The following is a 63,891-nucleotide window of genomic DNA, read 5'->3' as shown; positions in this document are numbered from 1 at the left end:
CCTCAATTTCTTCACAAATCTCATCATAGTAATTTTGCAGTACTTCAAATTTTTTCAAAATTTTCTTCCTATTTCTATTAGTTTCAAGTATTTTTTACTCATTCCATTCCTTTCCATTTCATTCTCTCCAACCAAACACAACATTAGATTTATGATAGAGTAGTAGTTTTAGCTCGGGATGAGTGGTGGATGGAGAAGGAATAAAGGGGGCATTGGGTTGTGAATTAGGGTTAGGCTTCGTAGAGAACAGAGGAAATGTGCCTACTAGTCTTTGAGCTCCTCTCCATCGAAACCAAGTTTAGACTTATGATAGAGTAATTGTTTAAGTTGGGGATGAGTGGTGGATGGAGAAGGAATAAAGGGGGGTTTGGGTTGTGAATTAGGGTTAGGCTTCGTAGAGAAAAGAAGAAAATGAGAATGGAGTAAAAGAGAAAGGGTGTTCACAATTTGAGGCATTAAGGTGAATGAAGTGAGAGCATGAAATGGAGTTAGTGTTTGAGCTCCTCTTCTCAACAAAATGGCAGACATGGCTACAAATTCAATGCGCAGAAATCAGATATCAAAACTGAAATTGAACTCTGTTACCACCAAGACTTGAGATCCCCGTGTATTGAGTTCGCTGCTAATCTGCTATAGTTGTCATTTTCCAAAAGAATCAAACAATTCAGTGACCTATAAAATAAAATTCGTATACACATGTCACCAATTCGTATAAACTTAAAATTGAGTGATTTGGATATTGAATTTTTTTATTTCAGTGACTTAAACAATAAAACATCAATAGTTTGGAGATTTTTAAATTCATTTTCCTAAATTATTATTTATTGTAATATATTTTCTATTACACCAATAAAACACCAATAGTTCGAAGACACTCTCTCTTTTATTTCTCATGTGATTTTATTTATTATTTAAATTATTATCCATTTGAACACGTTCTCAATACTAGTACCATCCCCTTCTGGTGATTTACTCTTATATTCTTCTTACCTATGATTCTTTGATCTATTCAAAACAACTCTGTTATTTTACTCCCCGTACCAAAATACTTGTCACATTTGGATTTGTGGTCAAATTGACTAAAATTTGACTGAACTTTATTAATATTTTATCAATTGACAAAATAAAAAAAATATATCATCGGAAATAATTTTTAATCTACTTTAAGAGTTTTTTAAAATAATGAGTGATTGACTTATAATCTTTGGTCAAAACTTAGTCAATTTGACCAACAAAAATATAAATGTGACAAGTATTTTGGGACGGAGGGAGTATAATTTGAACTATTATATTTTTAGAAATGAATATTTTCTAATAATTAGGTTTCCAAATTTTCCCCCAAATTCAAGTGGCAATGTTTGATTGGTTACTCTGACACTAATAATAATGGGACCCCTGCATGCACATCAATCACCAAAGTAGTCATACGTCTATCACGTCATTTGGTAAAACATTTTGGAAACAAGCTTTGGGGTATGTAGTATTACCCATCTTCTTTTCTTATCTTCGATCATAAATTAATGTCCACATATGATAAATCTATCCACAAATTTCAAATATTTATTGTTTGGGAAGCAAAATTTTATACTAGTAAGTGGATTTTTTTCAAATAGATAAGATACTCGGGCTGAAATTCGATAAATTTATAATTTGGGTTAAATCAAAGTGGTCACTGAGGTGGAGGTCATATATCACTTCACTCACTGATGTTAAAGGGGTATCATTTCAATCATTAAAATCACAATATATATCAATCAAGTACCTTCAAATTTTAGTTCAAGGAGTAAAAATATTATTTATAGAGTTTGACACACTATTTTTGAACTCTACCACAACCAAGTAAAAGATTATGACTTCTAATATTTATAATAATATATTTAGTTTTTATAAAGTTTATTTACTATTTATTTTTTATTATATAATTAATTTTTTTGTTTTAATTAAAAATAAATAGTAAACACAACACAATTGATAAAATCTAAATATATTGTCATAAATACTAGAAGTCATAAATTTTTACTTCGTTGTGATAACATTCAAGAACACTGTGTAAAACTTTATAAATAATATTTTTACTCCATGAACTAATTTCGAGGTATTTGATTGATATTTATTGTGATTTTAATGATTGAAATGATACCCCGTTCATATCAGTGAGCGAAGTGATATATGACCTCCACTTCGGTGACCACCTTAATAAACTATAAATATTAGTTTCTTGTGATAATCGAGATTGAATTTATTAATATGTTGAGATCGAGTTTATTTCATCAACTTATTAATTTTATCAATGTTCTACTGTATTCCCGGGCTAAAATTATCAATTGCTCAATGGAAGGTATTCATGTATTATTAGCACTTTTTGGAAACTGAGAATGGTAGCTTTTGTCTGAAAGTTTCAGGCACTTTCAGCTTCTTTTACAAACACTTTATTAACTTATTTACTTCTCACTTCTAATCTATTAAAATCACCTTTTTTAAACTTGTCCAAACGGCCCCATGGTATATATGTTCATGCTAATGCATATTTTGATATGCAGAGTGTTAAAGAATTCTTGATTTCCGACCATCATGTTGCTCGAAGGTAAAATGCATCGGTCGGATTTGGTCTTTCGGAAATAACTTCTTTTCTTGTAGTGAAGTTGGTCACTGATTTATATATAGAATTGTAGAGATGATGGTATGTGAGAAATGGAGGTTGTGCATGGAAATGGAGAAGTTTGCAATGGAGTTTTTGATGATATGTATGGAAGCTGTTGTAATAGTGATGGAGCAGGACTCTTCGTACCCTTCTTCCTCACCAGCACTATCCATGTATTCACCCAGCTTATATATTGGTATTCCGCCGTGGATTGTTTATGTAACTATAAACAGTGTGCATTGACGGAATCAGGAGGGCTAATCTAAACTACAACCCGTCTCACTTTCAAAAATTTGTGATAATAATCAGTTTTGATCCTTATTTCTTCGAAATTCCGGCCTGCACATGTGACAATTTTACAAGACACAAAGTTGATTGAGTTGCATTCTTTTTTTTTTTTTTGTTTTTTTGCTGATATATTAATGAAATTTGTCATTTTTTTGTCACGTGATATGACTGTTACCGTTACTGTTATACAATAACAAATAAAAGAACTGAGTTTATATTACAATCAGGCCCACAAGATCACAGCAAGCAGAGGCCACTCACAGCAATTGAATTTTTTTTTTAATATCCAAAACATGTGCAGATTACATTTCACAAGACAATAGTTTCTTTAAAAAGGTAGGGTTACGTGTCTTACAAAATTGTATATAAAATCGAATCCAAATAATATATGTTATGGTTAATCTCAACACTAATTATGCCATTCGGTGTCATGATAAACTTGCGATTCTCTGCAATATCTGCTGTAGTAATTTCCAAAGCTTGAATATAAATTATACATTATAATCTTTTATCTGTAATGTAATTCATTAGTTTTATTGTGGCTATACTCTGTGTTTACACAATTTTGCCAGAGGACTTCAGAGCAAAAGCATATAAGATCGAGACACTAGGTAGCAACCATTACCATGTCAATGCCTTAAAATGATGGATCTGGACGTTCTCGACATCTAGTTTTTGAAATTACTAAATGTTTGCGATGTTAAGAACTTACCCTCGTTGCATGCCTTGTACACTTGGCAGGGTTTTCATCATCTGTTAGTTCTTCGACAGGCTCTACCATGGTTGAGTAGAATGTAAGAAATATGGGATACAAAATATTTCCTTTTCCGAGTTCACTGTTGCCCTGTGCTCCACACCTGCATCGTATACTAACTGCCTTATCATAGAAATTTCTCAGATATTTTACTGTCCGCCTACTAACATATGCAAGTAACTCAACAATGTATGCTAAATCCTCAAGAATGTTGGGGAAATGAAAATTTATAACAGTGAACCATCAATTTTTCTACCTATTGCAACAACCATTCAAGGAAAGCAAAAATAGATGAATCTTCTTATTCTGTTAAAAAAAGGTATAGTACCATGGACGTTGTGGATGCATTCGCTGAGAAATGGTGAGTTCACATGTTTTCTATAAGTGTTTCTTTATGCAAATTAGGTAAAAGAGTAAATATTTTAAACATGCAAACATAATATATATGTTACATGAGCTCATGTATCTCTATACAAATTAAGTATGGCATCGCATATTGGATTCAGTTAAAGCTCATGTTTTTTACTATATGTTCTTCATGTGGGATTCAAGGGGCCACTTGATGAGATCTGTGAGTACATAGAGTTAGGTCTATGACCTATAACTTATAAAGATTACTGGCAAAGGAGTAAAGACAATGAATTCATACTTTTTTTTATCACTTTTCTACACTTCTAATAAGAAGTCCTCAATATCAAACAGGAAGCATAAATAAATGAGGGCCTAGGGGATGCACTTTAGTTACCCAGCATCTGATGTAGAGACCTTCAGATCTATTTGACTGATCTTCTCAAATCCAGAATGTGCTCGAGCTGTCAACGTGATCATTTTTCTGCACAATATCAAACGGGAAGCATAAACATATAAGGGACTATACAGATTAGAAAGAATATATTGCGCAACCAATAAAAGTTTCACCTAACCAACTGAAACTTATTTTCCACATTAATTATTAGAACCAGAGAAATACAAGATTATTTAAAAAAACCAGCTTTCTTTCCAAGCCGAATAGCCTAATATCATTGTTTTGTCTCTGCCAAACCCACATGGATGAAACAAGGAGAACATGAGAAAAGCATAAACCACAGAAAACTAATATTCTTGCGAACACTCCGTAACTCAAATCTCTGGAGAATCGACACAGACTCTCGGTTCCTAGTGTTCTATAACATATACAGTACAATTCAACGCATGAAAATTTCAGCAACATGTCATAACTCATAATCTGTAAGCTCCTTGTGATTCCACAAACAACATTCATACTTCATTTTCTGTTCCAACTTGTTATTTTGTGTAATCCACTAGACCACAAAAGGTAAATTTTTACCAATCTCTGCTTTGTTCTCTATATTAGTGCATCTCCAAGAGCCAACTTAGCATAATGGAGTTAAATAGCAGGGAAAAGCTAGCAAGCGGAAGGGGGGAGACAAAAAGGAAGTGTAAGGAAAAAAGTAGGGATTATACATTCATTTTAAGAGTTTTTGTTATTTTAATTAGTAGAGAAAGAGAAATGAGCTTGTTTGTGAAAGCCTGAATATGCGTGGTGAAGGGTATATCTGGAATAAAGTTATCTGATATATGCATTATAGAGGTAGTACAGAGGCTTCTTTTATTATTTTTAAATGCTGATTTATTTTTCCGTATTATGGGAAGCGTCGCTATGCTAGCTTTCAGTTCGGAATGACAACTTGAACATAGACTGTCCTTATATAGAAGAGATAGCATTACAGTCTCTAATCCACTGTCTATTACCTCTAAACAAACTGATGGTATCTCTTAAGTTGCTAATAGATATAATTCTTTACTCAGCAAAACATATTACTATAGCAGATAACTTAAATAAGTTAGGAGATGACAATAAATAACAATGAACCATAAATTAAAGTACCTGTTGCAAAAACCATTTGCAGAAAGCAAGAACGGCGGGGTCCTGTTCTTCCTGTTCTTTAGGAAATAGCTCTACTACCATGGATGTGGTAGATGCATCCGCTTCGTAATTGTGAGCTCGCATGTTCTCAATCAGCACAACTGCTTCTTCATATCTTTTATTCAAAAGGCTTCCACGGATGATCGTGTTGTAAGTCACATCATTAGGCAAACAACCGCTAGTTTCCATTTCAGAAAGTAATATCTTTGCTTCCTCAAACAACCCTTCTTGACAAAATCCTTGAATCATTGTAGTGTATGTCTTCACATTGGGTTGCAAGCCTCTTGAAGCAAGCTTATCAAAAATATTTCTGGCCTCATCAAGTTTTCTGTTCTTGCAGAGACCATCGATGAGGATAGTATGTATTTGAATATCATGAGCTATACCTTTACATTCCATCATTCGAAAGAAGGAAATTGCTTCATCCATGTATCGGTTCTTGCAAAGGCCATCCAACAGAATTCGACATGTTACGATATCTGGTTTATTACCTTTTTTTAGCATTTCATGGAGAAGGTTGTGCACATCATTATGTCTACCCATCTGAAAGAGACCATGTACGATGGTGCTGTAGGTTTGAACATCGGCTTTTATACCTTCAACAGGCATTTGTCTGAGGAGATTGATGGCTTTGTCTAGTTCCTGCCTCTTACAATAACCATTTATCAGAATGGTATAGCTCCTACAATTTGGAGCTATACCATCACTCCTCATGGTATTCAGAACCTCTAATGCCCTGTCCATTTTGCCTGTTAAACAAAACCCATCCATTAGTGTGTTGTAGGTGATTACATCAGGAGGTACACTTTTCTTGATCATAATTTCAATAACATCTTGAGCATCTATTGTCCTCCCTTCTTTGCAGTGTGCATCGACCAATATATTATAGGTATGCAAATCAGGAGGGATCTTCTGAGCACCCATCTCACTTAACAAAGGCTCAACGTCCTCCCATCGGCTGGAGCTGCAAAGACCTTGAAGTAATGTGTTATAGGTTATAACATTTGGTGGAATGCCTTTAACGCTCATTACAGACACAAGATCCAATGCATGATCAACTCGTCTTTCTTTGCACAGAGAATCAATAATCGAGGTATAAGTTATCGCATTGGGTTTACAACCTAACTTCTCCATCTTTCTTAACAACTTGAGAGCCATGGAGGTATTTGAAGTTTTGCAGAGACCATCAATGATGGTGCTATACATAACTACATCGGGCTGAATTTCTCGAAATCTGATAAGCTTCCTAAACAGATGCTCAGCCTCTAAAGGCCTGTCTTGAGACAGAAGGCCCTTGATGAGAGTGTTGTAGGTAACAACACTAGGGACATGACCACTCTTGATGATTCCAGCAAGCAAGGAAAAGGCATAATCAAGAGTACTCAAGTGACAAGTGGAATGAATGGCAGTATTAAAGGTAACAATATCAACAGGAATGCTTAACATACGCATTTCTCTAAACATGGAAATGGCAACAGAGTAGTCTTTCATTCGAACAATGGCAGTTAAGAGTTGGTTGAAATCCACAACAGAAAGCCTAGATTTCAGAAGGATCATTTTGTCGAACACGAGGAGCGCATCGTCCAGTTTATCGAAACCAAGCTTAGATTTATGATAGAGCAATTGTTTAAGTTCGGGATGAGTGGTAGATGGAGAAGGAATAAAGGGGGCTTTGGGTTGTGAATTAGGGTTAGGCTTCGTAGAGAAAAGAAGAAAATGAGAATGGAGTAAAAGAGAACAAGGGCTTACACTTTGAGGCATTAGCGTGAATGAAGTGAGAGCATGAAATGGAGTTAGTGTTTGAGCTCCTTTCTTGAACAAAATGGCAGACATGGCTACAAATTCAATGCGCAGAAATCAGATATCAAAAAACTGAAATTCTGTTACAGCCTGGACTTGAGAGCAGGTAAATCACGGGGTCTCTGTGCTCGCTGCTCTATGTTACTTTACCAGATTTTTACTTGCTGCTGTCATTTTTTTCCCAAAATAATCATATCTAAGGCTCAGTTTTGGGTAATTTCAAAAATGTTTATTGAATAAAAAATGGTACGGATGAAATTTTCCGGATTTATAAATTTGGAAACCGAACTTATAAACTCAGTCAAACGGTCCTTAATATATATATCTAACCATAAATATTTTATAATTAAGTATAACTTGTTTCATTCCATTTTAGTTGTTATCTATGACATTCATCAGACTCTATAAAAAAACAAGCATTTCAAACAAGTATAAGCATAGTAGTTTAATGAAACAAGCATATCAAACAAACATAACTATATCAAATTAAAAGAGACAGACCTTCTATTGATCCGTCATTAAGGTGTACCCTGCACCACTGTCAAATTCAAGATCATCCCTTAATAGTTTAATGAACCATTCCCATGATTCAGTGCATTCAACATCCACAACTGCCCAAGCAATTGGAAACATCCCATTGTCTCCATCCATACTAACTTCTGCTAGTATTTTTCCTTTGACAAAACATTTTAAAAAATAGCCATCAAGGCCTATGATTAGGGATGGGCATTCATCCCGCCTCGCTCGATCCCGATCCGATCCCCGCCCCGTTCGTGTCGGAGATTCGGGGAATTTTTCGGGGTCGGGGCGAGGATCGGAAAAAGTTTTATAAAAAATTCGGGGATCGGGGCGGGGTCGGGGATTTGTGTCTCCCCGCCTCGATCCCCGACCCCAATTATATATATATATATATGGGAAATGTTCCACAGCCACGGTTGGATAAGTAGATTATCCATCCAACTCATCTCCCACCGTCCAAAAAAAAGCAATCAACGCACAGAAATCAATAAAAACACTGTGCTTACGCAAGCGTTTACGCAATATAATACAGCGTAAGACCGGGTTACGCTATATTGCGCTTGATGGCGAAGTACCGAATCATCAACCGGTCCACAAAAATCATTCGCCATTTCTACAATCATATTATCAAAACCAACAAACAACATCAAGGTCAAAATCAAACCATCAATTCCCACCAACAACAATCTTAACAACCAACAAATCAATAATCTTAACACATTCAACATCAACTATCAAAATTCAAACTTCGCCAACAATCTAAACTATCCAACTCAAAAATCTAAATATAATTCAATATCAAACAAAAAGATAGACAAATTCAAACAAAAAGCTAAATTTTACCAAAATCTACACTATCAAACCCCAATTCATAATTAAACTACAAAATTCGAACTAAACAAATCAATAAAATCCATAAAAAATTAAAACTTTACCAACAATCTAAGTACAAATTCGAAATCAAACCAAAAAGAATCAACAATTCCAAAGAAAAATTTAACTTTACCAAAATATAAACTATAAAACCATAACTCCAAATTAAACTAAAATTCGAACTAAAAAAAATCAATAAAATCCAAACAATTTCAAACTATACCAACAATCTAACTATCAAACTCAAAATCAAATTACAAATTCGAATTATGACTAAAGAGATCCACAAATCCCCAAATCAAAAATTAACTAAAAATCGAACTAAATATGATAACTTTACCAAATTCTACGCACATATATACATCTATGAATCTATACACACATTCATAAAGAAAAATCAAAATTCACATACAAAAAACCATATACACACACGTATATACGCACACACAGATATACACACACATATACAAGAGCATACGCACCAGAAATCGTTTGATTTGGGTTGAAATCAGTTGAAATCACTTCAATCGGCTTCAAATCGCTGCTGTGGATATGTTTTTTGGTATGGATCTTTTGTTTATCCACAATACGCTATACAAACTAACGAAGCCGGTTCTGCAAAAAAAAAACCGCTCCGCTATATTGTACAGCGTAAGACCAGAGAAAATGCTCTGTTTCGGATTCTGCTCTGGTCTTACGCTATATAATGTAGCGTATACGCTTTGTTATATGACGTAGTTCTTTTTAATCTTGTCCGTACACTGACAAATCAACGATTGTCAGTGTACTTGGATATATTTAAATAATTATCCAACTGTGGTTGTATAACGGCCCCCTATATATATATATATATATATATATATATATATATATATATATATATAATATATTTATATATATATTATACTAAATATATTTAATAATATACTAAAGTTTTATTGATTGATTATCAATTTATTGTGATATAATATATTTTATAATTTTAAATTGACGTTTATTTATATTATAAATCAATTTTAATATGATTTGATGTTGAAAATATAAGATAATATTATTTTATTAGTATATTAGGAGTTAGTAGTTTGTTTTTTTAATTAAAAAGTATAATATATATTATAAAGTTATTATGTTTTTATCAAAAAATAAAATTCCCCGAATCCCCGCGGGGATCCCCCTTCCCCGTTGGGGGCGGGGATCGGGGAGAAAACCCCGTTCGTGGTTCGGGGCGGGGTTGAGGAGGAGTATTAAATTCGGGGATCGGGGTCGGGGATAGCACACCCCGCCCCCGAAGTACCCCCGCACCCATCCCTACCTATGATCTTCCTATAACCCTGTTTAAAACCAATTTCCAAAGCACCAAAGCAGATGTATATTCTCTTGAATGTAGAAACATCATTAACCTTGTCTACTCCAATTTTAACTGTGCTATCTGGATTTGAACTAATAATATCAGCACCATAATCATATAGCCTTTTGCATTGTTTAGCTATCTCACCTTCTATCTCTGATAGAGCTTTTTTCTTAGCTAACCAGCACTGGTTCTTTGATGTCACCAGGCCATGCACCTCATACACATGCTGTTGTATTTCCCTCAGTCTCCATTTTGGATTGACCCTCGCCTTATTACCTACCTTTATTACCAACCAATCTGATCTCACCGAATTGTGCTTGTGCACAAGTATGCAGTTATGGTCTTTGACATAACTCTTTACTTGAAAGTTATGGTCTTTGACATAACTCTTTACTTGAAAAGCACCTGCTTCATCCACTTTCCTTCATAAATTAAATGTACAGACCCACACTACTAAACTGAATACTCTGATCTGCAAAACTACTAATAAAAAACTGTAGAATTAAGTATTAAATTAATAAACTATTGAGATATTCCAACTACAACAATCATCAAAATCAAAACAAATCCCACCCAAGATCGCCAAGTATGAATCTACATCTACAAAATCAAATGAGCCAACAATACAACTTCCAAACTCCAAAAGATCCATCTAACTCCTACAGATCAAAACCCACAACTCAATGCATCCTACTCTATGCTCTCAATCTACATGCATAAAGCCATACCTATAGTCATGTCCTGAGCCTCACTGATAGTCTTAAGGGTTGTTTGGAATAGTTACACCATTTTAGAAGTCTAAATTTTTGGTGAAATAATATTTGTAATATGTTTAATTGTACGCGGAAAAAATATATACATGTTGATAAAATATTTTACCCATAATGTCAGATTCTTTTTAGGTGGATAATCGAGAATAATGGATTTTTAACTATGTTACCTCTTGACAACTAATATGATTGTGATGCCAATTTAAAAGTCACTTTTTTATAATTATATAATTTTTGATGAGATTTATAATATAATTTGATTATCTATTTAGTAATATTAGAAAAAAATTCAATTATATTTTTGAATTATATTATAACATAACTAAATTCTTTGATTGTATGTTTGTCATTCTAATTTTAACAACAATTCATATGATATTTATATTTTAAGTTTTATTTAAGATCTTGAATTATGTGTAATATGTATAAAGGTTGGATGGTGTATTTTTCTCATGCATGTTTTTAAATGGCTGGATTCTTAAAAATAATGAGTTTTTTTTTTTTTTAACTTTTTTTACCTCAGATTCCTCGATCTCTTCAAAACATTTTATTAATTTATAATTTTAAATTTCGCATTTTTATAAATGAATACATTTTCCAATTATTAGAAATTGAATTTGTTTTGAATATATTCCAAAATATGGTAAGATGATGGAAGAAGCAGAGAATATACATTCATTTAAAGAGTTTTTTTTTTGAAGTAAACAATTGCATTAAAATTAAATATTAGACAATAAAACCTCCAACACATAATGTGGAGGAGATATAAACAGGTTGTAGCAACCTATTAAATCGGGGATTCTAGCCAAAAGATGTGCTATCCTATTCCCGTACTTTTTAGCATGACGGTTGACCAAATCATTCTGTTGTTGCATGATCTCCTGACAAATGACCATGGATCCTTAAAAATGCAATAAAATATCTAGTATTTTCAAGGAGATCATATAACAACGGAATGATTTTCACACAACAAGTTTACCGCTTTACATTTGATAATATCTTTCCACAACACAGCTAAATTACCACCAGTCCGGCCTACCTTCTCCACCACAAAATGATTTTCCCAAGCCTCGACAGTTCCAGCTTAAGATCTTTATGATGAATGGCTAGCTTGCTCCGCAAGTTTAGCCAATAAAGATTGTAAAGTTGAGAAGAAGAATCTATTTCAGAAAAAACAGCCCTTTGTTGTGAACTAGGTAGTAATAACACTGACCTTTTTTCTGATTTCACAGGCTACCGAACATCAATCTTAATCCTTATACACATACATTCACCCCAAATACTTGTGTTAATTTTTTCATCATACCGAAGAAATTCTCCAAAGAAATTTCCAAGTTGTTTGCCTACATTCCAGCCTTCCACCAGCAAGGAGATCATATATCTGTATCCATATTTTTAAGAACCAAAGTTCCACCTTCAATGGATCTACACCCGATGGAATAACATCCACCAACAGCATCGCCTTGTCAAAAACCCAAGATCCTCCATTTAAAACCCATAACATGTCCTTTTTATGATCAAACTGAAACAAGAATATGCCTGTCTCAAGTCCCTTGATGTTTATTCCCATTGCAGGCTTCCATACATCAGCCATTTTAATCTTCATTGCCCTCGTGTTGATATTCTTTTCTGTAAGAAAACGACCAACCACACACAACTCTTATATGTATCCCTCCTCTTCACCATCTACCCCAAAAACAACTTCTTCATTTTCTTCGTCCTCTACACTTAAAGTCTCCATTTGATTATCTAAACTTTGGTACCGTGCCATTTGATACTCTCACAATACTGTGTTTACATATGGAGAGAAAATATTTCGTAACCCAAGATATTTAAAGAGTTTTTATTAGTTTTTGTTTTTGGAAAAAGAAACATATTACTTCAAAATAAAAAGCCACACGACATTTACGATCACTCGAACAAATGTAAAAAAGATCGATTCCTTGGTGAGTTCTTATTGGTTAAATTAGGAGTATTAGTTAAATGTCTAAACTTCTACTCCCTCCTTCCCATTTTAATAGTCCACTTTGCACAAATCACATATTAAGAAATATTAATGTGATATGTTGTTATCACACTCATGCATGGTTACCAAAAAATACTACTACTAAATATTCATTCATTTGGTTAAAAGTCACCATAGTTTGCATGTAAAACATGAAATTGTGAGGGCTAATAAATGATATTTGTATAAAATTTATATCAGAGAAAGACAAAGGACAAATAATATGAGAAATTTTATTTCAGCAAATAAGACTATTAAAATAGGAAGGAGTGAATAGTTAATTTAAAGAGTTCTTATTAGTTTTTGTTTTCTTGTCAACAAATTGGTGAAAACCTTTAAATTGTTGCAACAAAATTTTACTCAATGAGATATACGAGTATAAGTGAATAAAATATAATTTAGAAAATGACAGTGTATATCTTTAAATCTTTAGATAACATGTGTCCATCTAAATACTTATATGATATGTTAACGATAAATTCAAATTAAAGAAAAATGAGTAAAAGGGAGAGATTTTATAATTATCATATCACCAAAAAAATGAAAACCAATAAAGAAATGAAAGCAAAAAGTAAACTAGGATAAATTATTGGAGTTATTATATTATTTTAACACCCACAATCAATTTTTTGTTACTATATCACAAAAATAGTTTCACTTATCTGAAGTCTGAAGTCACCGCTTACTCCTTGTAATTCAAACAAAATGCTATAAATTTATCAAATTATTAACAAGTTCCGGTGTATTCTTTACATGTTTACATGCACATAGTCTAAGTACAGGCAAGTGATTCTAGTATTATTGAATCCTTAGATAAAAGGACATGTTTGTACAAAAATCAAAAGCCCGGATGCATAGTTTTAGACTTGTGACACCATGTTTCTTCAAGGTAAAACTGGTTGGTCAAATTACTTATGTAAGAAATAGCCTGTTTTCTAATTGCGATAAACTCCGGGCAATGATATACGTTAGAATCGAAGAGATGATGGTATGTGAATGATGAAAGTTGTGCATGAAATGGTGAAGTTTGCAGTAGAGTAGTTTCAGATGATATGCAGGTTTGCTGTGGATGGTGTTGTAATAGTTGTTTCTAATTATTATCTATCTTGTGGTGAGCGAAAATCAAACTCATAAACTAGAAAAATGACGAGAAAATGGATAAAGAAACTCTAGTTTGAAGGGCAGCACTGGAAGTACTGAACGAAAGAAGGAAATCGTTCAGTACCATCTAAAAAAATTCGCTTCATCGATGATTGGTTCTTGCAAATACCATCTAAATAAATTTGCCTCATTTGATATATTGTTATTCAGCACCTGTAATGCCTTGTCAATTTTGCCTCTAAAACAAAATCAATCCATAAGTATATTGTAGGTGACTATACTTATATATATCTTTAAGATATTATGAATGTTAAAGTATAATATGGATCTTGGGGGTTCTGTTGCTGCTCATACAGAGCGCAGAAGAGGGGACTAAATATTCGAGTTTGCTCTTGTCAATCTGGGGAACCAATATCATTGTCAAGATCTGTGCTGATGGAATCTCAACAGTTTGTAAAATTGACCAGTACAGCGACGATATATCTGTGAAGTTTGATGACACTTTTAAATTCGACGCTGAATTAATTGGCACATAAGAGATAATATCGGAAGAAACAAACTGTAAGATTTGTGCAAAAGTCATTCGAAATGCTTATTACCATTCAAGCGGCCACTTGATGAGATCTGTGAGTACATAGAGTTAGGTCTATGACCTATAACTTATAAAGATTACTGGCAAAGGAGTAAAGACAATGAATTCATACTATTTTGATCACTTTTCTGCACTTCTATTCAACAGTCCTCAATATCAAACAGGAAGCATAAATAAATGAGGGCCTAGGGGATGCACTTTAGTTACCCAGCATCTGATGTAGAGACCTTCAGATCTATTTGACTGATCTTCTTAAATCAAAAAATGTGCTCGAGCTGTCAGTGTGATCATTTTTCTGCACAATATCAAAGAGGAAGCATAAACATATAAGGGACTATACAGCTTACAAAGAAAATATTGTGCAACCAATAAAAGTTTCACCTAACAAGCCGAAACTTAATTTCCCACATTAAATTATTAGAACAAGAGAAATACAAGATTATTCAAAAAGCCAGCTTTCTTTCCAAGCCGAATAGCCTAATATCACTGTTTTGTCTCTGCCAAAGCCACATGGATGAAACAAGGAGAACATGAGAAAAGCATAAACCAAAGAAAACTATATTCTTGCGAACACTCTATAACACAAATCTCTGGAGAATCGATGCAGATTCTTGCTTCCTAGTGGTCTATAACATATACACCACAATTTAGTTTTACGGCATTTTTAGTACGAGCAGAATCAAAAGTATCAACATATAGAATTCCCAATATTAATGAAATTATATAAAACTAAAACCTGCCATATGATAGCTGTTCAATTAACCTTATTCCATTTCCTAGTAGTTTAATGCTTTAGCGCATGAAAATTTCAGCAACATGTCATAACTCATAAGCTGTAAGCTCCTTGTGATTCAACAAGCAACATTCATACTTCATTTTCTGTTCTAACTTGTTATTTTGTGTAATCCCCTAGACCACAAAAGGTAGATTTTTACAAATCTCTATTTTGTTCTCTATATTAGTGCATCTCCAGGAGCCAACATAGCATAATGGAGTTAAAGCTAGCAAGCGGAAGAGGGGAGACATAAAGGAAGTATTAGGAAAAAGTAGGGATTATATATTCATTTTAAGAGTTTTTGTTATTTTAAATAGTGGAGCCTGACCCTCTCGAACGCTCAAATCTCTATATATATTCTCTTTTGAACTCCAAATAAAATACACTTCATTTAGCTTGTTATTCATACGGAGGCTGAACCACTCCTCGATCGGAGGTCATTTTTATATCAAGGTAGATCGGAATTATCAATATTGGTATGAGTTATATTTTCATTCCTGTTCAATAGTGCTGAATCCTCCTATTATCACTGGTTTGTAGCAGTAATATTACTTGATTCTCAGCACCGTCTCCATAGATAATACTACTTGGCATTGCCTTTACTTAGTCACAATCCTGCTAATAATAGAATATGTAATAGAATAAATAGAAGTAAGAATGGTATAACAGATAATATCCGGAGAAAGAGAAATGAGCTTGTTTGTGAAAGCCTGAATATGCGTGCTGAAGGGTATATCTGGAATAAACTTATCTGATATATGCATTATAGAGGTAGTGCAGAGGCTTTTTTTATTATTTTTAAATGCTGATTTTTTTCTCCGTATTATGGGAAGAGTCGAAATGCTAGCTTTCAATTCGGAATGACAACTTGAACATAGAATGTCCTTCATACATATAGAAGAGATAGTATTAGAGTCTCTAATCCATTGTCTATTACTTTTAAACAAACTGATGGTACCCCTTAAGTTGCTAAACGATATAATTCTTTACTCAACAAAACATATTAGTATAGCAGATAACTTAAAGAAGTTAGGAGATGATATACCTGTTGAAAAAACCATTTGCAGAAAGCAAGAACGGCGGGGTCCTGTTCTTCCTGTTCTTCTTTAGGTAATAGGTCTACTACCATGGATGTGGAAGATGCATCCGCTTTGAAATTGTGAGCTCGCATGTTCTCAATCAGTACAACTGCTTCTTCGTATCTTTTATTCAAAAGGCTTCCACGGATGATCGTGTTGTAAGTCACATCATCAGGCAAACAACCGCTAGTTTCCATTTCAGAAAGTAATATCTTTGCTTCCTCAAACAACCCTTCTTGACAAAGTCCTCTGATCATTGTAGTGTATGTCTTCACATCGGGTTGCAAACCTCTCGAAGCAAGCTTATCAAATATATTTCTGGCCTCATCAAGTTTTCTGTTCTTGCAGAGACCATCTATGAGGATATTATGTATTTGAACATCATGAACTATACCTTTACATTCCATTATTCGAAAGAAGGAAATTGCTTCATCCATGTATCGGTTCTTGCAAAGGCCATCCAACAGAATTCGACATGTTACGATATCTGGTTTATTACCTTGTTTTAGCATTTCATGGAAAAGGTTCCGCGCCTCATTATGTCTACCCATCTGAAACAAACCATGTATGATGGTGCTGTAGGTTTGAACATCAGCTTTTATACCTTCAACAGGCATTTGTCTGAGGAGATTGATGGCGTTGTCTACTTCCTGCCTCTTACAATAGCCATTTATCAGAATGTTATAGCTATAACAATTTGGCCATATCTCATTACTCCTTATGGTATTCAGCACCTCTAGTGCCCTGTCCATTTTGCCTGTTAAACAATATCCATCCATTAGTGTGTTGTAGGTGATGACATCAGGAGGTACACTTTTCTCGATCATAATTTCAATAACATCTTGAGCATCTTTTGTCCTCCCTTCTTTGCAGTGTGCATCAACTAATATATTATAGGTGTGCAAATCTGAAGAGATCTTCCTAACACCCATCTCAGTTAACAAACGCTCAGTGTCCTCCCATCGGCCTGAGCTGCAAAGACCTTGAAGTAAGCTGTTATAGGTTATAACATTAGGTGATATGCCTTTGTTGGTCATTTCAGACACAAGATCCAATGCATTATCGACTCGTCTCTCTTTGCACAAAGAATCAATAATCGAGGTATAAGTTATTGCATCGGGTCTACAACCTAACTTCTCCATCTTTCTTAACAACTTGAGAGCCGTGGAAGTATTTGAAGTTTTGCAGAGACCATCAATGATGGTGTTATACATAACTACATTGGGCAGAATTTCTCGAAATCTGATAAGCTTCTTAAATAAATGCTCAGCCTCCAAAGGCCTGTCTTGAGACAGAAGGCCCTTGATGAGAGTGGTGTAGGTCACAACATTGGGGACATGACCACTCTTGATGATTCCAGCAAGCAACGAAAAGGCATAATCAAGCGTATTCAAGTGACAACAGGAATGGATGGCAGTAGTAAAGGTAACAATATTAACAGGAATGCTTAAAACACGGAATTCTCTAAACATGGAGACGGCAACAGAGTACTCTTCCATTCGGACGAGGGCGGTTAAGAGTTGTGTGAAATGCACAACAGAAAGCTTAGATTTCAGAAGGAGCATTTGATCGAACACAAGCAGAGCATCGTCGAGTTTATCGAAACCAACCTTAGACTTCTGATAGAGCAATTGTTTTAGCTCGGGATGAGTGGTGGATGGAGAAGGTACAAAGGGGGCTTTGGGTTTAGTAGAGAACAGAGGGAATGTGCATGCCAGTCTTTGAGCTCCTCTTCTCAGGAAAATGGCAGACATTGCTTAAATATTTTGTGAATCAAGAACTGATAAATGTCACATCAGAATACAAGTGATGGACTAAATATCAGCCACACACAATAACAGACAAATTTAAGAAGAGACAAACATAAATAACAACCAAGCTTATCTGTTACTCCTACTGTCATAAACATAAATTGCACCTTGGAGTGGGTAAATCATTGCGTTTGTACCGTGCTTGTTATCTTTACCAACTTTTATCATCCAATGTTGCTTATCTTTGATATCTAGAAGTATAAAAAAAAACATTTCGAGTTGAGTTTTTATAATTTTTTTGCCCTTCGAGCTCGAGTTTTAAATGAATCAAGTCGATCAAGTTTCGGATTTTTACTTTTCTTCAATCTACAAGTTGATTTACGAATAACTCCACAAGGTTATTAACTTAACTGTGAGTTATTGATTGTGCAAGTTTATAATATATGTAAAATGAATTATATCTAATTTATAGTATTAAAGTCCAGATTTCTTTGGATTACTTTCACACAAAAATCTTGATTCAAGGATTTTTTTTAATCTAATTTACGGGTCTGCATGGAAAATGATATCGCTCCATCTTATATCCTAGCAAACATCTTCATAATCTTTATAAATGATGTTCATAGGAACTAAATTTTCTGCTTCTCAAATTTTCTTAAAAACATCCGCATCATGAAATTTTTAGCAAGCTTGCAACTGATGTTAATTACTATGATTATTTTCTGCAACGGAATATGATCAACCATTTTTAGTCCAGGTCTGAAATTTATACAACTTGCATGATTAGAAAATTTTAATATAAATTTTCTTCAAAAAGAATTTAGATTAATTTAGATTAATCTAAATCTTCAATCTTCTTCATAAGACATGTATAAATTTAGATTAATTCAATCTTCTTCATCACATTAAGAATTTCTACGCAACATTGAGTATCCAGACAAGTGAATATTACAAGAAAGATTCTTGAAAAAGATCTAACAATCAGAATAAGTACCTATGAAGAATATACGACATAAATTATGGTCTCAAATCTCAATAACCTTTTAGCCCTCGAAGTTTGGACGGAAGTTTCGATGCGGCCTCGATGTTTAGAGTCGTTCGATTCGACCCTCCAAGTTTCTATGTTGTCACTTTTAGCCCTTTTTTTAAATACTGGTATAAATCGGAGGGTAAACTTGACAATTCATATTCAGGGTAAAGTTTAGGCGTATTTTTTAACTCATAAAGTATACTTCTCGTTCCTTTTAAATCTTAAAGAATACATTAACATACATTAGATATTCCGTTTAACCTTCGATGTTTAATGCCCATTTTAACCCTCACGTGTGAAATGTCAACTTTGACCACCCAGTTATATATCGGTATACGCCATAAGGGCTAAAAAGTACATTCGGAAAATTTGGAGGGTCAAATCAAACGACTTTAAACATCGAGACTGAACTTCCTCAAACTTCGAAGGTTAAAAGGTCATTAAGCCTAAATTATATAAAATAAATTATATAATTCTGGTTGTAGGCCATCATAGGTAATATATATCAATATTTTTAAGAAACACGAGTAAACACGTTCAAATGAGTATAAAAATCTGGCACTATCCGTCTATCCCATTATCCTCCTGGTATTCAGCACCTCTAAGCCATCTCCAACTGTGGAACCGGTTTTTGGTCTAAATCTTGGTCTAAATTTAATCTTAACAATTTTTATATTATTATTCTAATCCTTTTAACAATAATATAAGATTTCATATTAATATTAAACTCCATAAATTCATTAATTTAGAAAACACTACATTTAAACAAAGTAAATAAAAGAAAATTAAACATTTTATTTAATTAACTAAAATAAAATTTACAAAGATTCAATACTACTCTGAATTAATACATTGTTCCCACAAATGCTCAATTAATGCATATCGAAGTGCAATATGAGCTTTTTTATTTTTTATTTTTCAATATCGTCCAAGAATGTTGAAATCGAGCATTTTAATGAGTTGTTAATTTGAATTATTTTAAGAGTATTTAATTTTATTATATTTCATAATTAATATATATGATTATTTAAGTGAAATATATTAAATATAATTTATAAATATTTAATAATTTTATTAACATAAAATCATTTAATTAACTAATTATACAAAAAATAAAAAGTTATTATTATATTATTAAAAGATTTAGGCCGGTGAATAGTGCCGGCCTAAATTTAGGTAGGTACTGTTCACCGGCCTAAATTTGGACCAAGATTTAGGCCACTGTTAGGAAAATTTAGACCGAAACCGGCTTAAATTTGGACCTGTAGACCAATGTTGGATTTGCCCTAATGCCTTGTCCATTTCTTAATCGAGAAGAAGTTTCATTTTTCTTGTTAAACAAAATCCATCCATTAGTCATGTGTTGAGGTACTATAATTTCTTAATCGAGAAGAGGTTTCATTTGTGAACTTTTAAGAATTTTGAACTTCAAGACAAGAACATATGCAAGAATGTTAGTAATTTGAAATTCAAATACAAATGCATATCTAAACAAAAGAATGTTAGATGAATGCTCGTACCATCCAATGCCAAGTGACAAAAATGTAACTCTACTCCAAAATGCAGACCGTGATGATTGATGAGAAGAATAATTGAGGAGTTATAAACAAATATGTTCAGATAGCCTCTTTTCTTATCTTCGATCAAATATTATTGTCCACGATGAGAAATCTACCCACAAATTTCAAATATTTATGGTTCAGACAGCAAAATTTTATACCAGTGAGTGGATTTTTTCAAATAGATAAGATACTTCGGCTGAAACTCGATAAATTTATAATTTTGAAACTGATAAATTTTAAGTACTACAGTAAAAACTCTATAAATTAATAATGTCGGGACCGGAGAAATTTATTAATTTAGAGAGTTATTAATTTATCGATAAATTAATAATTATTAATTTAAAGAGTTTTTAACTGATTATACTGCACATGCCAAACAAAAAGCCAAATTAGTCTATGTCTCTTGGAATTATATTGCAGCGAATCTTTGACTAAAAGTAAATTAGTAACTACTGTGTTCATATGTATTGAAAATCTGTAAATATAAACAAAAAGGATTAAATGTGTTCAATATACAATATTCTTAAGTAAGTTTGGCATATATAAATTACATGAATGTGTTAGAATATTCAAACCATATCTCACAAGATGAATTTTCATACAATACAAAAATACAACACCTAAGCTATTTGATGCAGTAAGAAAAGTTAGAGATGAGCTCTAAATAGATATGAACTTCAAAGGAAAATAGACAACTATTGAATCATATTTCAATAGCGTGTAATATATTTTTTTCAGTTTCTAAGAATTATTAATTTATGATTTTCTTGGGACCGAAAATTATAAAGGAATCTCCCGAAAAATTATTATCTTATTGTTTTATCGAGTTTTTCAATTTTTTACATTGGCCCAAGTCGGGACCGGACAATTTTATTATTTTAGAGAGTTTATTAATTTACCGAGTATTAATTTAAAGAGTTTCTACTGTAGTTTCTTGTGATAATTGAGATTGAATAGATTAATATGTTGAGATCGAGTTTATTTGATCAACTTATTAATTTATCAAGGTTCTACTATATTGCACAACTAAAATTATCATGGCTCAATGGAAGGTGAGGATTCCTGTATAATTATTTCGAAATAATTGAGGGAGAAGGCATGTTAGAACAAAAGTTGTCTTGTGAGAAGCCAAGAGGCCAGTTTTAGCCTTGTGCATACAGTATATATGTGCATGCTAATGCATAGTTTGAGATGCAGAGTGTCGAAGAATTCTTGATTTCCGACCATCACGTTGCCCGAAGGTAAAATGGGTCGGTCGGATTGGGTCTATCGGAAATAGCTTCTTTTCTTGTAGTGAAGTTGGTCACTGATTTATATATAGAATTGTAGAGATGATGGTATGTCAGTGATGGAGGTTGTGCATGGAAATGGAAGCTGTTGTTGTAATAGTATTGGAGCAGGACTCTTCGGTCTCTTCGGACTATTCTTCTGCAAGTGACGGAATCAGAGAGGCTAACCTAAACTACAACCCGTCTCACTTTCAAAAATTAGGGATGACAATCAGTTTCGATCCTTATCTTTTTGAAATTCTGGAAGCGCATGCCTATCTTAACATTTTTGCAAGACACAAAGTTGATTGAGTTATTTCTTTGTTTTTTGCTCATATTAATGAAGTTTGTCATTTTGTGTCAACATTAGCCAGAATCGAATCGTGAATATTGAGGTGAAAATACAGGTGCAATGCAAAGCATGCAGAAAGCCTTTTAGGCTTGGGTGGTCTAGGAGAAGAAAGGGCTTCTAATATTTCGCTGTTGCATGGGCTTCTAATGTCAAGAAATGTAATTCATTAGTTTTATTGTTGCTATACCCTGTGCTTATAAAATTTTGCCAGAGGACTTGAGAGCAAAAGCATACAAGATCGAGTCACTAGGTAGCGACCATTACCATGTCAATGCCTTAAAATGATGGGTCTGGATGTTCTCGAGATCTAGTTTCTTGAAATTACTAAATGTTTGCGATGTTAAGAACTTACCCCAGTCGCATTGTACACTTGGCAGGGTTTTCATCATCTGTTAGTTCTTTGACAGGCTCTACCATGGTTGAGTAGAATGGAAGAAATATAGGATAGAAAATATTTCCTTTTCCGAATTCACTGTTGCCCTGTGCTCCACACCTGCATCATACAATTTCCGTATACTAACTGCCTTATCATAGAAATTTCTCAGATGTTTTACTGTCCGCCTACTAACATATGCAAGTAACTCAACAATGTATGCGAAATCCTCAAGAACGTTGGGAAAATGAAAATTTATAACAGTGAACCATCAATTTTTCTACCTATTGCAACAACCATTCAAGGAAAGCAAAAATAGATGAATCTTCTTCTTCTGTTGAAAAAAGGTATAGCACCGTGGACGTTGCGGATGCATCCGCTGAGAAATCGTGAGTTCACATGATTTCAATAAGTGTTTCTTTATGCAAATTAGGTAAAAGAGTAAATATTTTAAACATGCAAACATAATATATATGTTACATGGAGCTCATGTATCTCTATACAAATTAAGTATGGCATCGCATATTGGATTCAGTTAAAGCTCATGTTTTTCACTATATGTTCTTCATGTGGGATTCAAGGGGCCACTTGATGAGATCTGTGAGTACATAGAGTTAGGTCTATGACCTATAGCTTATAAAGATACTGTCAAGTGGCAAAGGAGTAACGACAATAAATTCATACTTTTCTGATCACTTTTCGGCACTTCTAATCAGCAGTCCTCAATATCAAACAAGAAGCATATATAAATGAGGGCCTAGGGGATGCACTTTAGTTACCCAGCATTTGATGTAGAGACCTTCATATCTATTTGACTGATCTTCTCAAATCCAGAATGTGCTCGAGCTGTCAGCATGATCATCCTTCTGCACAATATCAAACAGGAAGCACAAACATATAAGGGACTACACAGATTAGGAAGAAAATATTGCGCAACCAATAAAAGTTTCACCTAACAAACCGAAACTTTATTTTCCACATTAAATTATTAGAACCAGAGAAATACAAGATTATTCAAAACGCGAGCTTTGTTTCCAAACCGAATAGCCTAATATCACTGTTTTGTCTCTGCCAAAGCCACATGGATGAAACAAGGAGAACATGAGAAAAGCATAAACCACAGAGAACTATATTCTTGCAAACACTCTATAACCCAAATCTCTGAGAATTGACGCAGACTCTCACTTTCTAGTGTTCTATAACAATTGACGGCATTTTTAGTAGCGAGCAGAATCAAAAGTACCACTATATAGAAATCCCAATAATAATGCAACTATATAAAACTAAAACCTGCCATATGATAGCTGTTCAATTAACCTTGTTCCATTTCCTAGTAGTTTAATGCTTTAACGCATGAAAATTTCAGCAACATGTCATAACTCATAAACTGTAAGCTCCTTGTGATTCGACAAGCAATATTCATACTTCATTTTCTGTTCCAACTTGTTATTTTGTGTAATCCCCTAGACCACAAAAGTTGCGAAACAGTCATTTCATCAGTCAATCTGATAGTGCTGGAAGATGTACACAAGTGATTTTTGCTAATCTGGCATGCAATTGATTTTATCCTTACTGTCTGGATCGAAATTTTAATATATCCAACACTTTTTTTTTGTATCAAACGGAATATCCTTGAGAATTGAGATAGAATAATCTTTTCCCCAACTTCATATGTCAAAAATAGCTAATTTAACTAAAACAACCAATTAGCTAAATGTGATGTGCCAATTCAAATTTAGAAAACTGGAGATAATGTTTCAACTCCAACCATGTTGACCCCTTAGGTAAATTTTTACAAATTTCTGTTTTGTTCTCTATATTAGTGCATCTCCAGGAGACTTAGCATAATGGAGTTGCATAGCAGGGAAAAGCTAGCAAGCGGAAGGAGGGAGACATAAAGGAAGTGTAAGGAAAAAGTAGCAATTATCCATTCATTTAAGAGTTTTTGTTATTTTTTGTCAAAAAAAAAAAAAAAGAGTTTTTGTTATTTTAATTAGCAGAGCCTGACCCTCTCGAATGCTCAAATCTCTATATAAATTCTCTTTTGAACTCCAAATAAAATACACTTCATTTAGCTTGTTGTTATTCATACGGAGGCTGAACCACACCTCGATCGGAGGTCCTTTTTATTTCAAGGTAGATCAAAATCATCAATATTGGTCTGAGTTATATTGTCATTCCTGTTCAATAGTGCTCAATCCTCCTATTATCACTGGTTTGTAGCAATAATATTACTTGATTCTCAGCACCGTCTCCATAGATAATACTGCTTGGCATTGCTTTTACTTAGTCACAATCCTTTTAATAATAGAATATGAAATAGCATTAGTAGAAGCCTGAATGGTATAACAGATAATATCAGGAGAAAGAGAAATGAGCTTGTTTGTGAAAGCCTTAACATGCGTGCTGAAGGGTATTTCTCGAATAAAATTATCTGATATATGCATTATAGAGGTAGTACAGAGGCTTCTTTTATTATTTTTAAATGCTGATTTGTTTTTCCGTATTATGGGAAGCGTCTAAATGCTAGCTTTCAATTCCAAATGACAACTTGAACATAGACTGTCCTTAATACATATAGAAGAGATAGTATTACAGTCTCTAATCCATTGTCTATTACCTCTAAACAAACTGATGGTATCCCTTAAGTTGCTAATCGATATAATTCTTTACTCGGCAAAACATATTACTATAGCAGATAACTTAAGAAGTTAGGAGATGATAATACATAACAATGAACCATAAATTTCAGTACCTGTTGCAAAAACCATTTGCAGAAAGCAAGAACGGCGGGGTCCTGTTCTTCCTCTTCTTCCTGTTCTTCTTTAGGTAATAGGTCTGCTACCATGGATGTGGTAGATGCATCCGCTGAGAAATTGTGAGCTCTCATGTTCTCAATCAGTACAACTGCTTCTTCGTATCTTTTATTCAAGAGGCTTCCACGGATGATCGTGTTGTAAGTCACATCGTCAGGCAAACAACCACTAGATTCCATTTTAGAAAGTAACATCTTTGCTTCGTCAAATAACCCTTCTTGACAAAGTCCTCTGATCATTATGTTGTGTGTTATGACATCGGGTTGCAAACCTCTCGAAGCAAGCTTATCAAAAATATTTCTGGCCTCGTCAAGTTTTCTGTTCTTGCAGAGACCATCCATGAGGATACTATGTACTTGAATATCATGAACTATACCTTCACATTCCATCATTCGAAAGAAGGAAATTGCTTCATCCATGTGTCGATTCGTGCAAAGGCCATCCAACAGAATTCGACAAGTTACAATATTTGGTTTAATACCTTTCTTTAGCATTTCATGGCAAAGGTTGTGCACATCATTATGTCTACCCATCTGAAAGAGACCATGTATGATGGTGCTGTAGGTTTGAACATTGGCTTTTATACCTTCAACATGCATTTGTCTGAGGAGATTGATGGCTTTTTCTAGTTCCTGCCTCTTACAATAGCCATTTATCAGAATGTTAAAGCTATAACAATCTGGCGCTATCCCATTACTTCTCATTGTATTCAGCACCTCTAGTGCCCTGTCCATTTTGCCTCTTAAACAAAATCCATCCATAAGCGCACTGTAGGTGATTACATCAGGAGGCACACCTTTCTGGATCATAGTTTTAATCAAATCTTCTGCATCTTTTGTCCTCCCTTCTTTGCAGTATGCATCAACTAATATACTATAGGTATGCAAATCAGGAGGGATCTTCTGAGCACCCCTCTCAGTTAACAACGGCTCAATGTCCTCCCATCGGCTAGAGCTGCAAAGGCCTTGAAGTAATCTGTTATAGGTTATAACATCTGGTGATATGCCTTTGTGGGTCATTTCAGACACAAGATCCAATGCATTATCGACTTGTCTCTCTTTGCACAAAGAATCAATAATCGAGGTATAAGTTATTGCATCGGGTCTACAACCTAACTTCTCCATCTTTCTTAACAACTTGAGAGCCATGGAGGTATTTGAAGTTTTGCAGAGACCATCAATGATGGTGCTATATGTCACTACATCAGGCTGAATTTCTCGAAATCTGATAAGCTTCCTAAATAGATGCTCAGCCTCCAAAGCCCTGTCTTGAGACAGAAGGCCTTTGATGAGAGTGGTGTAGGTCACGACATCGGGCACCCAACCACTCTTGATGATTCCAGCAAGTAACGAAAAGGCATAATCAAGCGTATTCAAGTGACAACAGGAATGGATGGCAGTAGTATAGGTAACAATATTAACAGGAATGCTTAACACACGCATTTCTCGAAACATGGAGACAGCAACAGAGTATTCTTTCATCCGAACGAGGGCGGCTAACAGTTGGTTGAAATGCAGAACAGAAAGCTTAGATTTCAGAAGGAGCATTTTATCGAACAGAAGAAGAGCATCGTCGAGTTTATCGAAACCAACCTTGGATTTCTGATAGAGTAGTAGTTTTAGCTCGGGATGAGTGGTGGATGGAGAAGGAATAAAGGGGGGTTTGGGTTGTGAATTAGGGTTAGGCTTCGTAGAGAACAGAGGAAATGTGCATGCGAGTCTTTGAGCTCCTTTTCTCAGGAAAATGGCAGACATTGCTTAAATATTTTGTGAATCAAGAACTGATAATTGTCACATCAGAATAAGAGTGATGGACTAAATAACAGACAAATTTAAAAACAGACAAACATAAATAACAACCAAGCTTATCTGTTAGTACTGTCATAAACATAAATTGCACCTTGGAGTGGGTAAATCATTGCATTTGTACCGTGCTTCTCAGGAAAATGGCAGACATTGCTTAAATCTGTTTTTAAAGAGTTTAATGGTTGAATGCAGAATATTTTGTGAATCAAGAACCGGAGTGAACTGGTAATTGTCACGTCAGAATAGGAGTGATGGACTAAATATCAGCCACACACAATAACAGACTAATTTAAGAACAGATAAACATAAATAACAACCAAGCTTATCTGTTACTACTATCATAAATATAAGAGTAAATGACAAGGTGTGTACCTGAAGTTACACCGTTGTGCATTTTGTGTACCTCAATTTTCGAATATAGCAAAGTGTGTACTTCCAGTTTCAAGATTGGTGCATTGTGTGTATTTCCGTTAAAAATCTTTTAACGGAGTTAGTGGTGAAGGACAACAGTGGTAATTATTTGACTAGCGGCGTGTCCACATGTACTGCTGCAGTGTATCTGCTCTATGCCTCTATCAATCAAGTAAGCAAAGCAAAATCAAGATTTTCTACTTCTTTTTTATAAATATTTAAAAACTAAATTTTATTCAGAATTTTCTTTTACACATTTGTAAAATTAATTTCATAAGAATTCTAAAAATGCGTGTTAAATATGTCCCACAATATAAATAATTGGGGTGACGGAGGAAATAGTAATTAATTATGTATATCATATTTTTGGATCCTAATTTTTAATTACAAACATTTATTTCATAAAAAATTGTAAATATTAATTTTTTTGTAAAATGTATGATAATAATGTATATAAATACTTATTATATTTATGAAATAATTAGCCAAAAAATTTATTGAATACAAAATGTTTTCAACGTAATTTGTGAAATTATTTTTATAGAAATTTTAAAATGCGTGTTAAATCTTAATCTACCAAGATAAACAATTAGGGGGACATTGGGAGTAATAATTATATATATTATATTTGTGGATACGAATTTTTAATTACAAATATTTATTCCGTAAAAAATTTCCAAATATTAATTATTATGTAAAATGTATGATAATAATTTATATAAATATCTATTATATTTATGAGAGAATTTGGGAAAAAAAATTTATTGGATACACTGAAATCTAATCATTTTACACTAATTTATTAATTAAATATATTATTAAAGAAGATTATATTTTAATTATAATTTATTTGTCAAGTTAGGTCGTCGAAGATATAAGTAAATAGATTTTATATTATTTGATGATTTTTTTTTATTTTCAGAACTCTAAAAAAATAAAATTATCAAAAAATTCTATAAAATAAATATATATCATTTTCCTGTTCTAATATAATATACTCCTTGTGTCCCCCTCATTTTTATAAGTTTTTTTATTCACTATCCTTGTATCCCCTCATTTTTATACGTTTTTTATTCACTACTCGGCACATACTTTAATTTTTATACGTTTTCAATTCACTGCTCGGCACGTACTTTAATGTTCCTATAAAATATAACTCCGTCACCCTAATTGTTTATATAGTGGGAATATGATTCTTATAAAAAATTAATTTTACAAATTATGTGAAAGAAAAATCTGAACAAAATTTAGTATTTAAATATTTATATAAAGGAAGAAGAAAACCTTGATTTTGCTTTGCTCATAACTTGGTTGGTTGATAGAGCAGATGCACTGATGCAGTACTGGACTCGTTAGTCAAGTAATTACCATTGTTGCTAGGGGTGAACAAAACCAACCCAAACCGCAAAAACCGACCCAAACCAACCCTTTTTTCACCTGATTAAACCGAACCATTCGAAACCGATTATTAAATGGGTTGATTTTCAAAAAATCCGAATAAATTGGGTTGGGTCAGGGTTTAACATATTTTAACCCTTAACCAACCCAACCCAACCCGTTTATATAAAAATAATTAAATAAACATATTATTCCCAGGTCCAATATTTTTTTACCACATAGTTTGCTGGTTTTTTTTAAATTCTCACTCACTAGATACTGTTGAATGACAGATCAACTATTAAATTAATTTACAACTCACCAGATGCTAAAACTAGAACTGCCCTTATATAACTTTTAAGCAGACTATCTTCTGATATGTAAATTAGGACAATATTTTGTTATGTATTACTCACTATGAAGTGCAAGAACGGTGAACTGGAGCAGATTGGCAATTTGGCAGCATTGACAGTTTATTTAGTTTGTATTTTCTTTTTTTGCTTGTAAAACCCGACCCAAACCGAACCAACCCAAACCATATTTTAATTAGCAAGGTTGGGTTATGTATATTTTTTTTGATTAATGGGTTAATTTTTTATAAACCGAACTAATTGGGTTGGGTCATTTTTTTGCCCCTAACCCGACCGACCCAACCCGTGTTCACCCCTAATTGTTGCCCCTCACCACTAGGCACTAACTCTGTTAAAAAATTTAAACGGAAATACACATAATGCATGAATTTTGAAACTAGAGGTACACACTTTGCTATATTCGAAAATTAAGGTACACAAAATGCACAAAGATGTAACTTCAGGTACACATCTTGCTTTTTACTCTAAATATAAATTGAACCAAGCTTATACATCATTGTGTATGTGTTCAAGAAATTGAACCCTTTTAACACCTGGACGACTTGGACCAGGTACATCATTGTGTATGTGTTGCTTGTTATTTGTTACTTCATCAACTTTTATTGTACAATATTGTTGCGGTACATCATTGTGTATGTGTTGCTTGTTATTTGTTACTTCATCAACTTTTATTGTACAATATTGTTGCGGGCTCAAAATATTTACAAGAAAACTAATACCTTTGATATCTCTGTGACGATATGCATCAATATTTTTAACAATAGTTTTAGTTTTAACGAGCCAAGCTCAAACCGAATTTTTAAACAACATATGTTGTTCCGAGCTGATTTTTAACTACATATCCCGTTTCGAGCTTAAGTTTTAAACGAATCAAATCGAACCTAGTTAACCCGAGTTCTAACTTTTAAACAAACCAACCAGCTGATTGGTGGTCTTGTACATAACTCATATCCCATCAGCCTCCAAGCGATTTTAAGATTCGCAACAAATAAGAAATCAATGAAGTAACACCTGAACTTGAAAGTAGGGGTGTCAATGGATCGGATCTGGATCGGATCAGGCATGATCCATATCCTGATCCGTATAATTTTATCGGATTCGGATTCGGATCGGATTTCAACCGGATTTTTTAGAACACGATCCATATCCTAATCCGTAGGATCACGGATTTTCGGATCGGAGCTCCGCTCCGTTTATATTCAAACAAAAAAAAGTCTTCACCTATAAAAATGTGTTGAAACCACTCATAATAATAATTTATAAAATCAAAATGTAGTGTTTTAAAATACAAAAACATATTTGTTCAAATATTGAAATCTTTGATAAATTCTGGAAGTTTAGAATTTAGAAACACTACGTTAACTTATAAATATTACAAATCTCTAATAAAATAAAATATGTGAAACTTCAAATTTATAGGTTGTACTAATGCAGCTCAAAACTCTGAAACCAGATGCTTAATAAGTTCAACTATCCAAGTTCAAATGCTCTCTAATTTTATTTATTTATGTATATAATATATTAATAGAGTATATATATACACATATAAATAAATAAATAAATATAAATAAATAAATAAATAAATAAATATATATATATATATATATATATATATATATATATATATAAGTCGGATCGGATTTTTTTCGGATCGGATCATATTAAATCCATATCCTATACATATCGGATCGGATATTTTTCGGATCGGATTTTTTCCGGATCGGATTTTATTTTAAGTGATCCATATCCGCTCCGTTAGCCCCTGGATCGGACCGGGTCGGACCGGATATCCGATCCATTGACAGCCCTACTTGAAAGTACGTCCTACATGTTAATAGACACAAAGGAACTTTTAGAAGAAGAAAAATTCATTCTAATTCTGGTTGTAGGCCATCATAGATAATCTGGATCAATTTTTCTAAGAAACATGAGTAAACACGTTCAATGAGTATAACAATCTGGCGCTATCCCATTACTCCTCATGGTTTTCCTGTTAAGAAAATCCACCCATTAGTGTGTTGTAGGTGAGGTACTATAATTTCTTAATCGAGAAGAGGTTTCATTTGTGAACTTTTAAGAATTTTGAACTTTAAGACAAGAACATATGCAAGAATGTGAGTAATTTGAAATTCAAATACAAATGCAGATCTAAACAAAAGAATGTTAGATGAATGCTCGTACCATCCAATGCCAAGTGACAAAAATGTAACTCTACTCCAAAATGCAGACCGTGATGATTGATGAGAAGAATAATTGAGGAGTTATAAACAAATATGTTCAGATAGCCTCTTTTCTTATCTTCGATCAAATATTATTGTCCACGATGAGAAATCTACCCACAAATTTCAAATATTTATGGTTCAGACAGCAAAATTTTATACCAGTGAGTGGATTTTTTCAAATAGATAAGATACTTCGGCTGAAACTCGATAAATTTATAATTTTGAAACTGATAGTATTACAGTCTCTAATCCATTGTCTACTACCTCTAAACAAACTGATGGTACCCCTTAAGTTGCTAATAGATATAATTATTTACTCAGCAAAACAAATTACTATAGCAGATAACTTAGAGAAGTTAGGAGATGATAATATATAACAAAGAAAATAAATTTCAGTACCTGTTGCAAAAACCATTTGCAGAAAGCAAGAACGGCGGGATCCTGTTCTTCCTCTACTTCCTGTTCTTCTTTAGGTAATAGGTCTGCTACCATGGATGTGGTAGATGCATCTGCTGAGAAATTGTGAGCTCGCATGTTCTCAATCAGTACAACTGCTTCTTCGTATCTTTTATTCAAAAGGCTTCCACGGATCATCGTGTTGTAAGTCACATCGTTAGGCAAACAACCACTAGTTTCCATTTCAGCAAGTAAAATCTTTGCTTCCTCAAATAACCCTTCTTGACAAAGTCCTCTGATCATTATGTTGTGTGTTATGACATTGGGTTGCAAACCTCTCGAAGCAAGCTTATCAAAAATATTTCTGGCCTCATCAAGTTTTCTGTTCTTGCAGAGACCATGGATGAGGATATTATGGATTTGAATATCATGAACTATACCTTTACATTCCATCATTCGAAAGAAAGAAATTGCTTCATCCATGTATCGGTTCTTGCAAAGGCCATCCAACAGAATTCGACATGTTACGATATTTGGTTTATTACCTTTTTTTAGCATTTCATGGAAAAGGTTGTGCACCTCAGCATGTCTACCCATCTGAATGAGACCATGCATCAGTGTATTGTAGGTTTCAACTACAGGTTTCAGACCTTCAGCAGACATTTGTCTGAGGAGACTGATGGCTTTGTCTAGTTCCTGCCTCTTACAATAGCCATTTATCAGAATGTTAAAGCTATTACAATTTGGCGCTATTCCATTACTCCTCATGGTATTCAGCACCTCTAATGCCCTGTCCATTTTGCCTGTTAAACAAAACCCATCCATTAGTGTGTTGTAGGTGATTACATCAGGAGGTACACTTCTCTGGATCATAATTTCAATAACATCTTGAGCATCTTTTGTCCTCCCTTCTTTGCAGTATGCATCAACTAATATATTGTAGGGTGCAAATCAGGAGGGATCTTCCGAGCACCCATTTCACTTAACAAACGCTCAATGTCCTCCCATCGGCCGGAGCTGCAAAGACCTTGAAGTAATGTGTTATAGGTTATAACATTGGGTGGAATGCCTTTTAATGTCATTTCAGAAACAAGATCCAATGCATGATCGACTTGTCTTTCTTTGCACAGAGAATCGATAATGGAGTTATAAGTTATCGCATCGGGTTTACAACCTAGCTTCTCCATCATTCTTAACAACTTTAGAGCCATGGAGGTATTTGAAGTTTTGCAGAGACCATCAATGATAGTGTTATAGGTAACTACATCAGGCTGAATTTCTCGAAATCTGATAAGATTCCTAAATAGATGCTCAGCCTCCAAAGGCCTGTCTTGAGACAGAAGGCCCTTGATGAGAGTGTTGTAGGTATAGACATCAGGCACCCAACCACTCTTGATGATTCCAGCAAGCAACGAAAAGGCATAATCAAGCGTATTCAAGTGACAACAGGAATGGATGATAGTATTAAAGGTAACAATATCAACAGGAATGCTTAAAACACGCAATTCTCTGAACATGGAAACGGCAACAGAGTATTCTTTCATCCGAACGAGGGCGGATAACAGTTGTGTGAAATGCAGAACAGAAAGCCTAGATTTCAGAAGGAGCATTTCATCGAACACCAGAAGAGCATTGTGGAGTGTATCGAAACCAACCTTAGACTTCTGATAGAGTAATTGTTTAAGCTCGGGATGAGTGGTGGATGGAGAAGGAATAAAGGGGGCTTTGGGTTGTGAATTAGGGTTAGGCTTCGTAGAGAACAGAGGAAATGTGCCTACTAGTCTTTGAGCTCCTCTCCTCACTAAAACCGCAGACATTGCTTAAAGCTGTTTTTAGATGTCAAGAAATTAAACTTATGTGATGTTATTTGATGTTGGGATAGATACTTATTTAGATGGCATCAATAAAAAAATAAGTAAAAGATTTTGAAGTATGCAACTCAATTGATACACGGATCGCTCTGTAAGGTCATTACAAAAATTAACTGAGCTGTGAGTTGTTAGAAAATGAGTTATAAAAAAGATTAACTAATGGAATGTCTTCAACTTCTGTTGCTGTGAATTTAGGCATGTATTAGATAGTTAACTTATGTTTAAGTATAAAAGTTTGGAATTCAAGAATGAATTACATCAAATCAGTACTCGAGTCCAGATTTGTGTGGATTAGTTTCACACAAATCTTGATTAAAGAATTTTTCTTATCTGAATTTACAGGTATGTATAGAAAATGATATCGGTTTGACTTATATCGTAGCAAATATCTCGTTAATTTTGATAAATTTATGATAATATCTCGAGATTTGGAGTCTTAACAAATCGTTTTCACCGAGGTTCATTCGATTAATGTGGCGATAGGTACTTATGACTATTGTCATCTATTATAAATTATGTCTATAATTACTAAATTTTCTAAATCTCAAAAAAAACATCTTGAATTCCAAGCAAATTTCGTTAAGGACCCGTGATTGTTTTCACAAATGAATATGATCAACCATTTTTAGTCGGGGTTTAAAATTTATACGACTTGATTAGAAAATGTTAATATGTGACAAAGTAAACTTGTGTTAATAATATACGACTTAGTTGTAATTAAAATAATATATTTGAAACTCTTTGTCTTTTAACATGGTATGAGAGCTCTTTTTTAGCTTGGTGGTCTCGATTTTGGTCTGATGAAGACATAAAAAAGATAATGAAGAATAATAGACACTGAAGAAATATTCATAAATCATTTCATGCCCAGTTCAAAGGTTCATGTTCTTTTGTAATGAAGTTACAATGATAGTTACATTGATCAAGAATATGAATGAGTACTAGCTGGTTTAATAGCCTTGGAACATAGGTGGAGGTGGTGATGCATAAAGGGCTCCTATATTATCTGGCAAGATGAAATCATCTGCGGGAGGTGGTGATTGTTGAGGAGTTGGTGGTGGCGGAGAATGGACTGGAGCGGGAGGTGGTGATAGGACTGGTGGTGGTGGGGAATGAACCGGAGCAGGTGGTGGTGGTGAGAGGACTGGTGGTGGTGGGGAATGAACTGGAGCAGGAGGTGGTGAGAGGACTGGTGGTGGTGGTGGAGAATGAACTGGAGCAGGGGGTGGTGGAGAGAAGACAGGCGGTGGTGGGGAGAAGACGGGTGGAGGTGGTGAGTGTACTGGCGGGGGAGGTGAGTGGACTGGTGGTGGAGGTGAGGGTGAGGGTGGGGGAGGTGAGTGGACTGGTGGTGGAGGTGAAGGTGAGGGCGGAGGAGGTGAAGGAGGTGGAGGTGAATGAACTGGTGGAGGAGGGGACGGGGGAGGAGGTGAGGGAGTTGGAGGAGGAGGGGAGGGAGTTGGGGGAGGAGGTGAGGCTACAGGTGGGGGAGGTGAATGCACGGGTGGTGGAGGTGAGGCTACAGGTGGTGGAGGTGAATGTACGGGTGGTGGAGGTGAGGCTACAGGTGGGGGAGGTGAATGTACGGGTGGTGGGGGTGAGGCAACTGGTGGTGGTGGAGATGCTACAGGTTGTGATGGTGGTGGTTCGACTACAGGAGCCGGTGTGGGCTTCGGACTTGGAGGGGGTGAAGTCTTAGGTGGCTGAGGTTTCGGCTGTGGATTTCGTGTTTCTGGTTGCACTTTGGATGGAGGAGAAATATTCACAGGACTTGGGTGAGTGGGATTTGGTCTGCAACCAACAGCTTCACATTTGACAGGATTCTTCACCACAGGATAACATTCTTCTGGAGTTCTTTGGTCTGGTTTGTCAGGCAAACAATTTTTCTTGAAATCAAACACTAGGTTGGGCTTTTGTGCTAAACAAGATTTCATCTCATCTTGGAAATAGTTGTAAGAATATGTGAAGTTCTGTAAGCTTGGCAACGCGCAGACAGAGTCAGAAACTACCCCAGAGAAGTTGTTATGTCCAATGTCGATTCTGGTTAACAGTTTCAACCCTCCTAAGTTCTTCGGTAGTGTCCCAATATAGTTGTTATAGCTGATATCAAACACATCCAGATTTCCCAACATTCCAAGTTCTTCAGGCAAGCAACCAGTCAAGTTATTATTCAAGAAAATTAACTCATTCAATGTTTTGTCCATTTTGCCAATACTGTTGGGCATACAGCCTGTTAATTCATTGTTAGCCAAAACAATCACCGAAGCAGGTGAGTTTCCAAGATTTTCAGGGATGTGGGACGAGAACCGATTGTTGTTCAAGAACAAAGCATCCAGAGGCTTATCAAAAAGTTCTCGAGGCAATGGCCCTTCAAAATCATTATACCGAAGATCAAGGTACTTGAGGGCAGGCAAACAAGTACCAACTTTCGGGAAGGTACCAACAAATCTGTTATTGCTCACATCAAATTCATGCAGAAGTGTCAACTTACAGAACTCTTCAGGAATAATGCCACAAAAACGATTACTGTTGATATGGAAAAGTGCAATATCCGTCAAGAGACCAAGTTGTGTCACTAAATGCCCAGCAATATCTCCGCTGTTAAGATCAATACCAGCAACAACAGTCAAATTCGGATCATCTAATGCTCGCTCACAAAACACACCATTATATGAGCAAACATTAGGACCAACCCAATTCCCTGTCATATTTTTTGGGTCAGAAAATATAGCTTTTTTCCATGCTTGAAGTGCAATGTAAGCATTTCTAAGCCTGGGATTGGCAAAACTGGCACGAGCATCAACTCCAAATTCAGAACCTTCCGGAACTTCTTCAGACGTCGACAAAACAAATGAAAAAGAAAAGAGAGACAACAAAAGAAGGCAGCCAAAGGCCTTCATAATCGTAGGAAAAGCCATGCTTTTCAAAACTTCCTTGGATAGGCCCAAGGCTGCTTATACTACATGCCAATGTATGGAGGGTATATAGATGGTTGACAGAAATATGACCTCAAGATAATTGAGAGGCTGCTGATAATTATTACCACATTTAGCACACTAAATTCCTGGAATCCAATATTTTACCATAGATTTTCAAGGTGTAAATTTTCTGTTTTTGTTAAGTTTTACTTGTTTTGCATGAACAATATACTAAATATGGATATGACTGAGTCTTATTATGATCCACAAAGCTGGAGATTACTTTTTTTTTTATGAATACATTAACAATTCATTTCTTTGACATCAATAGATAATACTAATTTATGTCTTCTAAATAAAAGCTAATTATTTTTGTTGCTTTCCCCACATAACACTTTTATAGGTTACTAAGAATTTTTGTAATTAACAAAATTTATACTATTTAGTATTTATGATAAAAAAAAAATTTAAGCATGCTATCTTTCATAATTAGAATCATTTGAAGTTTAAAAATTCTCAATATAATTATTTGTTGTATCATCAGCCTTCTTGCCACTTTATTCTGTATAAATGTAATTATATGATTTACTTGTACGAACAAAACTAAATGCATTAACAAAAAATAAACAAGCTCAATACAAATAAAATTCTTTATAGTTAAGCTTTAATTATAATTATTAAAGACAAAAATATTGATACACACAACATAAACACAGGTGCTTGATAAATCATGATGTCAGCTTAAAAATTTCCCTGAACATAACCAAAAACAGAAACCCGAACAGATTTAACATTCATGACTGCTTATAACACTTAAAAGCTACAAAATTACTGCATCGTAACAGGAAAAGGCAGCTGAATGTGAGTACCAAAGTACAAGATTGCTCATAGATGTTCCAAATACTTGTTGGAAAACAGTTCAGGTGCCAAAACACTATATATATCATTATATGTTGGGCTCAAGACTTGAGTCGATTTCAAAATCTATCAAACTTTCAAAAATATACTTACCACTGTCCTCTTCATTAAACCTCAGAAATTTTCATCATCACCAGCATCTCCATAACAAGCTACAAAATTTTACCTGTTTCAGAAATTATACATGCATCAATAACACTACTATTAAAAACCGCTCTTTGCTTGTACATAATACATATAACAATATATCAGTTGAAATCTAGCTAGTTCCCAGAATCATATCACTTTCATACTATAAGCAATGTCCTTACAGATTTGTTGCATGCTGCTACAGACAGAACCTCAAAGATCGGAATTTTCAGATTCTAGATACAAATTGTGTATGATTAGAAGATAATATATAAAATAAATAAACATGCTAGTAATTAGCATTAATTACTTATTGTAACTAGTTATGCGTACAAGATATTATCTTTCTAATGGAAACACTAGATGAATCATTTTTGTTGAACTAAGGGAAACGATGTTCTCTATGTTACTATCAAAGAAAGAAAATAAAATGCATAAATCTATATATGTACTTAATCAATAAGGTAGAATCATTAGTTTGAAAATAAGCCAAGTAATACTAATATGAAGTATGAACATTTGCACTTGCTTATATATCATATAGAAATCAGTTAAAATGCATCACTAATCATATTACTAATACAAATCTTCTCATATTAGTTGGACTTTGTATGCATAAAGCAATAATTAGAACATAGGCACAATTCACAGTAATTCGTTAAGATCCCCTTCTGAATATAACTATATATAAAAAAAAAGTACATAATATCTTGTATGCATAAAAGAAGGTTATTTAAAAAATCATATATGTATGACAAAACACGGATGGTTATCTGATAAACCATGAATGTCAGCGTGGAGATTTAATTTAATACAAAAAAAATGATAAGTATAAAATGCACATAGATTATCGTTTATCAATTTTCTTGCTTAAAATTCAGAAGTTCTTCAAAAGTGTTATTTCATAACATGCAAAGGTGAGAACATGGTTATCTGATGAACCATGTATGTGCGTAACAAAAACAAGTATAAAATGCACATAGATTATCAATTATACACATTTCTTGCTTAGGACTCAAAAATTCTACCAAATCATCACTTCATAAAGTACACAAATGTGCATATAAATTTCTTGAGTTTTTCGAAAGCTAGTCAGGTACCACTAAAAGCAATATGGCATGATTATGCCGATTTCAAAAACTCAGCTTCTAGAAGTTTCAAATATTCTTACCATGGTACTCCTCACTTCCGTTCATTATTGTTAACGGTATCATAATCTTCAATGTTTCCATCTTGGTTGTATGTACCGCCGTTCATGCTACCAAGATCACTATCCTCTTCTATTTCTTCATTCCCGTCTGATTGCGAGTTCGAAATTCCATAGGTTGGCTCAGATTCTCCATTTGTAGTAGGCAATAGCCCGTTCTGAGAATCTGGATCTTCTTTAGTTGGCCCTTCTTGGATTGTTTGAGCAAATCGGCTTTGAATGAGATAATGTGCCACAGATTTGAACCCTAGACGTTTCACCTGAAATGATCATATAATTGAGTTTAGGTCCTTCAACAATAAATTTTAGCGCATATTAAGCGTCAACGTTGTATCAAATTCAACTTCCCAGATGAAAGTAAGATTCAATAGAGAAGTAATAAAGAAAACTGAATACACTGAAATTGTCAAGTAGTAATCACTAACATCCACTCAAACTATTGTATTCGGAGGGTAGGGAGGTGTTTCAGTTGACAGCCCAGTGCCATGGCTTGTTCCCCTCCTACATGGGCAAAGGTCATGGTTGGAACCCTCACCTCCCCTCTCAATAAATATATATCTAATGTGTTTTAATATATGAAAGATACCCAAAAAAACAGAGGGGCAGGTCATACAATAAAATAAACATTCAAAGTACTGCAAGAAGATATGTTTAACCTTCCTATAGATGGAACCAGTAGGCTTCCATCCTTTGCTTAGTCGGCAACAACTGCAGTTGCATATTCCTCGACAGACAGGGCAAATCCAGCTTTGATTCTTATTCACTTCAATAACATTTTCACCGTATCTGCACAAAGTAAAAAAATAATAAAAAATGATTGCCGCACTGACACATGACAGCACATACTCCTTTCCCATGAAAAATGTCTCCTCTCTTAAGTAAATTTTATTCATCATCTTTAAGGACAAACTTAAAGTTGAATTCTATGTACAGACTACAGAGTTACAAATTACATAAATAAAGCAGCAACGGACTTTCTAAAATCTATATAGATAATTGAACATCTAATTCCCAGTGGAAGAAATATTATAGAGGCAAATTTTAATTAATACGTTATGTGCACTACAATTTTCAAGCATGATATCGCTGTACCTCGTGAATAAACAGTCGCCACAAAATTGCCCTTGTCCTGTCTTGCAAGAGCTGCACCGAGTACGCCGTCCAAGAGTTTTCTGCCTGAAGGAGATTGTTATCAAATTAAGAGTTGATCCCATGTGAACAGTACAGAATTTATTAAAACCATAAGCGTGAAACAAGGCCGTGTATAAAATAAACAAAAACAAGATACTGAAACTGGTTACATCATTATGGACTATAAATTAAAAGCACCAAGTTCATATACATATATATGTTATGGTAAATATCCATGAATATGTGAGTCTGCTTTTTATAATGGAGTAAATGCAATTATATTATGTGGTTAAAAACTTTTTTATATCTTATTAGATACAAAAATATGTGGGGCCACCAAAGAAGTTTACTGCATTTGGACCATAGTTCCTATTTGTATTAAACCGATAGTAAAGGAACTATTATGGGCTTAACCCATAATCTGCTGAGACTCGCTAGGTACTATGAACCTTGAAATGACAGCTTTGGAACTGATGATAAATGTAAGCTTTATAATTCATTTCATGTTGTCAAGTAATTTTTACCTTGTAACACTAACAGAATCAGCAGGTATTTAAAAGAAAATAATGAAGAATGCTACCCGTGGATAGTGGAGACGTGCAAATAATTACTTTTGATCCTCTCTACTTGGCACGATGCTTAATACTGCTACATGAACCAGCCACAGGGCTGTTGGATATCTTAATTGAGCAATGCCTATCTTTCTTCCTACCTGTCTTGTTGAAATTTTTAATCATTTATTGCATAATTGTCAAAACTGTTTAAGCAGTACCAAGTTAGGCATGCTGTATGCTCATTAACTTTGAGAACGAAGTTAATAACCACACACACCTTCCCAACCCCCAACCCCTCTTCAGTGGCTGTGCCATTGTCTCGTCAACATTACTTTTTACTGCAACATAGATTTTGGACTAACCTATTTGATATTTCGGCTAGACGGCTAGACCTATCTAAAGGATCAACTGCTACCCCTTTTAATATACCAGCCCTTGCTCCTTACTTGTGTATAAAATTTATCAGCCAAATAATAAACAAGACTAGTAGATTGTTCCTCCAAGTACCTAACATAGATTCCTTAACTTACTATAAGAAAATATTAATGCTAAAGCCAAGTGTGTTTGTTGTCCACCTAATTTTTGTTGTGTTACATAACCCTTAAACAATGATGTAAGAAATTACCTGCACTGATGGCAACCCTTCCCTTCAACTGGATCATATATTCGTTTCCCATTTTTGTCGTAACCATCCACATACAAAGCCCATTTTGTCTTGCAATCACCTAAAAGTTTTTCATGCTCTGCCGTATAAATTTCAGGTTCTGAACCTTGTTGTAGATGAATCTCAGTAACCCTTGCAGCTCTCCCGGCTTTTTTAGGAGAGTGTGCCCCTTCAGCATAATTAACCCGCGTCATAGTATTCAATCTATGTAACCATGCAACAAGATAATGTAAGAACACAAAGAACTCAATTTCTTTTTCAAAAGAAAAATTCCTCAAAATCAATTTAAAAAAATAACATATATCTTTAAGGAGCTATGTTACTCTGACTCTTCTATTTAGGTTGCCGTAACCGTGTTGGACACTCGGACACGACCCTTATTTCGTGTCAGATCCTTTGACTAAAATGTTTGACCAAATTCAAAAATCAAATATGAGTCAAACTTACAATTCAAAAGAAATATGTGAGAAAAAAGAAAGAAGCAAGAATGGGATTAAAGTACAGAAGACGCCTAATTTGCAAAATCCCCTACAAAATCATGTCAAATTTGAGTTTTATTGTTACTTTTTTGTTAAGATGTCTAACTTATCATACTTGTTTATTAATTTACCATGATGTATCCCTGTACTCGTGTCCAAAAATAGGACAGTGTCCCCGTGTCTCCAATTTTCAAAGTTCCCAAGTCTAACTCTCGGATATGTGTGTGTCCAAACTCCGTACCCGAGTCCGAGTAATTAGGAGTATAAAATTTTCAAATCCACACTCCAAAATATAGTTGTTTGTAGTAGAGCTCATCCCTATAATCCGATTCAACATAAATACACATAAGCGCATAGCACAACTTTATTTTGTCATCTCCATCAGAAACTACAACTGTAAATAAATGCAACAAATAGAGCTATTTGTGTTTCACTCACAAAAGAGACTCGTGAAGTAAGGACCTCTACAGAGTCAAATCAAAAGGCAAATCAACGTATTCATATATTTGATCCTAAAAAAGCTCTATTCTTCCCATCAAACTTTACACACACACACACATACAAAGCCCATGAAGTTGATTCGTCTTTGTATCTTCAAACTCATATATTAGTCCATTACACAGAGGTCAATTCGTTTCACCAAATCTGACACACATATACACGCGTGCACACAAACAATAAAGCTGATTAATTTATGTATCTTCATATATTAGTCCATCAGAACAAAGCTCTATTCATTTCGACTAAACTTACACACACACAAAACCCATAAAGCTAATTAATTTATACAAGTCAAAATCATCAAGAACCCCACCAAAAAGGGAAAAAAATAATACACAAACAGAATCACAAAAAGGGAAATCTAAAAAATAAACCAACAATCACAATTCAATAATTTATGCCGGAAAAACATTAAAACGAAAAAAAAAAACCTAGATGACCTCCTAGTTCAATCAGGTAAAGCTTAAATCTTTTTAAAGGAAGCCCTTGGTTATCTCAATGGAGAGGGTTTATGAGACTTTACACTGATAATCACTCACACACGCCCCCCCCCCCCCCCCCCCCCAACACACACAAACAACCACCAAATTTGATTTTGATATTTATCTTCAAAATCAAACAGCAGTCCATCAGAACAAAGCTCTATTTACACACATACAGAACCCATAAAGCTAATTCATTTATACATCCCCAAATCACCAAGACTCCCACCAAGAAAACACATGAAGCAAACAAATTGACAAAAAGGGCAATCAAGAAACAAACAATTTAGGCGGGAAAAGGCATTGAAATGAAAAACAAAACATACCTAGAAGACCTCCTAGTTGAATCAGGCAAAGCTTGAATCTTTCTAACACAACCCCTTGACTTCTTCGAGGGAGAGGCCTTACGAGACTCACCACTGAGCTTCTTGGAGAGTTCTAAGATACCCATTTGCTTCATTCTTGCTAAATTCTCTTTGATTCTTTCCTGTCTCATCTTTTCATATTCATTTTTGTTGTCATTTGGGGATTCTTGGTGCTCTTTATTGGGTTTTTGCTTGATGGGTCGCCCTCTTTTCCTGCCACTCGCCATTGCTGCTGCTGCTTCAACAAAGGGGAGAGTGTGATATAAACAGGGGAATGTGAAATGTATGGTCGACTAGTGTTATTTTTCAAATGTAATTATATATTATATATTTCTATAATAGAAAGAAATATACAATAATATATGCTTATATTTATATTTTACCTATTACATTCGTTTGAGCTATAAAATGAAATGCAAATTTAAATTTTTTATATGAATATGAATCATATTTATATTTAATTAGACGAATTTTCGAATTCATTTTCAGCTTAAATAAGTGTTAATAATAATATAATTTAATAAAATGAATAATACTAAAATAGGTTACATTTTTTCTAATTGTAATTATTTAAAAATTTTGATAGTATTGTAATAGAAAATTTTAAAGATAAAAATATTATTATTATATTAATATAAAAGTAATATACAATAGTTTTTATTTCTAATTTGACTTGATAATAAAATAATTTACTAAATAAGGACCTTGCTTGGGATTTATAAAAATAAGATTGTATTATTCTTATTTAAGTTTCATATTAAATATAAGCTCAAAATTGAACTAAGTGCTTGTATATATATATATAGTAAATATAGCAAATTGAATGTGAACATTTTTTTATATTTTATGTAAAAAAGAATAATGTGAGTAGAAATTCTCAGTGCATCAAAGATGCAGAATAATCTTCTCCTTTGAGAAAAAAAAGTGTTCAATTGAAATATTAAACGTGACTATCCGTAATAACTAACTTGCAAAATGGATCTGTTTATCATAAAGAGATTCGTCGTTTTCTGATTGTAGGAACTACGAGATCAACCTAAGGACGCCGAACGCCGAAAACGTCCTTAGGTTGATCTCGTATATAATTTAGTAAGATGGGATATGTCAAATGGTAAGGGTTTATCCTCATTGACAACACCAAATCAGACCCTAGTATTTCTCCATAGGCGGTGTAGCTGGAAGTTTGGGAACCTACAAAACAATGTCGGAGGGGGTTGTGGGCTCACGATACTTCCAGCCGCAACCCCCTCAGGCATGAGAATTGTCCCCAGATTTCCCAGTAAACAGCTAACATGGGATGACACCTTTGAACATATCATGTCTATCATTTGGCGATGAATCAATTCGTTTCCCAGGTTCTGAAGCTGCTGCAACTTGACATTCAAATGTACCAGTGGCATCCTTTCTAAGTGAAGGTAAAGAAATCTTCAAGATCACAGTCACGGTAGTAATCTAAACAAGTGTTCTCAGTACACGATTACGGCATTCAGCAAGATGATTGCTATGCTAATGTAATACTGCAGATTCCTTAAACAGAGACAGTTGCCCGTTAGTTTGACTCCTTACATTTGATCACGAAGGAACGTTGTTAAAGGGACCGGAGATCATATGGTTTTCCCTTTTATTACAAGGGGCACGTATGAAACGAGGTCTTTCTAGAATGAAAAACAGAGGATTGGATATAAAATAACAAAGAGAACTCCAATATCAACAGAAGGAAATGAAAATTGTCATATGATCATTGCAAGTATCATAAGAGAAGGTACTTTTTCCTGTGATGTTCACTGCAAGCACAGTTATCGGACCAAATTCGTCCAAGTCGGCTCAGAATTGTTTTTCGCTCAAGAAAGAGAAACATACCTGTTGAAGGAACAAATAATGAGTCTAAAGTCACCTCTTATAGATCATCAACTGTTACTTTCAACGCAATTATGTAATGTACAAACATGACACTCCCCCATCACACACAAACACATACAAGTAACTTCGTATACAGAATACGAAGAAAATATGAACATCTGATCGAATTTAGTTAATTTAGGCTCTACCCTAAATATCTCCGATTTTGAAGATCTCCAATTAACCTTTAACGAATATTTTATTAACTTATCGATTAAATTCAGTCCCTGATTTATTAAAAAAAATCTCATGTAAATCCTTAATCGATAGATAAACTCATTAATATTGATTTCTTATTTCCACAAACATGAATTCCGGACATATCGCCTCTCGTATATACAAGATGACTCCTATGTATTGCTATAGCTTATTCCTGCACTATTTCAAATTCTTCTTCTCAAGTTTTAAGCTTCACACACTAATTGCTTTTTCTCTTGAAGACATTAACGGGGGTGTATTCGATTGAGATTTTAATGCATTGTTTTTAATTTATGGATTTTAATGGATTGTATGAGATTTTGATTTTGTGCGGATTCTTGATGAAATGTTGCAGAGTTGATAGGATTTAGGTACAATGCTTCAAAATCCCATTGAATTTGGTGGGATTTCAAAAAACTTAAAATACACTGAAGAATGCCACAAAATCCATCATTTTATGAAATGAAAAAAAATCCATCAGCATTTGAATACCATCAGATTTTAATGGATTTTAAACAATCCCAATTGAATACCATCAGATTTTAAAGCATAATTTAAAATCCCAATTAAATACCACCAGATTTTGTAGCATAATTTAAAATCCCAATTGAATACCTCAAGATTTTAATGGATTTCAAACAATCCCAATCGAATACCCTCGGATTTCAAGAATGCAAAAAAATGCTTTAAAATCCCAATCCAATACACCCCTCTAAGTCTAAATTTTTAATGTAAATGCATAGCCTAGTCTTGCTGAATTATTCTAGGAATTTAATCTCTTCCCGCTGAATAGAGGGGTAGTAGATTGTTGCCATCGTATAATAATCTATCTCATTTCCGGATTTGAGTCAATTTCACGCAGATAGGAATTCCTAACTGACTCACAGAAATCCCAGCTAAAAGAAAGGAATTCCTAACAGACAGAGAGAAATCCCAGCTAAAACGTTCCTGCTCATACAAAGAATTTCTTGAAAGAGGGTTGAGCGATGTTGTTGGTGAAGAGAGGAGCTCAAACACTGGCCACTGCTCATTTTCATGCTCTCACTTCATTCACTTTGATGCCTCCAATTGTAAGCACCCCAAATTCTCTTTTTCATTCTCATTTTCTTCTTTTCTCTACTAAACCTAACCCTGATTCACAGCCCAAACCCCCCTTTATTCCTTCTCCATCCACCACCCATCCCGAGCTAAAACAATTGCTCTATCATAAATCTAAGGTTGGTTTCGATAAACTAGAAGATGCGCTGCTAGTGTTCGATAAAATGCTCCTTCTGAAATCTGGGCCTCTTGTTCTGCAGTTTAACCAACTGTTAACTGCCCTTGTTCGGATGAAAGAATACTCTGTAGCCGTCTCCATGTTTAGAGAATTGCGTGTTTTAAGCATTCCTGTTGACATTGTTACTTTTAATACTGCCATCCATTCCTGTTGTCACTTGAATACACTTGATTATGCCTTTTCGTTGCTTGCTGGAATCATCAAGAGTGGTTGGGTGCCCGATGTCTTTACCTACAACGCTCTCATCAAGGGCCTTCTATCTCAAGACAGGCCTTTGGAGGCTGGGGATTTGTTTAACAAGCTTATAACATATGAAGAAATTCATCCTGATGTAGTTACTTATAACACCGTCATTGATGGTCTCTGCAAAACTTCAAATACCTCCATGGCTCTCAAGCTGTTAAGAAAGATGGAGGAGATAGGTTGCAGACCCGATACTATAACTTATACCTCGATTATTGATTCTTTGTGCAAAGAGAGACGAGTCGATCATGCATTGGATCTTGTGTCTGAAATGACCCACAAAGGCATATCACCTAATGTCTTTACCTACAACACTCTCATCAAGGGCCTTCTATCTCAAGACAGGCCTTTGGAGGCTGGGGATTTGTTTAACAAGCTTATAACATATGAAGAAATTCATCCTGATGTAGTTACTTATAACACCGTCATTAAAGGTCTCTGCAAAACTTCAAATACCTCCATGGCTCTCAAGCTGTTAAGAAAGATGGAGGAGATAGGTTGCAGACCCAATACTATAACTTATACCTTGATTATTGATTCTTTGTGCAAAGAGAGACGAGTCGATCATGCATTGGATCTTGTGTCTGAAATGATCGTTAAAGGCATTCCACCAAATGTTATAACCTATACCATATTAATTCAAGGTCTTTGCATCTCTAGCCGATGGGAGGACATTGAGCCATTGTTAAGTGAGATGGGTGCTCAGAAGATCCGTCCTGATTTGCATACCTATAGTATATTAGTTAATGCATACTGCAAACAAGGGAGGACAAAAGATGCACAAGATGTTATTGATATTATGATCGAGAAAAGTGTACCTCCTGATGTAATCACCTACAGCACACTAATGGATGGATATTGTTTAACAGGCAAAATGGACAGGGCGCTAGAGGTGCTGAATACCATGAGGAGTAATGGGATAGCTCCAGATTGTTATAGCTATAGTATATTAGTTAATGCATACTGCAAACAAGGGAGGACAAAAGATGCACAAGATGTTATTGATATTATGATCGAGAAAAGTGTACCTCCTGATGTAATCACCTACAGCACACTAATGGATGGATATTGTTTAACAGGCAAAATGGACAGGGCGCTAGAGGTGCTGAATACCATGAGGAGTAATGGGATAGCTCCAGATTGTTATAGCTATACCATTCTGATAAATGGCTATTGTCAAGGAGGGTTATTTGAGGAAGCAAAGATATTACTTTCTGAAATGGAAACTAGTGGTTGTTTGCCTGACGATGTGACTTACAACACGATCATCCGTGGAAGCCTTTTGAATAAAAGATACGAAGAAGCAGTTGTACTGATTGAGAACATGCGAGCTCACAATTTCTCAGCGGATGCATCTACCACATCCATGGTAGTCGACCTATTACCTAAAGAAGAACAGAAAGAACAGGAAGAACAGGACCCTGCCGTTCTTGCTTTTGCCAAATGGTTTCTGCAATAGGTCTGAAATTTATGGTTCATTCTTATGTGTTATCATCTCCTAACTTATTTAAGTTATCTGCTATAGTAATATGTTTTGCTGAGTAAAGAATTTATCTATTTGCAACTTAAGGAGTACCGTCAGTTTGTTTAGAGATAATAGACAATGGATTAGAGACGGTAATACTATCTCTTCTATATGTATTAAGGACAGTCTATGTTCAAGTTGTCATTCCGAATTGAAATCTAGCATTTCGACGCTTCCCATAATACGGAAAAAGAAATCAGCATTTAAAAATAATAAAAGAAGCCTCTGTAGTCTTTACTACCTCTATAATGCATATATCAGATAACTTTAGTTTTATATAATGGCATTATTTTTTGAATTTCTATGTTGTGATACTATTGATTCTGCTTGCTACTAAAAGCCGTAAAACCAAATTGTGGTGTATATGTTATAGAACGCTAGGAAGCGAGAGTCTGCGTCGAACCTCCAGAGATTTGTGTTATAGAGTGTTCGCAAGAATATAGTTTTATGTGGTTATGTTCTTCTCATGTTCTCCTTGTTTCATCGATGTGGCTTTGGCAGAGACAAAACGGTGATATTAGGCTATTTGTCTTGGAAAAAAAGTTGGCTTTTTGAATAATATTGTATTTCTCTGGTTCTAATAACTTAATGTGCAAAATTAAGTTTCGGTTTGTTAGGTGAAACTTTTTATGGCTGCGCAATATTTTCTCCCTAATCTGTGTAGTCCCTCATGTGTTATGCTTCCTGTTTGATATTGTGCAGAAAAATGATCACGCGAACAGCTTGAGCACAGTCTTGATTTGAGAAGATCAGTCAAATAGTTCTGAAGGTCTCTACGTCAGATGCTGGATAACTGAAGTCCATCTCCTAGTCCCTCATTAATGCTTCCTGTTTGATATTGAGGACTGCTTACTAGAAGTGCAGAAGAATGATCAGAAAAGTATGAATACGTCGTCTTTACTCCTATGCGAGTAAAATTTGAAAACTTGAATATTTAGTCCCATCTTTTGCGTTTTGTATGAGCAGCAACAGAACCACCTAGATAAATATTAAATTTTAACACTCATAATATTAATTTTAAAGATGTAAATAGATATAAACCCACCTACAATATGCTTATGGATGGATTTGAAACCCAATGCCATAACACATAACATATTGACTAGAGGATTATGTTAAAAAGTTATACGAGGAAGCAAAGAATTACTAGTTAGAATGGAAGTTAGCGTATGTTTGCTAGAAATTCCCACATCTGATATTTTAAAGATGGCAACTTATGATGTAAATTGACCTTTGTGAAAATCGATATCGTACGTATCATGTTTGGCATGTCCTACCCGCTCTTATATTTTTCCCAGAAAAAGTAATTATTCATAGGTCCAATACTTGTATATTTTTCATTTTTTTGGTGATGCAACAATTATAAAAACTCTCTTTTCACCTATTTTTCTATATATTTCATCATTTATGATGTGATAATTAATACACAAAATATTCAGTATCATATTTTAAATGGATCCAGTTAGCCTGTGTTGTTTTGCTAATAGTTGTTGTGCTAGTTTGTTGTTCTTGGATGTTCAGTTGCTGTATAATTGTAGCAGATTAATCTACCCATCAAATTTACATAGCCGATGCGTAAGAAATACTTTTTTAACTATATGGATTGTGAATTTGTGATTGCTTGCTTTGTTTCGCTTTCCATCTCCTATATGTACAAAGCTATACTGCATGATGAGTTGTTTTCTTCCTGCAGTCGGCAATTTCAAATTTTTTTTTAAGTATATTGAAGTGATAAGTGAATGTTTTTGATAGGTTTTGGAAAAATTTGTAAAGGAACTATTTTGCAGTCTGCCACTGTTTTTAGTAAAGGAACTAGTTTTCTGGAAGAACCGGTCTGCAATTTTGCTTAAATAAATTCTAATGCTCTTTTTTTATTTATTCCGCAGTCTTCAGTTTTCTGTCAATTTAGTAATTTCTGCAGTCTGGCACTGTTTCGAAAGGAAGTATGAATTGCTGATTGAATTGTGGTGGCTCTTTGTTTGCTTAAATCTGAATAGAACCGAAGTTGCTGACCTGCTGTTGTGAAAGGTCTGTTGCAGTGTTGCTGTAATGCTGTCTAATACGGTGCTAGTGCTGGAGTGTTTAGTTTATATTGGAGTTGCTTCCGGGTCTTGGCTGTTGCAAACTGTTGTTCAAACTTGCTGGCTACATTTGGTGATGTACTGATGTAGTGATGCGCCATCTGTTGAATGAATATACTACTATGGGTTATTTGTCTAGGCTTAATATGATAGTACTAGTAATGTCATTTCTTCTCGCCAAATTATATTACTACGGGTTATTTGTCTGAGCTTATTCGGTTACCAAATAATTCGGTTCGGACACTGAATAACCAAATACTCTGCACATTTTGTGTGGATGATCCCAATAAGCCTTGCTAATTGTTCATATCTGCCTGCTTAAGCCGGACAATAACCAGCTGATTGTATTCAAGTAAGACGATAACCGGCTAATAGTATTTATTCAAGCAAAATTGTGGATTTGGTCATCGAAACCTTCGTGCACTAGTATGGTTTGGAACCGGGAAAAAATATTACCTATAAATAATTTATTTTTGGGCCATGTACACATGCATGAGTTTATATATGGAGAATATTTGATCCATGCATTCACTCACACTAGGATTCGGAGTTGTAGAAACTAAGAAAATCGAATTCCAGTAGAAATGTTGTTAACAAAATACTAAAATATTGAAAATAATATTTTTACATGATGTTTCATATTTAAAAAACTGGTTTCAACGGAGCTCCAAATATTTTCTGTGTTTGGATCCATGGTTCTGATATCTGGATATAATTAAAAGAAATTAACAATTTAAAACCTATCTTAGTTGAAACATATTCCCTATTCTAATAGGGTTTGACCAGTGTGTGCCCATGAACACATACTAAGCATCAAATTCTATAATTTTGGTGGATTTTGATTGGTGTGATTGGTGAATTTGCAGGAAGTCCATCATTATAAAGAAGTATGAGCCAATCAAAAACCACAAAATTTATAAAATTTGATGTTTAGTGTGTGCACATCTGCCTCTATTAGAAAAACCGTTCTAATAATAATCTATCTATACACGCCTGAAAGAGAAAGAGAAAGACGGTTGAGCAATGGCTGGCATGTTGGTCAAGAGAGGAGCTCTATTTCATGCTTTCACTTGTTCATCTCTTTTTCATTCTCATTTTCTTCCTTTCTCTACTAATTCAGAACCCAAAAGGCCCTTTATCCCATCTTCATCCACCACTCATCCGCAACTTCAGCAGTTACTTTATGAGAAATCCAAGGTTGGTTTTAATAAACTTGACGATGCTCTTGAGGTGTTTGATAAAATGCTTCAAATAAAACCTCTGCTTCCCGTTATTAAGTTCAGCCAACTCTTAACCGCCCTTGTTCGGATGAAAGAATACTCTGTTGCCGTCTCCATGTTTAGAGAAATGCGTGTTTTAAGCATTCCTGTTGATATTGTTACCTTTAATACCATCATCCATTCCTGTTGTCACTTGAATACACTTGATTATGCCTTTTCGTTGCTTGCTGGAATCATCAAGAGTGGTTGGGTGCCCGATGTCTTTACCTACACCACTCTCATCAAGGGCCTTCTATCTCAAGACAAGCCTTTGGAGGCTGATCATTTATTTAGGAAGCTTATCAGATTTCGAGAAATTCAGCCCAATGTAGTTATGTATAGCACCATCATTGATGGTCTCTGCAAAACTTCAAATACTTCCACGGCTCTCAAGTTGTTAAGAAAGATGGAGAATTTAGGTTGTAGACCCAATGCGATAACTTATACCTCGATTATTGATTCTTTGTGCAAAGAAAGACGAGTCGATAATGCATTGGATCTTGTGTCTGTAATGACACACAAAGGCATATCACCTAATGTTATAACCTATAACAGCTTACTTCAAGGTCTTTGCAGCTCAGGCCGATGGGAGGACACTGAGCGTTTGTTAACTGAGATGGGTGTTAGGAACATCCCTTCAGATTTGCACACCTATAATATATTAGTTGATGCATACTGCAAAGAAGGGAGGACAAAAGATGCTCAAGATGTTATTGATATTATGATCGAGAAAAGTGTACCTCCTGATGTTATCACCTACAACACACTAATGGATGGATTTTGTTTAAGAGGCAAAACGAGCAGGGCATTAGAGATTCTGAATACCATGAGGAATAATGGGATAGCGCCAGATTGTTATAGCTTTAACATTCTGATAAATGGCTATTGTAAGAGGCAGGAAGTAGACAAAGCCATCAATCTCCTCAGACAAATGCCTGTTGAAGGTATAAAAGCCGATGTTCAAACCTACAGCACCATCATACATGGTCTCTTTCAGATGGGTAGACATAATGATGTGCACAACCTTTTCCATGAAATGCTAAAAAAAGGTAATAAACCAGATATTGTAACATGTCGAATTCTGTTGGATGGCCTTTTTAAGAACCGATACATTGATGAAGCAATTTCCTTGTTTCGAATGATGGAATGTAAAGATACAGTTCATGATATTCAAATACATACTATCGTCATCGATGGTCTCTGCAAGAACGGAAAACTTTATGAGGCCAGAAATATTTTTGATAAGCTTGCTTCGAGAGGTTTGCAACCTAATGTCATAACACACAACATAATGATCAGAGGACTTTGTCAAGAAGGGTTATTTGAGGAAGCAAAGATATTACTTTCCGAAATGGAAACTAGTGGTTGTTTGCCTGACGATGTGACTTACAACACAATCATCCGTGGAAGCCTTTTGAATAAAAGATACGAAGAAGCAGTTGTATTGATTGAGAACATGCGAGCTCACAATTTCTCAGCGGATGCATCTACCACATCCATGGTAGTCGACCTATTACCTAAAGAAGAACAGAAAGAACAGGAAGAACAGGACCCTGCCGTTCTTGCTTTTGCCAAATGGTTTCTGCAATAGGTCTGAAATTTATGGTTCATTCTTATGTGTTATCATCTCCTTACTTATTTAAGTTATCTGCTATAGTAATATGTTTTGCTGAGTAAAGAATTATATCTATTAGCAACTTAAGGGATACCAATAGTTTGTTTAGAGGTAAGAGACAATGGATTAGAGACTGTAATACTATCTTTTCTATATGTGTTAAGGACAGTCTATGTTCAAGTTGTCATTCCGAATTGAAAGCTCGCATTTCGACCCTTCCCATAATACGGAAAAAGAAATCGGCATTTAAAAATAATAAAAGAAGCCTCTGTAGTCTGCACTACCTCTATAATGCATATCAGATAACATTAGTTTTATATAATTGCATTATTTTTGGGATTTCTATATGGTGATACTTTTGATTCTGCTCGCTACTAAAATTGCCTGAAAACTAAATTGTGGTGTAGATGTTATTTTTGAGTTTCCTTGAATAATTTTCTTTTGATCTGTATTTGGTATGTTTTTTTTAAGTTATCGATCTTGAAGCATGTAAACTTTTGAGTAGAGTGATTGTGGAATAGATTTGTTACTGAATGTAGAGTTAAAGACGAGATGAAAATGATTTATTTTTTTGAGTATCTTTAATCTGCTGGTAGGAGGATTCGAAGATAGAAGCTTTCAGGGTCAAATGGAATCGAGGAAATTGAAGAAAATTCCAGCATTTTTCAAGCCTTTTGTTGCAGAAGATAGGGAACGACGACTGGTAAGTTTTTTAATCAACAATGGTGGTTTAGTCCAGTTAGGTTCTATTCAAAAGGTTCCTTAGTAACTTGTTATGCTTATGTCCAAAGCTCAAATGGTATTTATTAATGATTATTGATTAAGTAATAGAAGCAAATCATGCTTAAAAAGCTTAATTTGTGTAGATATTGAGTTATTGACTGTGATGTACTCATCTTGCAGTTGATCCCACCATTCTTCTCTGAATTCATGAAAGATAGGTTGCCGAATAATGCAATCATTAGGGATCGTAAAGAGAATTATTGGCCTGTGGAGGTATTGCAGAGAGAAAAGAAAAAGTTCTTCGAAGCTGGTTGGACAAAGTTTGTGCAGGATAAAAATGTCCAGTACGGAGACTTTTTAGTTTTTGAGTATGACGGGGGATCCTTTTTCGACGTTAGGATTTTGGAGTCATGGCATGTGAGAAGGAATTTAGTGTTGAAGGTTTTGAGGCAGACGAGATGGAAGAGGAAGAAGATGAAAAAGGCGAGAATTATGTAGATGAAGAAGGCCATGACAAAGAAATGGAAGATGAAGAAGATGAGCATAAGGCAGATAACAGAGTGGAGATGGATGATGATGAGCTTGCTTTGTTGGAAAATTAGATCCGAAACGGAAAAGTGACTTGGTAAGGATCATTTCTTTGGATTTATTTACACTAGAAATCAAAATTTTCCACTAGGATTTGGGTTTGAATTTGCTTGCAAAATACTAATCAAAGATATTGCAGCGTGTCCCGACGGATGTGATCAATGACTTCAACCTGAAGCTTCCAGAAAAAATAGATGTTTGCGATGAACAAGGGAGGACATGGCCTTTAGCTGTTAAAAAATGGGGTGATGGACGGACCTGTCTAGCGAAAGGGTGGAGAGCTTTCTGGAGGTGGAATGGAGTCAAGCTGAACGATAAGTGCCTCTGTGAATTCGTTCCAGGAAATGATGGGAGTGAAATTCGACTAAGAATTAGCATTATTCGAGCCGAATGGTTGTTGCAGCAATGTAGTTCGATTACGCTGCTTATGTAATGTCTCTAGAAAAAACTTAAGCTCTGCTTGAAAGAGTGAAAAGTTTCAGTACTGTTTCTTGGAAGTTGATGTTTTTATAAAGATTATGTCCTTTTCTTTAGGAATTACTTGGAATGGTTTTGATATTTTTACATTCGAAATTGTTGACTTTTCCACCAGATGACTTGTCTTTAATCTATCCGAGTTCAAATTCTCGACATCATGTAAAGAGAGCGAGAGATATTGGAACAAGAGGTTGCTGGCAAGGGAAGGGGATAATTTTGTTGAATGCATGCTGAATAGAAATATTTAGCTATAGATAAGGAAAGACTTCACAAACTAAGAAGCCTAGTGGCTTGTGTACTACAAAATCAACCTCTCATTGCTTCTTCTTTTCAACCAACCATTACCCAACCATCTTATCCTTTCTTGATTTCTTTCCTTCTCTTCCAATACAAAGTTCTAATAATAATCACTCATCATTCTGTACTCCATAACAATAAATACAAGTAAATTTATCATCTTTACATTAATAACCTCTATTTCTACTACCAATTTTTCAAGAATACTGATAAGTCTTTGTGTTTGTTTCAGGTGGTGAGTTGAAGAATCAATGGCAGCTACACTATGTCCAGGAAAACTTACCAGCATTGCTGCAGCGATCACGAGCCCGATAAGAGCATCCCAGAAGAGGCCTAATGTTAACTACATTAGTGGATTGAACTCATTTGGTGGACTAAAAGCTCAGAACAATGTTGTGGCATTAGGCCTTCCGGTCTGCACTGAACAATCTTTCGCAAACTTTGCTTACTCACTGAAGCATTCGAACCAGAGAAGTGGAGGTGGAGGTGCACTTACTTCAACCTGCAATGCAGTGGCTGAGATTTTCAGGATTGCTGCAGTGATAAATGGCTTAACTCTAGTCGGGGTCGCGATTGGATTTGTTCTTCTGAGAATCGAAGCAGCTGTGGAGGAAGCTGAGTGAACAAAGCTTTGAAGAAGTCTCTATCATTTTTTACAAACTGTATGTTTTGTTTCTTTGATGTAGAGTTCAATTTGGGATTCATATAAACAGCTAATATATTGGTTTCGATTCAGAAACTGCACTGGATACATATCTTAATAACAACTTGTCATATTCTGATATCAGTGAGTTGATTTTATATATTTATGAACTGCTTAATTAAATTGCTAGTGTTGTTTTGGTTTCATTTAAGGTTCATGCATAGTTGTATCTGAATTCAGTAGTGACTAGCTTTGATCTACCCCATTGTTTGCTGTAATGAGCAAGGCTCTCTTCTGAAAATTCAAATACTCGCACACTCATGCCTCCATAGGGCGTTGAGCCCTCAAGACTCTTCTCGCCAAGGAAGGATATGACAGGAAATATATCAAGAACAGAAAACCGATACCTCAGAACATGCAACTCCGTCGCTTATGCGTGTGAATCTTTTACATTCTTTGTCAGTCAGATTTCAAAGTAGCATGATCTAATTCAAAAATTTCACTCAATGTTAATCTGTGCCCGAACATTATCAACTACAGAAGCAACAGAGAAGCTCCATAAACAGGAGCATAAGCCTCAATGTGACTGTTCTTCAAATTCCCTTACTAACAGCAAATTAAGTACCCTTGCCATTTTAATCCTCTTCCAACCTGAAAAAGAGGAAAGATATGGTTGTTATTCAACATATTAACTGCCATATTGATAAATGAAGCTATATATGGAGACCTAGTGATGGTTGAAACGTTATCTGTTCATAGACTGGATATTTTCATGCAAGTTCAGGAATCAGAAGCCAACCTTTTCATCAAGGAGCTCTATAACAAGCCAAAAATGAAGAACAAGGCGAAAGAGATAGATCAAGTACTGGGGAGCTGAATAAAGGAACATCAACAGAAAAGAGCTTTCAAGCATCAGGAACTGGAGCAAGATTTTCAAATTTTATGTTGTTTGTCACAGAACCTGATCAATCTGCTCAGAAAACTGATATTGCCATGAAGAGCACTTAGTTGGCTACTTTTAACTTACTTTGTTTAGCTGATAAGAGTGTTCAAACACCTAAAAATCTTTCTTTCCTAAAAGATATGAACTATGTCCATCTTAAGTTATTTGTTTCCGGCCAAGTAACTAAATTATGGAAATATGGATCATTATTCATATCAAAGTACTTTACATTTAACAAAAGTTAAAAGCAAAACATGTAAAATTTAAGCAACTCTGAATGGAGTAAATTCAGATTTAGCTACATATCAAAGTTCAAAGACTCCGTCCATTGACAAAGAGCTCTGCGGATGAACTTGTTTGCCAGAATCTATGGCCACAGTAACATCTCGACCTCTACTGTGAAGTTGCTCATATCCGGCTGACTTCCCCCTAAAGGGAAATTTTCTTGTAAAAGCCAAACATAAACATCCCACAAAAATTAATATACCAGAAAGTATCCAACTGAACTGCAAATTGGCCAGTGCTCTTGCCCTCATACCAGCATCATGACTCTCACATGTAATCGCGCCAAGCATGCTGTTGCTTGCCTCGCCTAATTTCACGGTGCATCCATGGGCGACAAACTTTGGGACCCATAACATAAACCCCATGTTCATCAGCCAGCAGCCTTGAAATACCACAGAAATGGAAAGAACCAGTGCTGCAGGAAAACTAGAGGGGAAACTAGTAGCAGATAAGGCTGATACAAGAGAGACAATTACTATCAGCTGCAGAAGCCAATGGTAATGACCTTCTAGGCCAACATGATCAGCAGAATGGTAGTAAAGTAAGAAAAGCTCTTGGCCAAAAACGGAGGCAGCAAGCATCCCAGAGACCCCGGAAAGACTCTCAGATGCTTGACTCAATTCGGAAAAAAGGGTAAAAGATGCAAATATTGTTACATGGAGGAACATGCTGGCATGCTCAAAATTGTCAAGCTCAAATGAAAAACGCATGAGAGGGAAATCAAGAATCTGCATTAGTATAGCGAATACCGCGAAGGACAAGAGCAGTATAAGTTCCAAATACTTCAGATTCAAAACAGGACTGTGAAATGGATGCCAGAACCTCGACACGAAGCTAGAGCCTCTGAGATGATAGCCTCTGATGGTATTGACAACGTGCCATGCGCCAAGAAGCGCAAAGGCAAAGCCTGGAACAATGTGGCCTAAAAATGTGCCCATTACAAAAAATTTCAGTTCTGAAATCACAGCTCTGCTATGGCTGGCTTAAATACTTAAAAGAGCTAGTGAACTGAAGTTAAGAACCAATATGGCTATCCAATCAGTTGTTTTGGTGCATGGTGCATGTGTTTCCACAAACTATAAAATGACAGAAAAGTGACTTTTGATCAACGGCCTTTGGGGACAATTTCAAGCAAAGGGGAAACTGACAAATTACAGTGCCCCTCAAAGTCATCAGGGGAAAAAGATAACATATTTGCATTGACTTGAAAAGATGAATTACATAAATGAGGAAAATGATGAAGGTAGCATACTGACATTACTCGGACTCTCCTGGTTTTTGCTGTCATTCTCATGTTCGAGACCGATACTTGGACACGTCGACTTCTATCTCTGACCCTTAAATAAAATCGAAATGTTTTTATCAATTAAAAGACCACATGCAAGATGAAATTACTTGTTTCATGAAAGAAATATTATGTAGTGCCTACATTGTTCTAAAAAGTGGTGATTAATCATTAATCCATGTTCAGTATCTCGTCAAACTGATTAAATCCCCGATTATTCGATTAATCATCCCATCAATTTAATTAATCTTTATTTTATCTTTTTGCTGATTAAGTTCGATTTCTGCTTTTTACAGGACTGCGTGTCTATAGTAATAACAAAAATCGGTCTCATATTGCAAATCTAAAGAATATCCAACACGTATTGTATCAGAGTCCGACACTTCTTAACCAAGTTCATCAAACATCAACATTGTCGAAAATCCAAAAATCAGTAAGCACTAAGATACGATGATAACACAATACATGGTTGATTGTCTACGAAAATGCGAGATAAAGTACTTGCCCCTTCAAAATTGAATTATTTGATCAAGACAACCATAGGAACCTAAATATTGCAGTGGGAGATGAATCATATGCAATATATCTCATGCAACAAATAAAATGATGACACTTGTTTGGTAAACAGCAACCTGCACTGAATCTAATCCAACTTTTTATGTTGCATGTAATAATTTTGCAAGATTTGGCATATACCTCGTATGTTCTGCCCATCTGCAATGCGAAGCTTCAACGAAAACATAAACACTTCCCGAATAGCTTATTTTTCATTATTTAAGACCTTATTTTAGGGGGGGGGCGGAAAAAAGATTTTTATAACTTTATTCAGATAACTTTTGAAAGATAGATTCAGCCAAAAGGTCATAATATTTATTATTTTTTGTCATAAATTAGACAATATTTATTTATATTTTCTTTGTCACGAGAGATGTATTATGATAATAAATTGTATACATAATATTCATTTTAAGGAATTCTTTTCCTTCAAAAGAAATTGTCATCTAACACTCAGACATCCATAAATGATTGATAACATTTAAAAGTCAAATTTTGAGTTGTTTATCAATAAATTATTGTAAATCAAAATTTTGATATATGTTAAATAACCAAGTTTCTTTAGACAAGGTGACGTAGTATTATTAGAAAAAAGGTTAACGATTATACGGTAACATGCGTCAACATTTGTAAAAAAACCTCATTTCCTACATTCAATTCCCGGTCAATTGAAAAATGTGTTTCGCAAAGCATATATAATTACAGGCTCATCTAGCAAAAAGAAATTACAGGCTTCTGTTAAGAAAGGCCCAAGTAAAGGAGGTTTTGTTAAAGTGTTTAGTTAATAGTTCGTCCAATTGGCCCAAGTCTGCATGCACTACGTAATTGGCCCAAGTCTGCATACTCTAGGTAATAGCGCGCCCATACTTCTAAACGTCCAATAATCTTTATGGTATCCAGCTCGACATTAAAGCCCAAATAGTGAATTTTAACTCTCTTTTTTTTTTACGAACAATAAGATTTTATTGAACATAAAACATAAGAACACAGTCGGGACAAACTCTCAAACTGACAACTATAACCTGATTGTGAAACAAAAATCGAGCTAAACAAATAATCGTTTTGTTTTCAGATTACTTAACAAATGGTGAATTTTAACTTTAAGTGAGCTTAATTTTCAATCCTTCCGTTACAAAACTGGACGTGTAACACTTAAAATTCCAAAAGAACACTTACATTTATGCATCACCGATGTAAAATGTGTCTGAGCGGAAAGACTTTAAAAATAGAAGGCCATGGTTTGTAACTAGTTTTATATTAATCCAGCTGCATTTAAATAAAAAAAAAATGGTATATGAGTTTACCAGTGGCAGCTACCTCTGGTTTTAACCATACTTTTGTCACATTTACAATTGTAAACGTAGCCCGTCAACTTTTAAATATCTAATAATCGTTTCGCATGTTTCATATTTTTCAATACTCCTCCCGTTTCTTTTTAATTTCTAGAGATTAAATTGCCCAAAATTTAATTAAATTAAAAATATACGTTATATAATTAAAAATTACTAGAGTTATATCATTATTTGTATCTATTAAAGTTTTAACATTCATCAATTAAATTTGATGTGGTTGATCTTATGTTCTGAGTACTCAATCAAATCAATCAATTACTTAACATGCATATTTTGTTTGTGATAATATTATCAAAATCAATTAATATTCATGAAACAAATAATATAGTTTATAAAAAAGATAGAAATTTTTATCTATTGAAAAAATAAGTATAAAATTAAGATATATATATATATATATATATATATATATATATATAGGGTCAGGTTCGAGATAGAACCAAACTATTGTTAGAACTTAGAACACGCTGAGTACCATTAGATGTGAGTATATTATATGGTTGAGATTGAAATTACATTTAATTGTAAAGTACTATATGCATTAAATATGTACATATTTATGACCATTAACTAATCATTTTAAATAAAATGACTTACTTACCATAACTAGTTTTAATTTTCATATATTGCTGCAGTATACTCTATTTTGTGAATAAATTATTGCCTATATGTTTTTAATTATATCATACTATTATTGAGAAACATATAAATTACAATATACCAATATATTCAATATATCATTTTTTATATATTTAAAATATATAAGAAATATATCTTTTTATGACATATATTCATTAAAATGAAAAAAATACTATTGCAGTATGTTATAAATTATACTCTTACACTATTGTCGAACTAATACAAAAATAACATAACTATGGTATATACCATTGCAGTATATGTAAGTAATAGATAAAATAATATATTCAATTCAGAAATACGATATAAGCGAAAATGAAATTATTAGTGAATTGATTATTTTATCTGTAATTTAAATATACTGCAATGGTATACTATAGCATATTTATGAATTGAGTTGATTATTTTATCTAGTACTTAGATATACTGCAATGGTATACTATAATTATATCATGTGTGATATATTTCCTCAAATAGTGAGATATGATATATAATTTATTACCTAATATAATGTAAAACATAATGTGTGCTTTAACGAGGAAATATATTAAATGATTTAATATAAATGCCCTTTAGATCATAGCCATAGATTTTGAATAAATCTGACGGATGTCTACTGTCCTAAGTTCTAATTATAGGTTCTGATTTGAACCTCACCCTATATATATATATATATATATATATATATATATATATATATATATATATATATATATATATATATATATATATATATATATAGTTGCACTCCACACAGAACACCTTAAAAAAAGAACAACACAGAACACTATCATAACACTTCATTTTTCATAAAAAATGATTTGTTAAGGTTATAATTACATAGTTAAGTAGTAATTAAACTTGATATATGAATTCTAACATCCAAACTCATCCAAATTATTAATATGAAATATTATAGAATCCAGACTAGAATCAAGAATAAAATCCAGAATAGAATCATATAGATATATCTTTTGCACGATTATTTTACATAGAATCATGTTATTTTTAATTTATATTTATTGTTAAACATGGTGGATAATGTTTTTATTCATAATAAAACGTTAATCACCTTAAAATTTGAATTTAATTCAAGGTTTTGATGAGATTCTACATTTGATTCTAAAGTGTTCTGTGTTGTTCTTTTTTTAAGAGTGTTCTGTTTTGAGTAATGGCCTATATATATATATATATATATATATATATATATATATATATATATATAGGGATAGGATCAAATAAAAACTTTTTTAAGTTACAAACTTACAAACTTTTTTTTATTTTCCCATCATGTTAATCCTTAGTTATATAAAGTATCCATGTTGAAAATTCTTCAAAAAACATCACAATTTTTAAAAATAACGCATAAATAAATCGCGTTTTCAACACATTTATAACTGGGGTTCAACATCGGGTGTTGAACACTAATTATCATTGTGTTGAATATATCTAAAAAGATGTTTAAACTATACCTCTGGGGTTTGGGTAGGGTCTAGAAACATAAATATTAGTTATATAACATGTTTACCTTAGTTCTTACATTTAAAAATTGGTTTACGTATTTCGCCACCACTATTTTAATCGATGTTCAACAAAATATGTTAAAAAAATGTTGAACTCAAGTTATATATGTGTTGAACAAAAAAAGTTTGTAAGTTTGTAAGTTTGTACCAGAACCCTCCCCTATATATATATTTCTTACATTTTGTTAGTTTCTTAGGTCACATCTTACTTATGTTTGTCAAGATTTGGATAATTGAAAAAACTTATCTTGATCATTGATCAGGATAAGCACAACAACAATATAATAATATTTTAATGTAAAACAAACCAGTGGCAGCTGCCTCTGGTTTTTGTAGCCTAGCCCCTTTATCAAATATCTATCACTGCTCCATACTACACACTTTCCTCATGTATATTCACCAACAATTATACAATCATCTCACAAACTGAAACACTTGAAACACTCAAATACAAGTAAATAAACACCATCTGAAAGAAAGAATGGCTGGAGTTGTAGATGCTTGGACAAAGAAGGTTCAAGAGCTGTGCAGCAAGGGTCAGACTCTGTGGTCAAGTGGCTCGAGCCCTGACGGCCAGCTGGCTAGTGAAGAAGCTCAGAAGCGAGACAGCGGTTCGTATGAAGCTGGTGCCGGTTCATGGCCAACCGGAGCTCGGTTCTTGCGTGTCAACTCACCTGCAGGGTTTCACTACTCGGAGACCTCAGTTTACATGGTTGTTGAGTGCTTTAGCCCTTGAAAATCGACCGTTTAATAATCTTCGAAAATACGCATATTTTTCGATATTTTAATTATCCAAGTTGTACCCTAATATTTATTATAGGTTGGGTGTGTTTTTCACCCTAGGTTAAAAGCATGTACATGTATTTTACTTTATTTTCGGAAGTATGTACATATATTTTTGATTTACTCGTGTAAGATAACTGATCTTATAGTTTCGTGAATTAATTATGGACAGATGCATCAACCAATATGTTGTATTTTAGAAACATGGACATCTGAGCTTATTTTTAAAACCAATTTTTTGACAATAAAAGGAGCTAAAATTTATTAAAGTGAC

The 63,891-nt window shown here is 34.3% G+C and overlaps 7 protein-coding genes and 1 pseudogene across 8 annotated transcripts; 2 read left to right on the top strand and 6 right to left on the bottom strand.

Annotated features, from left to right (window-relative positions):
• Positions 1-3,393: 3,393 nt before the first annotated feature.
• Positions 3,394-7,758, bottom strand: LOC108202303 (pentatricopeptide repeat-containing protein At1g63330-like). Of its 2 annotated transcripts, XM_017370690.2 has the most exons (3): positions 5,572-7,758; positions 4,429-4,515; positions 3,394-3,786 (listed from the first exon to the last, which is right to left on the bottom strand). In XM_017370690.2, the coding sequence occupies exons 1-2, from the start codon at positions 7,441-7,443 to the stop codon at positions 4,474-4,476; spliced, it is 1,914 nt and encodes a 637-aa protein (XP_017226179.2). In that variant the 5' UTR covers positions 7,444-7,758; the 3' UTR covers positions 3,394-3,786; positions 4,429-4,473. The 2 variants fall into 2 exon arrangements, with proteins under 2 accessions (XP_017226179.2, XP_063940418.1); XM_064084348.1 differs by lacking the exon at positions 3,394-3,786 and having other exon boundaries at positions 4,185-4,515; positions 5,572-7,755.
• A 6,783-nt stretch (positions 7,759-14,541) lies between these two features.
• LOC108200325 (pentatricopeptide repeat-containing protein At3g06920-like) lies at positions 14,542-27,780 on the bottom strand. The gene is made up of 6 exons (XM_064084470.1): positions 25,567-27,780; positions 24,192-24,274; positions 23,591-23,677; positions 22,807-22,931; positions 16,442-18,231; positions 14,542-14,916 (listed from the first exon to the last, which is right to left on the bottom strand). Exons 1-6 carry the CDS (start codon positions 27,379-27,381, stop codon positions 14,857-14,859), a joined length of 3,960 nt encoding a protein of 1,319 aa, XP_063940540.1. The 5' UTR covers positions 27,382-27,780; the 3' UTR covers positions 14,542-14,856.
• Positions 27,781-31,244: 3,464 nt separating this feature from the next.
• Positions 31,245-34,249, bottom strand: LOC108201083 (putative pentatricopeptide repeat-containing protein At1g12700, mitochondrial; annotated as a pseudogene).
• Positions 34,250-34,917: 668 nt separating this feature from the next.
• On the bottom strand, positions 34,918-37,131 carry LOC108200523 (pollen-specific leucine-rich repeat extensin-like protein 1). The gene has a single exon (XM_017368704.2). The coding sequence runs from the start codon at positions 36,996-36,998 to the stop codon at positions 35,031-35,033; it is 1,968 nt and encodes a 655-aa protein (XP_017224193.1). The 5' UTR covers positions 36,999-37,131; the 3' UTR covers positions 34,918-35,030.
• A 603-nt stretch (positions 37,132-37,734) lies between these two features.
• LOC108200524 (uncharacterized) lies at positions 37,735-43,717 on the bottom strand. The gene is made up of 6 exons (XM_017368705.2): positions 43,390-43,717; positions 41,563-41,805; positions 40,345-40,428; positions 39,909-40,038; positions 39,217-39,512; positions 37,735-38,082 (listed from the first exon to the last, which is right to left on the bottom strand). The coding sequence occupies exons 1-5, from the start codon at positions 43,653-43,655 to the stop codon at positions 39,228-39,230; spliced, it is 1,008 nt and encodes a 335-aa protein (XP_017224194.1). The 5' UTR covers positions 43,656-43,717; the 3' UTR covers positions 37,735-38,082; positions 39,217-39,227.
• A 2,529-nt stretch (positions 43,718-46,246) lies between these two features.
• LOC108202546 (protein Rf1, mitochondrial-like) lies at positions 46,247-54,446 on the top strand. Its single transcript, XM_064084469.1, has 4 exons — positions 46,247-48,501; positions 51,672-53,500; positions 54,121-54,227; positions 54,428-54,446. The coding sequence occupies exons 1-2, from the start codon at positions 46,512-46,514 to the stop codon at positions 53,498-53,500; spliced, it is 3,819 nt and encodes a 1,272-aa protein (XP_063940539.1). The 5' UTR covers positions 46,247-46,511; the 3' UTR covers positions 54,121-54,227; positions 54,428-54,446.
• A 1,150-nt stretch (positions 54,447-55,596) lies between these two features.
• On the top strand, positions 55,597-56,396 carry LOC108202551 (uncharacterized). Its single transcript, XM_017371001.2, has 2 exons — positions 55,597-55,756; positions 55,842-56,396. The coding sequence occupies exon 2, from the start codon at positions 55,861-55,863 to the stop codon at positions 56,230-56,232; it is 372 nt and encodes a 123-aa protein (XP_017226490.2). The 5' UTR covers positions 55,597-55,756; positions 55,842-55,860; the 3' UTR covers positions 56,233-56,396.
• Positions 56,397-57,383: 987 nt separating this feature from the next.
• On the bottom strand, positions 57,384-58,581 carry LOC108202548 (uncharacterized). The gene has a single exon (XM_017370999.2). The coding sequence runs from the start codon at positions 58,416-58,418 to the stop codon at positions 57,501-57,503; it is 918 nt and encodes a 305-aa protein (XP_017226488.1). The 5' UTR covers positions 58,419-58,581; the 3' UTR covers positions 57,384-57,500.
• Between the last annotated feature and the right edge of the window lie 5,310 nt (positions 58,582-63,891).

The sequence above is a fragment of the Daucus carota genome, chromosome 9 (genome assembly GCF_001625215.2).
Source record: "Daucus carota subsp. sativus chromosome 9, DH1 v3.0, whole genome shotgun sequence".
Classification (NCBI taxonomy): domain Eukaryota; kingdom Viridiplantae; phylum Streptophyta; class Magnoliopsida; order Apiales; family Apiaceae; genus Daucus; species Daucus carota.
This window is presented reverse-complemented; position numbering and strand designations above follow the sequence as displayed.

What these genes read in the sequence shown, in the direction of transcription:
- LOC108202303 (XM_017370690.2), bottom strand. Translation starts at nt 7,443, where the DNA reads ATGTCTGCCATTTTGTTCAAGAAAGGAGCTCAAACACTAACTCCATTT. An exon ending in GCAAATGGTTTTTGCAACAG is followed by an intron (nt 4,516 to 5,571) that starts GTACTTTAATTT and finishes GATATTGTGCAG; the next exon opens with AAAAATGATCACGTTGACAG.
- LOC108200325 (XM_064084470.1), bottom strand. Translation starts at nt 27,381, where the DNA reads ATGTCTGCCATTTTCCTGAGAAAAGGAGCTCAAAGACTCGCATGCACA. An exon ending in GCAAATGGTTTTTGCAACAG is followed by an intron (nt 24,275 to 25,566) that starts GTACTGAAATTT and finishes TTTGTGGTCTAG; the next exon opens with GGGATTACACAAAATAACAA. An exon ending in TGATGAAAACCCTGCCAAGT is followed by an intron (nt 18,232 to 22,806) that starts GTACAATGCGAC and finishes AAAATATTTAAG; the next exon opens with CAATGTCTGCCATTTTCCTG.
- LOC108200523 (XM_017368704.2), bottom strand. Translation starts at nt 36,998, where the DNA reads ATGGCTTTTCCTACGATTATGAAGGCCTTTGGCTGCCTTCTTTTGTTG.
- LOC108200524 (XM_017368705.2), bottom strand. Translation starts at nt 43,655, where the DNA reads ATGGCGAGTGGCAGGAAAAGAGGGCGACCCATCAAGCAAAAACCCAAT. An exon ending in AAGGGTTGCCATCAGTGCAG is followed by an intron (nt 40,429 to 41,562) that starts GTAATTTCTTAC and finishes AATCTCCTTCAG; the next exon opens with GCAGAAAACTCTTGGACGGC. An exon ending in GGCGACTGTTTATTCACGAG is followed by an intron (nt 40,039 to 40,344) that starts GTACAGCGATAT and finishes TACTTTGTGCAG; the next exon opens with ATACGGTGAAAATGTTATTG.
- LOC108202546 (XM_064084469.1), top strand. Translation starts at nt 46,512, where the DNA reads ATGTTGTTGGTGAAGAGAGGAGCTCAAACACTGGCCACTGCTCATTTT. An exon ending in TGCCAAATGGTTTCTGCAAT is followed by an intron (nt 48,502 to 51,671) that starts AGGTCTGAAATT and finishes AAGACGGTTGAG; the next exon opens with CAATGGCTGGCATGTTGGTC.
- LOC108202551 (XM_017371001.2), top strand. Translation starts at nt 55,861, where the DNA reads ATGGCAGCTACACTATGTCCAGGAAAACTTACCAGCATTGCTGCAGCG.
- LOC108202548 (XM_017370999.2), bottom strand. Translation starts at nt 58,418, where the DNA reads ATGGGCACATTTTTAGGCCACATTGTTCCAGGCTTTGCCTTTGCGCTT.